The sequence below is a fragment of the Clarias gariepinus genome, chromosome 2 (genome assembly GCF_024256425.1).
Source record: "Clarias gariepinus isolate MV-2021 ecotype Netherlands chromosome 2, CGAR_prim_01v2, whole genome shotgun sequence".
Taxonomy (NCBI): Eukaryota; Metazoa; Chordata; class Actinopteri; order Siluriformes; family Clariidae; genus Clarias; species Clarias gariepinus.
The window spans coordinates 37,822,224-37,894,312 of NC_071101.1; positions in this window are offsets into that span (position 1 = coordinate 37,822,224).

Consider the following 72,089-nt stretch of genomic DNA (forward strand, 5'->3'; position numbering starts at 1 on the left):
AAAAGCACTTGATGATTGAATAAAATATTTGCCCAGTGGTGAGCCGTGCATTTTACACCAATAGGCCTTCAGTGGTGTCTCACCATAATCAGTCACCTCTTAATACCACTGTCATGATGCCAGAACTGTAGAAACCATTAATATCATACATAAATACAGTATAACAGGGAGTTGCATCACAGACAGGTACAATCATGTACACACACACACACACACACAAAAAAAAATGTGGGCAATACTGAGTACCCCAATGATTCAATATCTTACTTTAACTAAAAGGATTTACCAACATTTTTTGTTGTTAATCTTAAAAACTTATTATGGAAAAATTCCGGGTCAGGGTTGCCTGTTTAAAAATGTGAATAAAATGTATTATATTCGCCAAAGCCTTTCCCTGAAAGTTTTCCCCAAAAGCAACATTGCTTGTAAGTGTCTAGCCATGCTTGTTGCTGCCTTATTTAGACAACTTACATTTGCAAACCCAGTGGGGCTCTGAACACAAAGTCAAACAACTGCAAATAATAGATATTCCCAGCAATACAATTGGCAGTGCTCCTTGGAGGCTGTGAGCCAAAGCTAACACTCGTAGTTATTGAATTTAAAGAGGTGGACAAACCTTTCCCCTGGCCAGGATAGCCTTGCTTTGGTTGGACGGACCTTACTCACAATAACCAGCTTTTCTTAAAAATGTCAATCTTGACAATGTCTTGGAATGCATATTTGCAACCAAATTTTATTTCTTCTTCATCACCAGCCATAGTGGGTTTAAAAACCAGCCCCTAAAACTACAGGAATGTATTTTAGCTTTTTATTTTAGCTGGCTAGTTCGCTCTATGATTATTTACTCAAAGGATGTGAAATGCTGACATTATGACAGATAGCCCACCAACTTGAAATCTGAGTGCTTTAGAGCAAAAGTTTCGTTGCCATTTATTTTAAGCTCCAGGTGCCCACACTGGTGATTCCGAAGGCCCTGAGGCAGATTTATTTGACCCTGGCAACACATGATGGCTGAAATATGATTGGAGAAAAGCAATAACAGGAACATACACTACTGAAAATTATTATAATAGAATATTGGGAAACATTTTAAACACAATTATAAAAAAAAACTTTTTTTTTAAGTAAGTCAAGCAGAGTAGGCCATGCTAAACATGACCTACGTCACATCCAAGTTTTTGGTAGTGACTTTACAGAAAGTCATGCTGGTGAATATAACAGTAACTCATCATTCTTCAGGTCCTGTTTTTCAGATGGACTAATTTCGGAGGGAAGTTTACTTCTCGTGTCCACTTCTATATGTTTACTTAAAAGTGTTAGAATAAATAAATTTCCCTCTGGAGCTGTCAGGTTGATGCTTTTGCTTACACCATCTAGTTGGTTAATACCACATGTGTGAATGGAAAATAAACACACACACACACACACACACACACACACACACACACACACACACACACACACACACACACACACGTATGCACACACACACACACACAAACACACACACACACACACATAAGAAGCAGCTCAAAGACAAGCCCATTACCCAAACTGAATTGGAAGTGTGTGAAATGCTAACTCGGCAAAACAGTGCAGAGGAGGCACACCATAAATTAAACCTTCAGTATGGAAATCTCATTTAAAACTAAATTCCTATTTCACTCACACACACACACACACACACACACACACACACACACACACACACACACACACAAATCATCTCACAGTCTGTTAAACACAAGACAAATCTCTCTCCTGTCACCAGGTTTCAAACACGGTGTGCATATTTTCACACACACACACACACACACACACACACACACACACACAGAATAATGAGAAGTGTATTAATAATACACTTTTACTTTCAGTTATTGGCTTGCTTTCAAGTTAAGGATCAACTCTTGGTGCATGATGAAAGTTCACACACAGACATCTGTAGTCTTTTTTTTCCCAAGGATGTATGATACTAGATTTGATAAGTTAGGAATTACATAAATAATCAATGACCAAATAGATGCAGTCTATTACTTTAATCACACCATTTTTTTTTCTTTTTAATCATTTTCTAAAACTACAGGTCCTTAAGTGTTTTATGTCTTTTACACCACAGCACAAATTTAAAGTGCATTTAAATTGAAGAAAATCATAATAGTATTTATTTATAGCTACATTTAATGTGCATTTTAGAAACTATAGTAGTGGAAAGACTTCATACAGTTTTGTTCAGTTGGCAGAATTCATATTGTCTATGAAAAAGGACTTTTTAGTGACTTGTGTTTTGTATAGTATATTTGAAAAGAGCCCATGTGAAATTCAATATTTTCTACTGCTCTTATGACTTAAAGACTTAAAGTCTATGCAGGAGCGAAAGAGAGAGAGAGAGAGAGAGAGAGAGAGAGCAAGCCAGGCTTGGCATCAACCGGGAAAATAAAACACAATGTGTACACTTTCCAGTATGAGTGTGAAACTGAGAGTCGTTTTATACTGCGAGTGATGGTACAGTAGCTGTGACTGAGCTCAGGTGTGCACAGTCAGTGGCTGAGTAACTGTGTGTGTGAGAGAGCTTGTGTTGAAGGTGCATTGCAGTTAATCATCCGTGATTGGAGGCCGCACTGTTTTCTGGCAAGTGAAGCTCAACGCAGGATCTGTTGTAGACATAATTGTATATAATTAAATGCCTTTAATAATTACAGAACTTCTTGGATTATTTTGTTATTTTGAGTAGATAAATTCACATTTAATTGTTATTGAAATATCTTTCATTCTTAGTGGTTTAGTACACTGCTTATAAACAACAACAACAAACAACACATTAATAAAACCTGAAACAATAGTGCGGAACCATTAACCACACACACATAATGTACAGGGTCAGGACTGGGACTAAGACTAAGCAGCAGTGTGGAGGCCATTAGAAAATCACTTGTTATTGAGACTTATCAGAAAAAGGCTTTAGCATGCTTGGGAGCATAAAGATTGGACTTTGTGGCACAATGGAGAAAGGTCATGAGGTAAGATGAGACGCATCAGGGTAAAAAGACAAGCATAAATTGATGTAACTATCAAGTTTAGTGTCCACTGTATAAACCCCTGGAGGCAGTGTTATGATCTGGAGTTGCTTCAGTTGGGCGGGTCTTGATTCAGCAATGTTATGTGGCAATAAATGAAGTGACCTATACTGAATGACCAGGTTATCACATCTATGGAGTTTTTCATCCCGGATGACACAGCCATATTCCAGTACTCTGATTGTAAATTTAAAGCTCTGAGTTACTGATTGAAAGGTCAGCGGTTCGAGCCCCAGCTTCATCAGGTTGCCGCTATTGGCCCTATGAGCCCTTAGCCCTGTCTGTTCCAGGTGTGCCGTATAATGACCGACCCTGTTCTCTGAGCTCAGCCTATTTTCACTGTGCAGTAATGTATATCTGATTAATAAAGGTTGAACTTAAACTTTAATCTGATTGATTGTGAAAAAGGTTTTGTGAGCATAAAGGATCATTTTCACACACAAAATTTGTTAATCAATGTTACTATGGAGGGAAATAACATCAAGTTTTAATGTTGCATAAGTTTGTCAAAGCCATACCAAATAATCAATGCCATAAACATGGATTAAGATGGATCCAAGGATTAGTGCATGTACTTTCTTTAGGTTAGACAATGTACATTGCTTAATGCCATCAACATTTTTGGCATTTTTCATTTTGAGTGCATTGCTTATTTAATAGCCGTTTTTATCTCTTTTTTATTTTTATTCAATTCAATTTGACTAGCATAGTGCTTTTCTAAACGAACGCAAAGCAGCTTTGCAGATATGTAAAAAATAGATATTAATTAGAAATTGTAAGAAAAAAAATTCTGTTTGACCCTGATGATTAAGCCAGAGGTGACATTGGCAAAACAAAACTCCCTGAAATAACAGAAGGAACAAACCTTGAGAGGAACCAGAATTAAAAAAGTAACCCATCCTCAATTTGGGTGATTTCAGATTGTATGACCATATACACTAAATTCTGCTAGATCTGTGAAATATAAATTTCAAGATTCAATTATGTAACAGCATGAGTTACTATAAGGTCTACTTTCACTGATGAAGACTTAATGGGGTGAAAAAAAGGTCATAGTATTTTTAATAAGCTAACATAGATCGCAGAGGTCCTTAAAAAGTGTTGAATAATTTTCTAGCCAGAGATCACTTAGATCATGCATTTTCACATTTTATTTCGCGCCTGCTTTAAACATGCTGTTGTGTCAGCCGGTTGCTGTAAATGCAAAATGAGCTACTGCCTCCTGATGCCCCTTTGCAGGAGCTTTTTTGATGTTTGCAATGCAATATGTTATAATGATGCTACATAAAGAAGTAAGGTTGCCACCAGGTTATGTACTACTCTGATAAAATTGACTTAAAATGTTTTGCACAATTTCTCTCGTACATTCTGACTATTCCTCAAAATCACCAGCCTGGAGATTTATCCGGCTTTAATGTGCAATAAAAGCAAAAATTGTGGCTAAGTTCAGGTTCATGTGGGCATGTTTTATGTTTAACTTGGAGATCTGGGGAATTTGGAAGCCAGATTGGCAGCCTTAATTTCTTTTCCTGCCGGGCTCCATACATGGCAGAAACTCTGAAAGTGGCAGAAACATACCTCACAATGTGAAGCCTGAAAGCTTGCCCAGATAATGAGAAATACATAATTGAAGTCTTGTCCACTGAAAAAATAAAATAAATACAGCTATGTTAAAATGTACAAGAGAGAGAGAGAGAGAGAGAGAGAAAAAGAGAGAGAGAGAGAGAGAAAACTAATTTTCATAAAACTGATAAATACTGTACATATGTCTAAATGTTGAATTACTGTACCAACAGTGCCGTCTAATACCTCTACAGTCCTGACTTGTCCATAGGGGTGAATGGCAGTAAGGCAGGATGACGTTCCATTTAAGCCAAACAGAGATTTCAGACATGGTCTGGATTATTGTGTCAAATTCTACCGGAATTATAGTACTGTACTTGGCAGGATATATAAGGCATTTTAGTGTAATAACACATCACAGTATTTTTATTACTATATATACAAAACATACACTACAGTGGTGTGAAAAACTATTTGCCCCCTTCCTGATTTCTTATTCTTTTGCATGTTTGTCACACAAAATGTTTCTGATCATCAAACACATTTAACTATTAGTCAAAGATAACACAAATAAACACAAAATGCAGTTTTTAAATGATGGTTTTTATTATTTAGGGAGAAAAAAAATCCAAACCTACATGGCCCTGTGTGAAAAAGTAATTGCCCCTGAACCTAATAACTGGTTGGGCCACCCTCAGCAGCAATAACTGCAATCAAGCGTTTGCGATAACTTGCAACGAGTCTTTTACAGCGCTCTGGAGGAATTTTGGCCCACTCATCTTTGCAGAATTGTTGTAATTCAGCTTTATTTGAGGGTTTTCTAGCATGAACCGCCTTTTTAAGGTCATGCCACAACATCTCAATAGGATTTAGGTCAGGACTTTGACTAGGCCACTCCAAAGTCTTCATTTTGTTTTTCTTCAGCCATTCAGAGGTGGATTTGCTGGTGTGTTATGGGTCATTGTCCTGCTGCAGCACCCAAGATCGCTTCAGCTTGAGTTGACGAACAGATGGCCGGACATTCTCCTTCAGGATTTTTTGGTAGACAGTAGAATTTATGGTTCCATCTATCACAGCAAGCCTTCCAGGTCCTGAAGCAGCAAAACAACCCCAGAACATCACACTACCACCACCATATTTTACTGTTGGTATGATGTTCTTTTTCTGAAATGCTGTGTTACTTTTACGCCAGATGTAACGGGACACGCACCTTCCAAAAAGTTCAACTTTTGTCTCGTTTTTTTTGCTTAAAAGTGGTTTGCGCCTTGGAAATCTGCCATGCAGGCCGTTTTTGCCCAGTCTCTTTCTTATGGTGGAGTCGTGAACACTGACCTTAATTGAGGCAAGTGAGGCCTGCAGTTCTTTAGATGTTGTCCTGGGGTCTTTTGTGGCCTCTCGGATGTGTTGTCTCTGCACATTGACTCCACTGTGGTTCGCTGGGGTCCCAAAGCTTTAGAAATGGCGTTATAGCCTTTACCAGACTGATAGATCTCAATTACTTTTGTTCTCATTTGTTCCTGAATTTCTTTGGATCTTGGCATGATGTCTAGCTTTTGAGGTGCTTTTGGTCTACTTCTCTGTGTCAGGTAGCTCCTATTTAAGTGATTTCTTGATTGAAACAGGTGTGGCAGTAATCAGGCCTGGGGGTGACTACAGAAATTGAACTCAGGTGTGATAAACCACAGTTAAGTTATTTTTTAACAAGGGGGGGCAATCACTTTTTCACACAGGGCCATGTAGATTTGGAGTTTTTTTTTCTCCCTTAATAACGTAAACCTTCATTTAAAAACTGCATTTTGTGTTCAATTATGTTATCTTTGACTAATAGTTAACGGGTTATGATGAGCAGAAACATTTAAGTGTGACAAACATGCAAAAGAATAAGAAATCAGGAAGGGGCAAATAGTTTTTCACACCACTGTATAAGGTTTAATCTGATGTCGGCCCACCCTTTGAAGCTATAAGACACTGATGTTGGACGAGAAGGCCTGGCTTACAGTCTCCTATATTCTCTATAATTCATCCCAAAGGTGTTCTATCAGGTTGAGGTCAGGACTCTGTGCAGGTCTTTAACACCAAACTCATCAATGTGTGTATGGACCTTACTTTGTGCACTGGTGCGCAGTCATGTTGGAACTGGTGTTTCAGTTTGTTTATCATGAGTTGGGTCTGGCCCCTGACTTCAAGTGAAAGGAACTCTTAATGCTTTAGCAACCTGAAACATTTTGGACAATTTCATGCTCCCAACTTTGTGGGAACAGTTTAGGAATGGCCCCTTCCTGTTCCAACATCTCTAAGGTCAGCCTGATCTGGTGCAGTTTCATTAGTCTGGTTAAGACAAAATAAAATATGATAGCAAAACATGCAAAGAGTGGAGGAAAACCATTGGAGAGTGTGTTTGACTTGAGTTTTATTTGTATTTTCACTGCAAATACATCCTGATAACATTGTTATTTAAGCCTTGATTTAAAAAAAAGAAAAACACAGGACTGAAGGAGCATGTGCTTTCTCTTTTTTCCATGAAAAATCTGTTGTGTTTAGGCAATGTGCATGTCATTTCAATTTGAAGTGTAACAGCTAAATATAATCACTCAGCTTGTTTGCAGCATGCAAGTTAATATAAGAGACTAGAAAAAAAGCTGTGGTTTATTAGCCTGGATCAATTTTTCTTTGGTTCCTTTATAAAAGAAGCAAAAATATAAAGATGATAAATTAGTTTCTGAAATCAATGTAAACAATACGTCTTTTTTTATATGTGTATATATAATTTAAGAGGTTATATGTACTGTACAGAAACTACCCTGTTGGTATGAGGCTATAAGTGAACTGCAAAATACACACATATGGACTTTTTTTTTTTTTTACTTTACCCCCATCTTGGCTACTCATACTTTATCTCTGTTATGCTAATTCCTGGCCTTTAGTTTTTGTTAGCACTGTTTTTATACAGTGTTTTTTTATGCTAGTCTGTACTCTGCGAGCTACAAACAGCTGGAACCAAATTCCTGGTGTGTGTGTGTCAACATACTTGGCGAATATAAAACCCGATTTTGTTTCTGATTTTGATCGGGAGCCATCTCTGCTCTCCAGGCCTGGTTTGAGCACGCCGACTGGCACTGGTTAAGGGAGACTACAACAAATGGCAACCACAATAACTCAAAATTCACAACATCAGTGACAAATGTGATGGCGGGCCACTCAATGCCGACGCTTACTGCATACACACACTGTGCACGCCGTGTAGGGTGCGCCAACGACAAACAGTCCGTCTAACAAGAGTATGTGAGAGTAATATTTCTTTGGGCTCAGACTTACACATATACACATATCTCCTGTCTCCCTAAACTCGAGTGCTGTCGAGTTCTGTCTGCCTAGGAGAAAGCCGTCTGCTGTCCGCTCTTGCACACCTTCTGCTGTATCTGCATACATCCCACCACCTGCTGAGTGCAGCTGGTCTTACCTACTCTGCACAAACCTGTGCGCCTCTGATGACCCCGTGCCTGCTGAGGATCGACCCATAGAATCGCGGCATTTAATAAGACGGCTCTGGAACCAGCTCTCTCGTTGAATGTAGCATTTTACTAAGAACTGCATAGTTTGCTTAATTCGTACTAAACGTAAGTGCTCATTAATGATCTATTGTTGAGACTTTGACTTCTGCTTCCTGTCCATGTGCCAGACCAGTTACACAAGCTACATTAAACTTTCCATCGTAAGATGAGCCGATCAAAAGCTATGGACGTCTGCAAAGGTGTGAGCACTGCTGAGAAACCAAGACTCTTCTTTCAGAGCATATGACAAAATGTCCCTAAAAACAGCAAGGCCCAAACTGTCCCACACATAAAAGAGGCAAAGTACAGTATACACACACCCAGAGGATCCATAGCCTCTTCCAGGGCAGCCATGGCTTATGTGGCCATCATCAACTACAGGGCAACAACGCTTGCCTGTGATAGTGATGTCTCCCTTCCAGATGTGCTAAAAAATTCTATGCTCAGTTCGAGGTGCAGAACAACATGGTAGTGTGGAAGACCAACCCTCCTCCCAATGACCGGGTACTCCATCTTACCACAACTAAGGTGTGAAAAACTCAGAGTGAACCCACATAAGGCTGCTGGACCAAACACCATTCCTAGCAGAGTACACAGAAGATGTGCAGACCAGCTAGTTCTTCTCATGTTCTTGTGTTCTTACAGGCATCTTCAACATTTCACCGAGCACTGCAGTTGTTCTGATGTGCTTCGAAACCGCAACAATCGTCCCTGTACGAAAGACATCTCCAGTCTCATGCTTTAAAGATCACTGTCCCATAGCCTTCATACCCACTCTGATGAAGTGCTTTGAGAGGCTGGTTGTGATAAAGACATGTTTGTTTGAATGCTGTTTATAAACTTCATGCTAGCATTTAATACAATCATTCTTGATCATGAGAGCACCGGATTGATAGGCTAAGCCTCCCGGACGTGAATACCTCTCTATGCAGCTGGATCCTGGACTTTCCTACTGGGAGACCTCAGACCTTGGATTGGGAATGGCATTTCGAGTACCAACCCACTGAGAACTAAAATGCCTTCCTCAGATCACTCCTGATTTATGACTGTGCAGGAATGCACAGATTAAACCATGTGATCAATTTGTTGATGACGTTACTGTGGTGGGACTTACAGTACAAGAAGACTGAAATGTGGTTAAAGTCTTTTACTATTTAGTCCATTTGTCTATTTAGCACATTCTTGAGCCAGCTGTAAAACACTAAAAGAGTGTACAATACTTTATTGCTCTCTATTATGGCTGCCAAGCAGCATATAAGCACTGCATATATCTCGGTTGCCTTTTTGTTCTCATCAGAATTTTGCACTGGTTGGTGCTGCACTGTTTTTTACTGTGCACACTGTCTTGCACATTGTCTTGTCTCACACATAGTCTTTTGCTCTGTCTTGCATTGTTTGCACATGCTTGCACTTACACTTTATGTAATTAGTGCATTTTTTAGTTATGTGTAGTCTTGCATTGTTTTTTTCACTGTGTATATGTGAATAGATAGCATACTGTATGACTAGAATGACTGTATATGACTAGAATGACTATATACTGTATACAGTATATATAGAATTGCATGAGCTATATGGCAGAAAATATAAATAAAAAGTCATCTTGTCTCTGAATTGTAAATATTTGTACTAGCATATAATGAGTTGACAGGTTTACTTAACCTAGTTATTTAATTAATAAACAAAATCTTCAAAATTGACATTTGATGTATTAGTTACAAGAAAAGCTGTGTTTATTGAACAATTACAATTAATCACTATATTAAAATAAATATACATGTGATCTTAATGGTGTTGGAAAAGATTTACTGTTTGTCTTTCCTGTTTTATGTATTTTCCAATAAACAGGATGATTTTCATAGTCAATTACTGTATCTTTTCTTGCCTGTTTGATAATAGCCATGTGAACATCTAACAGTCAGTGTTTACAAACCACACCTTTCCACACATACATTATTTCACCCAAATACACCATCTGAATCATAACGAACAGCAAAACCAACCCCACTCACAGCTAATCATAGACTGCTATCTGCAAAGCAAAGCTTCAGAGACAATCAGCACGTCTTCAAAGGGCTAGCCATTCTCCTGGTTATCTCAAAGCTCCATCAGTCATTGATTTTCAGCCTTTTGATGCAATTTTAAAGCCAAGCATAGATCTGCACAATAGCACTGCAGGATCATATGAGCCTACAAAAGAGACAAATAAGGACACAATTTTATGTAAATGACTCTCAGGATTGCAGATATGAAGGACTACAAGACCCTTTCATTTATTTATTCATCTATTCATCCATCCACCAACACAAACATCCATCTATCCAAGCATTAATTCATAATCAATTGATCGATCATCCACCCATGCATTATTTATCAATTCATCCATCTAGACATCAAAATCATTATTAGTCCATTCATCCGTCCATCTGTTTATCCATCCATCCATCCAACCATGCATACTGTACATGAATCTATTTAAAATCAGTTAAATGAGCATGGGTCTGTTGGCCAGACGTACAATACTTTTACACTGGAAGTCCGTTAATTGTCCCTCAATCTCTCAGTGGATTAAAGATTTTTAACTTTTTCTTAAGCTAGAAAAAATAAAATAGACACTGTGAAGTTCTAATAATATGTTTTTTTTTTAATAATATTGCTTATTTCGCAAGCTTACAGGTACTGCCTGAATGATTATCTGGACTGGGTCAAGCATCGGAGTGGATGTATGACCAATCTAATTCACACAGATTCATTCATTCTTTTCATTTGATAATAATAATACATTTAATTAGTTGCTTTTGTAATGTTTATGTATGACAATTGTTCCTCCATATCCATTCATACAGCTACACATTAAGACATCACCCATCCTTACATTCATCCTTACAATCACACATATCCATGAATCAAACAACCAATCAAGTCATTAATCTATTTATTCTTGCATGTATCCATACAAATCCATGTTAAGCCATGTATTAATATATTCATCATCAGTCCATTCATACTCAAACCACCATTGATTAATCTATTTACTGTATATATCCATCCATCCATCCATCCATCCATCCATCCATCCGTCTATCCTTTTATTTTAAATCTATATATTCAGGCATCCTTCCTTCATTCGACAATCAATCTGTCTGTCTATTCATGCATCAAGCCGTTATCAATCCACCCATCCATTATCAATCTCTACATATACTGTATCAAACCATCAATTTATCCATATCTCCATTCACCCATGATTCCTTAAATTTTGAATTCATCTATCATTGCAACCCTTCATCAGTCCACCATCAATCTATCCATCTATCCATCCATACATAATTTCATCATCCATCTATCCATCCATTTATAGGGCAGTGTCTAATATTGGTTTTATAATCCGGCTTTATTTTCTTTCTCCTACTCTTTCCTTAGCACTTTGAGTGTTTAGATCATTGAGAATGCACTGGTTGAAAATGAGTCTGCCTGTTCATTACCATCATCCCTTGGGGGAACAGGTGGTTTCTAGAAGTAACAGAGAGGACATTTAAATTCTAATATTGTAAGGGCTTCAAATATTGTAAGAAATGTAAACACAGCTCTAAGGAATGCACTGCCTGAGTTGAAGTAGTTACAGAAGACGGCTGTACGATGAGAGAAATGTTGATCTGATTATCAGATCATGGTGGAATCTTTTGCTGGGGTGGAATACAAAATAAACGAATCAAAGTAATGGTTTCAATCTGAAAGGGTGTGTAGAGACCCAACCGTCATATTTTAAAGATTTTTAAGAGAAGTAGTAGTTGGTTTATACAATTGAGCTAGGGGTATACAAAACAAATAAATTCTTTAATCTTTAGATATATACTTATAAGCGAATACTAATACTTTTGAATATTCACTGCCCATTGATTTATATAACACTATAACTATACCTAGATTACACTGTTTACTTTATAAACTTCATGAAAATGTTGCTTTTATCTGATTACTGGCCACCTACTACTAATAAGCTGAACCCAAATTCCTGTTCTTGGCTGACTTGGTTAGAACCTATTGTCATTTTCTACTAATAGCATTTCTGTCAGCTTGAACCAATCAGAAAATTTCTCAAGGCATTTCTTTCTTTACCAAATGGTTTTCCATTTTCCCATTTTTTTAGCTACATTTTATTTTACCCTTAAAGACTCTTCTGCATGAAAATCCCAGGATATCATCTGTTTTTCAGAATACTCAAACCAAACCATCTGGCGCCAAAAAGCCATGTAAAGTCACGATTATTTGTTTGTAATACATAAGAAAATTAACCCTTGACAAACTGCTGTCATATAAGCGTTCTAAACAATTCCTGTTATAGGAAAATTGAAGAGAAATAAAAAATGTGGTTGAAAATAGCCTCCACTTGAAAGGTTATTTTTCTATTATGCCTGCACAGACTGCTGTGTCCCATTCCTTTCTTTGCAAAGAAAAAAAAAGAAGCATTTTCAGAAAATTTACCTTCGGATAATATTGTAGCTAATCTAAACAGTAATGCATCTCTTTAGATTATGTATAATAATAAATCATGTGTTTGCATTGTATGCTCTTTCTTTAGTATAACAAAATCTGTGACCGCTCTTCCTCACTTAACCACACTTCATGATCGACTCCGATAAAGAGAGAGAGAGAGCGAGAGAGAGAGAGATTTGTGATATTTGAGGACATGATGATGGTTCTAGAACGGGTCGTTTCATATTGATGTCCACCAGAGCCCAGCGACCTCTAATTCACCAAACCTGCAAAGAAGAGAGTGTTATATCAAATTGTTTGTATTACAGAGCAGAATTTTACTCCTAAATCAGCTGATTGCTTTCAAAAATGTGATTTTGTTTTTGAAATCTGATTTTCAAAGACTTGTGCCATATAAGATTTTGTTACTGTGAAAGGATGTCTTGCTTCATTAGAAAATCAGACACTCAGTATTATAACTGTCCCCAAACAACTGAATTTGGTTTGTATACAAGCAATACTTTTTTGTTGTTGTTTTAGGATTTTTAGTGTCTTTAAGCTAATTCTTAGTCATGATGGATAATGCTAATAAATTTTTGGTATCGCTCTGAGACCTGCCACATTATTAACATTATAGTATGCACATCAAGCAGCCATCTGTTCCCTAGTACTAAAACTGTCTGTCAATTACAGATGGAGAGAGAGAGGAACATAACAAACTAAGAGCCAAAAGATGAGGAGTATTTTCCCCAGCCAATTAAACCACTCTTAGACCATTCAAATGTTTAAATTAAAAGGATATTATTAACTCATAGCTTATGGCATCAATAAGGACTTTATATCAACAAATATTAAAGATATTGTGAAATATTTAGGTGGAACTATGCCTTGGTGGTTAGCACCATTGCCTTTCACCTCCAGGGTTGAGGGTTTGATTCCCGCCTTGGGTCTCCCTAGGCTCTGTGGGTTTTCAAAGATGTGCAGATTAGGCTAATTGATGTTCCCGAATTGTGGGAACTATAGTGTGTGTGTGTGTGTGTGTGTGTGTGTGTGTGTGTGTGTGTGTGTGTGTGTGTGTGTGTGTGTGTGTGTGTGTGTTTGGCACCCTGCCAGGAGGTCCCTCACATCCCTGTATACAGGATAAAGCGGTATGGACAATGAGTGAGTGATCAAACATTTATTTTGGATTTCATATTGTTGGCATTTTGCATTTAATTAATTAATAATTTAAGTAATTCAAAGTTAAAGTGTTTTTTGGTGAAATTTGAACATTCAAAGTTACTTTTGTGTTTTATTTTTTATTCTAATTTAATTCAATTTTATTTGTATTGCACATTTCAGAAATTAAAATTTACAGGGGGAAAAGTATGAATTATAATTCTTAGTTTGTCTCTGATTAGCAAGCCAGATGTTACAGTGGCAAGGAAAAACTCCTTTAGCTGACAAGGAAAAAAAACCTTGAGAGGAAGCAGACTCAAAAGGGAACCCATCTGCAAAGGGGTCAAGATCACTGCTCCTTCATGACTTCCTCATTTTAGAACTACATTATATAACAAGAAGTCACTTGAACATCACATCCATATGTGCTTCTTGAACTAGATTTAGCCCCCCTTTTGCTTTTTTAGTAAAGCCAATTATTATTGGGAGCCACAAGAGCAATAAAAGTCAAGAGTGCATGTGTTGGTCCAGCTCACCAGAACCTTGTTGAATGTATTTGACCCCAAGACTCTGTACAGTACATTTAAAAAAATTACCTGTTCAAACTTAACAAACATCTTAATTGAGTCTTGCTGTGTGCAAATGGGCATTGTCATAATAAAACACATTTGGGTCTCTCAGTTCCAGTCAAGGAAAATGCATAATGCTAAAGCATACAAAGACATTCACACACTCTAAAAAGGTTAGCCATGGCATTTAAACTATCTCCCTTATATTGTGTGGGTCCATCTCAAGGCTCTAAAGCAGCTTTATCCCATCAAGCCATGGATTCCCAAAGACCTCTGAAGGTGCACTGTGGTATCTGACACCAAGTAGTTAGCAGCAGATCCTTTAAGTGCTATAGTTGTGAGGTGGAACTTCCATTGATTCTCAGAGTGAGATCTGGAGAATTTGGAGGCAAAGTAAACGCCCTTAACTCATGATCCTCAAACCAAACCATTTCTGAACAATGTTCGCAGTGTGTCAGCGAGCACTATCTTGCCAGAAGATGTACTTGGTCAGCAACAGTGTTTAGGTAGGCATTATGTGTTAATAAAGGATTCAAGGACTCAAGTCTCCAAGCAGAGCATTGTCCAGAGGATCAGACTGCCCCTGCTGGCTTGCTTCTTCCCATGTTACATCCTGGTGCCATCTCTTCCTCTGGTAAGCCGCATACACATACATGGTCGTCCAAATACTGTAGAAAAAAATGAAGCAGTGAAACCAGGCCACCTGCTTCCACTGCTCTGTTATCTAGTGCTAATGTTTCCATTTTCGGCGACATACAGGGTCATGATTTTTTTGTATTTTTCTTTTTACACTTATGAAAGCACTGATATTGCAGAAATTCCTACAGAAACAGCTGATAGACAAACTAAATAGACAAAACATACATTTTTATTCGGTAGTTGCAGAACAGCATTTTCTTTGTAATTACTTTTTTTTTAGGGTCACTAAAGACTGCATGTAGTGTACATTTGCATGCACATCTGTTTGGCTTGGAAAAAGGAAAACAAAACATTTGGTAACAAATAGCAAAACTGGCAAAAACAAACCAACAGTGCACAAAATTGGTTTGCCAATTCTACAATGAAACTTTTGGAAAATAATCTACAGTTTGGAGTTCATGATTATCTGTAGACATATCAGACGTGTGTTTTTTTTTTAATAAACAAATATTTGTACATGGCACATTATGGTCAGGAGACATCTATCTTTTATTTATGCTTACCCTTGAAGTCTCTCCTCATTTGTGTGCATGTGTGTGTGTCTGTTCAGAGTCTCTTTCTTCTTTAGTTTGTTTACTTTACTGTGTCAGGCCAGGGTTGAGAAGTGCAGCCTCACCCTTTTTCTCATTACAGCAAACATCCAGTCATCCTTTCTTGGTGATTTCTTTTCTTTGCCTAGTTCTCGGTTCTTCTATTCTCACCATGAAAGCCACAGCACTGCTTTGGTCTTGATGCTCCATGGTGCACCTAGGCAAAACAAAAATTACTACTATGGGAATGCTGCAAAATATATGCGCAAAAAAATATTGTGCTTTAAGGTGAAGCTGATGTTTCTTCATCGAGTTATTGAAGCAATTTCTTTGTACTGGAGCAGATGTGACAGTCAGGATGGAATGAATGATCGGGTCGTGAGTGCAGTGGACAGACCCGAATACGGTATGTGTGTGTGTGTGTGTGTGTGTGAGAGAGAGAGAGAGAGAGAGGGAGAGAGAGAGAGAAGCGTTGTATATGTGTAAGGAGATAAGATCCTCATATTCACTTTGAACTTGGCTCAGTAGAAGGTGACTGGTTCTACAAAGGAAAGCTTTGAGATGTGTGGATAAAACAAGGACACTCTGCAGTAGCACAAAGCACAAGCAGCTCAAAGATCAAGGGCTTGACATCAGTGGGCTTTCAGATGCTGTTCTTATATTTTAAAGAATTTCCCCCCACAATATTTAGTACTATTTGATGAAATAGTGTAAAGTTACAGATGAATAATAACACTCTGAGAATAGGATGGGTGTCCTTCTATGACTTGGCCCTCTCAGGTTTTCTTTCTCATGTTCAAGTAGAGAAATGTAAGGTTTTCTGACATTGTGTGCACTTTTCCACGTTGATATCTTTTATATCTTGACATACGTAGTATGCCCATTAAACAACCCCCCCACTGAACTTACTCATTCCTTATATATGGCTGACTGAAACCCTTTTGTCTAACTGGAATATGATACTATGCTTGCTATCATCTGTCTGTCACCATACAGCTAGCTCTCTAGTTCTTGAAACACGCTAATTACCTTTGTACCTTTCTGACAGATGTTCATGACACAAGGCATGCAGGTAAACTTAAATACTCTATCTATCCTTTGAATAACTTAGAGGAAAATTTGGACACATCATGTATCTATGTGTTTGTCCTTCTTTTCCAGTTTGGAGGCCAACTGGTAAGTGTATCGAAGCATGCCAGACCCATTAAGCAATAATAATCTTTTCTTTAATTAATTAATACTTAACAAGACTTTATTTCTTTTTCCTTTGGCATTAGCATCTCTTTGGCATGATTTTTTTTATTTCAACTAGAAACATCTGGGTATTGTATTCTGGCTGTGGAATGGTCTTCTAAAACTGCTTACTGCCAATCTTGTCAATATTTATGACTTCATTTTTCAGTAGAGTCCCAAAAATGGCTCCCCAGTCCACTCTGCTAAAGATCTAGTCTAAATCAGGTAGTGCACTGTATGTGAAGCTCTGACCATCACACTCCTATATGCTTTTTTCCACAAAGTTGGAGACACAGAGTTAAGAGAATGTATCCTTATGCTAGTTCCGTTCAATGGAATCAAGACCCGCAAACCTGCTCCAAGAAGACATACAGTAATGTGCAGCAGAAGGACTTAATTGTCCTTCTTTCCACCTTTGGGATGAACTGGAACAATGACTGTACCCTAGGTCCCCTTCACCCAAAATCAGTACCTGACCTCATTAATAACAAATCTAGAATGGGATGTTCTACAAGCAAATACGAGTGTTACTTGTAGGTAGGTGCCTAAAACCTTTTTAGTACCATGTTGCTGTGTAGAACATTACCAAAGTTGTGCTTACAATGTACTAAATTATATTTGATAAGGATTTTACATCACTCTAGTAAAAAAAAATCATTACCTCAAATTTGTGTTACCTGTAGACCTGTCCAACTGAAGCAACCCCGAATCATAACACTGCCTCCAGAGGCTTGAACAGTGGACAATATGCATGATGGGCGCATCTCTCTGGTAAAGGGTCAATCAGAACTCCTCAGACCAGATGAACTTTTACCACTGCTCCAAAGTCCACCATGCTCCCTAGCCAATTCAATACACTTTTTTTCTGCTTAGTTTCACTAACAAGTGCTTTTCCTGTGGTCACACAGCCGTTTAGTCTAATCCTTTGATAGATCTTATCACATTGTGCATGTATGGAAATGCTATTAATTTCACTGTCAAACATAGCTATAGTAGTGCTAGTATACAGTAGTTGTTTTTAACACAATTCTACAGTAGTAACTTCAAATCTTCCTAGTTACTTTCTTTACTTGATGCAGCCCAATAATTTGACCTTTATGACATGGTGACTTTATTTCAGCTAGGCAGTGCATGACAAGGAGTATCCAAACAAATTATATTTGTTTAAATGTTTTTTTTATAAAGTAAAGGCTTTTCGTTGGTGTGTATAATATATAATTAGATTTAATTTTAATACTGAGAAGCAAGATAAACTAAAAGGGTTATTACAGTTCATGGATAGAAGTCTAAGAGAGTAAAACTGGGTGAAAAAGATGGCATACTCCCTTTCTCCTGCCGAATAAAGCGACATCTGGGTTACTGATCAAAATGTTGGAGGTTCAAGTCCCAGCTCGACCAGTCTGCCATTGTGAAACCTTAAACAAGGCCCTTAACCCTGTCTGCTCTAGGCACACCATACAGTAGCATGGCTGACCCTGTGCTCTGATCACAGCCCCCAAGCTGGTATACTGTATGTGAGGAAAGAATTCCACTGTGCAGTATACAGTACGTGACAAAGAAAGTTTTCGGCATATATGTTTTAATGTACGTGGAAGGCGCTGGATAGAATTTTCCTTTGTTTCCTGTAACACTTCATGAGCAGCAGTCGAGCATGTTAAATAGGTGTGTTTAACTGGCTTCACAAGTCTCAGAGGACCCATATAATATCCTTCACTCTCTCTGGGTGATAGATAGCAGACAGCTGGCCTGTGACTGGAAACTGGCCAAAACTAAATTATGGAGAATTAGGGGGAGGGGTCCAGGGGAAAAAAAGCACTACATTTGGAAACATTTTTAGTTTTTTTAAACCAGTTACAAGACATTGTTTAAATGTATAAATGATGATTTTTGCCTTGCCTTTTTTTTTTTTTTTTTTTTTTTACAGCCCCAGCTGGTTTTGGTTGCTTGTTTGAATTTGGTTTTGGAAAAATTCAGCAAACACATCCTCTTTCATGCGCCACTCTGTGACAATATCACGCTGTGAATCTATTATCCTGTCAATTTTCCTGACACACAAATGACTATTATTTAGGATAAAGCAAGTTCCTGCTTAGTTCTAAGAACATGCTATATGAAATTAAAGTGCTATAGTAAAATAATTTACTCAGCATGCGACACATTTCCCAGTGACCCGCTCTTGCTTTTTTCTTTTTTTTTTTTAACTTAGGCTTTTTTTTCTCGTCCTGACTGATTTATTTTTGATGGTAGTCAACTGTTGTTTGTTTTACTTTAATTAAGAAGAATGGATTATTTTATTGCGTTTCCTCTTTAGACCTTGAGGACCTTTTTAATGCAGTATATACCAGTCTCATTATGAAGTAATTGAATATCAGTTGTTTCGCTGGGTTTAGAGTGGTGTTTTCGTGTTGCTGATGATTCGTAAAATGTTTTAACTTTTTTAACATTTGCTCAGGTTTACAGTGTTGAATATTGATTACTCAAGTTTAATGTTGCCTGCCTGTGACTTGACCCTTTGGTATACTGACAGTGATTGTCATTGAATTACAATTTACACTCCTGCTTCAATCATAGCAAGTTTTGTTTCTTTTGTGATCAGAACATAATATTTTTCCCCACTTGGCCCTGCCAGGTTTTTAGTATAAATGTTTTCTGCAAAAGCTCTACCCTCAGCCAATCTCACTGTGCCTTGCTTATATCTCCAACCTTGTTGCCTGTTGAAACGCTCTCCTTGCTCACACTTGCTCTTACACCATCTGAAACATTCAGAACTTTGTGGTCTGTCTTCTAACAATTCTTCTTGCCACACTATTACACTTACACTTACTATTTCACACTGTGTATAGACTCCCCATAAAACAACACTCTAAGCAAGAAAATGTTCAATGCCCTCAACGCTACAACTTCAATACTTTCAACACTCATCCTCTTTCAAATTTGTCCTATCGTCTCCTCTCATACCCACTCATCTGCACTCCTCACTCTTAGACCTGCCAAATAACTTTTTTGCACAGCTTTGATTGCTGTGCTTTTTCCAGTCTTGCACTTTGTTTTAGAGTGCATGGTATCTTTTTTACACTTTTCTGCCCACAAGTTACAAAATGTTGAAAGCTGCAATCTGTCTGAATTTTCCATTTACACAGTATGTCTGGGCCAATTCTAGGATCAATTATGGGCTCAGGCCCTAATGAGGACATAACATGTCTCATGTCAATAGTGTCTTTCTATTAATACCTTGCTATTAATAGTATTTACAATTTCATTATTAATATTATTATATAACTTATAGACTTAATAGATTTAAAAAAATATTTATTTACACAAATATTAGTATTATATATAATAATAGTAAATAATGAGTTTCATGCCAAATTGTCTTAAGAAAATAAAAAATAGAATTTGTTGGGCAGTAGGCCTATAACTATGTGGGCTTAACGCCTTGTTATTCTTGCTCTCTTTTTCATTTTCTGCTGTCCCCATCCTGCACTGTCTTTTTGTGGTGTCAACCAAAAGTTAAAAACCGTATAGAGAATAGAGAAAAATACAACCTCAGACAAAGAACATATAAACTTTATATTATAAAGTGATGGAGGGGTGATGATTTGGGCTTGTTTTTGCAGCCACAGGACCTTCATATGAGTATTCTAGAGGCAAATATGAGGCCATTTGTTCAACTGCTAAAACTTGATCAAAACAATCAACCGAAGCCAAAAACCTTAATGAACTGAAGCAATGTTGTAAAGAAAAATGGACTAAAATGATGTGAGAGACTGATAAAGTCATACAGGAAACTACTTCACATACTTCACATGCTAAACATACTTCACGGATCTAAACACATGTGATGTGTGCCACTGTGATATATCTGATTCATTATTTTATTATATATAAGTTATGGGTGATGGTGAATCTACAAGCTATTAAATAATTGGGGGTTCTAAGAATTGATCACATTATTTTTGATGTATAAATAATGCCACAGTGAAGAAAGACCCACTATGATAAGACAATTTTTATGTTGTTACAAAAAAAAAAAAAAAAAAAAACATCAGGGGAGCACAGAGATGCAGAGAGGTGATTTTTTTTTAGACTTTGGTTCAAAAAAAGCTTCGTATGTGCATCTACAGAAAAAAAGGCATCTAAAACAAGTCAGGGTTTGTTCTAATCAATTAATTCCTGTACATACAGTAGATCTATTGTAAATATGTGATAAAGCCCATATCTGCTTTATTTAGATGTTACTATAGATTTCTTAACAAGACCTAGCCTGTTGATGAAACATTCTTTTGGCTACCAGTATTTGATAATGGGATATTGCATTCATGCTTGCAAACACACAAACAATCATGAGAGAGACAGAGAAAGAGAGAGAAAGCTTGGGCTATTTCAGCCTATACCAAGGCACAGTTTATCCACTGCAATATGAACATGGCTAACCTCTGAATCTATCCTTTCTCGTTTTCTTACTCCTATATTGTTAAATCTACCTTTACTTCTGTTTTGTTCCTTTACAGTCAAAATTAGCCAACATGTGTCAGTGAAGCCTATTTAAACTAAAATGAACTAAGGGAACGACTAACCCTTAATTTGACCAGCCAGTCACTTCACCTTGATTTGTTTCCTGAAATATCTCAGAAGGCTAAAATGTTTTTTAATAACCAGAGCTTTCCTAGACCTCTGGGCAAGAGCATCTTCCAGCTTTGCATACAGTGTTTAATCCCCCACCCCCTTCAGACGCTGAGGGGAAGTAATGTTCTGCTCTGTAAATTTCAATGTTGGTCCGATGCTTTGCTATATAACCTCAAGGCAAAATGTTCAAGGCTAATCTTAAAATATTTGGGGCTAAACCATGCAGTGAATGATCGCACCTAAAGACGCCACTGGTTGCGTCTCCAAACAGATTGAACTGAAATGGACAAGCATAAAACATAATTTTAGAAAATATCGATGTTTATTATTATCTTTAGGGGTGCTAAAAATAATTTTGATTCTAAATATCACCTATGCAGTATGTGCATCACTTTTGTAGTTTTTAAGGGTAAGATTGGTGAGTCAAAAGCATATTCAAGGGAATTTACATACTGTAGTACTCTTAAAAAAGACAGCTTGAAAGATGTAATTATGGATTCTCGTTGGGTTTACCATATTTGTGGCCAAACTAATGTTCAACTCACATTCACCTCACCTCATAAGTGGGAATTTAGAACTTGAAAAAATCATGTTTGACCCCTCATTTAAGTTACAAAGTGATTGGCGAGCATAGGCATGGCTTTGAGCGAGGTCAGGACTGTATGGAGGATGTGGCAAAAATTCCCAACCAAGTTCTTGTAATGTGCAAGTGGTGTTCGTGAATAATTGTGTGTACAGTTCAAACAGACAAACGAGTCTCCTCCACAAGTTGATGACAAGTTATCAGATTTACTCGCTGTTCCCTTTCAAAAGCTACACTTAATGCTGCGCGAAAGAGCTACGGGAACGATTCCTTGTGACCGGTTGTTAAGCACGTGTGTGTCAAACACGCCAAATATTTTGGCATGTATAACCTTAGGCAGGTGACTTCAACCGATGAGGTGCACCTGGAGGTTATAAATAGGCATGAACCGGAAACACCCTCATATTATTTTCTCTTCAGGATTCGTCTTGTGGTGTGTGCGGCGTGCAAGCAGACTTTTCAGGGAAGTAATAATTTATTTATTTATTTACCATGGCTGATTCTTGCAGGAAATGCGTTTATCCGTGTGAGAGGATTCTCCCGGTTGGCGATTTCCACACTTATTGTGTCGAATGTTTGGGGGAAAAGCATGCTGTCCTCAGGCTTGAGGGAGGATGTGAGCATTGCGATCCCCTCCCTATTAAAGTCCTTCGCGCTAAACGAAAAAAAAAAAAACGGAACTAGGAGCCGCAGTGAATTCCTAGGGCTCGCCTGCCTCATCTGCGCTCCTTCCCCTTCTTTGGTGATCTCCATGACGAATTAACCCGTTCATGAAAGAGGCCATATTCATCCCGTGTGTTTGTGCCTACGACATCGATGTATACTAATGTCGTGGGTGCAAATACACGTGGTTATATGATGATGCCCCAGATAGAAGAGACGCTTGCAAGCTATCTCTCTTCTGGGATGCCATCCTCCCTGAAAAAGCTCACGCTCCCCTCCCAGCCGTGCAGATTGACATCTTCGCTGGTGGGGAAGGCTCTTCAGGCAGCAGGTCAAGCTGGTTCTGCTCTGCACACCATGGCGGTCTTACAGGCATACAGTACCAGGTTGACTTGCTAAACGACTGGAGCACTGGTGGGTGCATTGGGTCCTTTCCCGCCGTGCTCAACAGACTTGACAGAGAAGTTGTTGGCCACCCAGCTCCGACTAGCTCCGACTAGCTCTGGCCTTCCTGAGGCGTGAGGTTCAGAGGGAGAGTGTGGCGAGCCGAGCAACCCCTCGTAAGGACCGGGGTAGAGCTCGCCGCGCTTCACAAGCCGTGAAGCTTCACAAGGACCATTAAATGAGAGGAGAAAGGCCTCAGGACCGTGACGCTGTCTCTCCAGTAAAACGGTAACACATCCGTCTAGCCGAAGCGTCGAAGTTCATGCACCTTTTAGAGAGGCTGGCAGCGGGGAACCTACTACCATCTATGTCTCTTTAATCACGAAGCACTAGGGAAGACCACCACCCCCAGGAGACCGGTGTTCAATTCCCGCCGCCACTGGTGTTTCGGGAGACAGCGGTTTCCGACAAAGTGTTAGGTGCTCGGTTCCCTCCTGTCGTGTTTTCAGGACACTGAACACCTAACAGCCAACACCATCACCACCACTCCTCCGCCTAGCTGAGCGAAAAGCTACTGCTCCTTTGGAGAAGCTGGCAGCGTGTAAGGTACTGCCAAGCATGTCTCCTTGGCTACAGAATTCAGTCATTGTGTTTCAATCACAGGCTGGCTGGGGGCCATAGCGCATGTTCCCCTCCCAGACAGAGCCGTCCGGCTCCAACACGTCACCCTAGCTCACCTCATTTTTCTTAGGGTGGAGTCCTAACGCCACAAAAGCGTTCTCCTTCCTACATGAGGTATGAAGTTGAGTGTCAGGCGGAATCTGAGCGCAATACAGGCACAGCTGTCTCCTGCGCGCGCCGAATTCATTATAGCACTCTAAAGGAGTATAAGCTAGGCCAGGTGGTAACATCACCACTCCCAGAGTGGTTTCAGTGGTGGCGAAGTGCATCATCCAAGGGCCAATCCCCAGAGGCAATAAGCGCTACGCACCGGGAGCTTCGTACCTTTTCTATGTGGTTCACATAGAACCTTGACTCTGGGTCCCACTCTAGGTCCGTGCTGTCGTCGCAAGTTGCTAACGGCAGACGTTTTTCCCTTAGGGGCCGGAGAGCGGCCTTAGATGGCCGCCCAGCTCAAGGGATCTGGAGAGGTCATCTTCTCGTGTGGCACATCAATTGCCCCAAAACGATGACTCTATTTCTGGCCCTGAAATACTCCCTCCAGCAGTCAAGAGGTTAACATATCCTAGCGTGGAACACTACGGCAGTCTTGTAAATATTACCTGGGCAGACTAAGCTTGCGCTGCAAAGAAGACTAGCGCACTAAGTTCTGTTTTGAGGACAGGACAAATTCTGTTTCTCAGGATCATTTACATTCTGGAACATGGCGGAACATGCAGACCCAGTCCACTGATGAACCGTTTCAGTGCAGAAGCTTCTGCAAGAAAGTTGACCTCGGGCTTATGCCCTAGTACACTGAGAACATATGTAGCCGCTTCTGGTCTACGTCCTGACTGATGGGGTTTGGGGAAAGCCCCCCCTAGTTGCCGGCTTATTCGCAGGCCTCATCAGCCTTTCTATTGTGCTAAGGCTTTGCCATTTGGCTAGCTAGAGCTATTCTGCATCCTCACCAAACTATCTTCCGTAGTTGTTCTCGAAGCCTCTGTTCTCCGCTGTTACAGCTACGGAGCAGTAAGACTTCATTCACTGTGTCTAGTTCATGTTCTTCAAGATTTATAGTACACCACCGCACTAGCCAGTGGCGTAAATCAGAGCAGATTTCATGTCTTGGGGCCGCAGCCGAAGGGCTATTAGATGAGTCGAGTTAGAGATGCTAGTGCCCTAGCCTAGGAGGACAGAAACAATTCTGTCCCCCTGGATCTTTTACATTCCAGGACATAAAACATGTAGACCCAGTCCATTGCCAAACTGTTTCAGTGCTGGAAGTTTCTGCAAAAAAAAAAAAAAGGCATTTTAGTTGGCATTCTTACCCAACTATCTTCTACAGTCGAAGCCAAGTAAGCAGTAAGTCTTCATTCGCTGTGTCCAGCTCATGCTCTTCGATTTACAGCGCACCTCTGCATTAAGCCAGGGCCTTAAATTAGAGCAGAGTTTCATACATTGTTGGGTCGCGGCCGAAGGGCAGCCGCCATTAGACGAGTCAGGTTAGAGATGCTAGTGCCCTAGCCTATGAGGCGCGTGGTACACTTCGCCTCTAGTGATTAGGGCCCATTTGACCAGGAAGCTTACCTCATCAATTGCTCTGGCAAGAGGGGTTTCCAAATATGTCATGCGGCAGGCTGCCTTTCCGCAAGACATCTGTCAGGCTTCATAGTTGGATGACAGGCTCGCAGGTCCTCGAGTCAGCATCCCAGAATTACAGTATGTCTAGACTCCTTAGGGGGACTGTGCGCTACACAACCCTGGGGGTCCAGACACTTGCAGTGCGGCAGAGTGGGTATTCTCGTTCCCATAGCGCTTTCGTGCAACATAGAGTGTAGCTTTTGAAAGGGAACGTCTTGGGTTACTTTGCTGTAACCCTGTTCCCTGAAAAAGCATGAACGAGATGCTGCGCTCCAATGCCACACTGCATGCGTGACTAGACATCCTTCAGACAAAATTGACCTGAGGGTGTTTCCGGTTCATGCCTATTTATAACCTCCAGGTGCACCTCATCGGTTGACGTCACCTGCCTGAGGTTATACATGCCAAAATATTTCACGAGGAATCGCTCCCATAGCGCTTTCACGCAGCATCTTGTTCCCGCTTTTTCAGGGAAAATGGTTACAGCAAAGTAACCCGAGACGAATATTCACGAGAAAAAAATGCAGTGTTTTGTTTATTATTCAAGACTTCTCTAATAAGAATATACAATACTGTACGTCTTTATATTAATATCAAAGCTCCTGAGTACGTCTTCCAAGTTGAGAAGTTATGCACTCTAGTCAATCATTATCATCTTGTTTTTTTCAGTCAGTGTGAGTTACAACACAAAAACTTGCAATTAACTGTTATTAAAGGTCTTTGGTTTGACATCAAGAGTTTAAATCAAATGTACTCTTTTTTTGTATAAAAACACCATATTATAGAAAACCTATGCATAGGTTCTGACTTGCATTAATATTTTACCAGTAAGAGTTAGACATAGCCTAATGTTAAATAACCTGTTTCAAAGTTTATTTGTTGCAAAACTTTACCCAAGTGGTTAGAGTGGTAACCTTGTACAGTACAGTACTTCCAGGATTGAGGGTTGAATCTTGCTTTCAGACTTTTCACATGGATTTTACATGTTCTAGACCAGCTTTGTGAATTTCATCTAGGTACTCTGGTTCCTCTGGCACTCCCATCAAGCAATTTGAAATGTTGTATCGAGATCTAGATAAATGTATTAGTATATTATCCACAGTCCCCTATAAGTACTACAGGCTGAAGACTAGCATTGTATCCAAAGTTATTACAGGGATTTAATATTTTGCTACCTAGGTGTGAAATCATAATTGAGAATACAATACCATTGTCCTTGAACATTGTCTGGAAACATGGCCATTATTTTTCTCACATTTCTAATTACTCAATTCCACAGTTATTCTACATGGTTGAAAATTGGCCAGAGTTATCTTACAGGTCTTTATCATGATCATGATCCCACATGCTTTGAAGAATGCTATGAAAACAGCTAATGGATTCCAGCATGACCCCTCACATGTTCTGACGGTAATTATAACCATTAGGGGCTCGTTATTACTATTCATGTTGACACGTATTAATCTTAAAGTGATTCATAATGAAACACCTACACTAACATCATTTGCACTGTGATGGGTCATTAACTTATTCTCGTCTGCTGTGTGTGTGTGTGTGTGTGTGTGTGTGTGTGTGTGTGTGTACCCAAGATGATTTCTCAGGGAACAATGCGTCTAACTCCAGGCTGGATAAAACACTGCATTGAGTGTAACCAAGTACTGAAGTACTTAACTTTGGCGGGAAAAACACATTACACAGGCCTTGAAATTATTTCATCTTACAAATGAACTGTATGTTTATACCCATAGTTTATTCTAAAATTGCTTTGCTATCTAACTATTGGTAATAAAACCATAGACTTTTGTCTGATGAACTCATAGGACCATCTCCTATTATGCAAATCAGTGTCACCAAAAGCCATTGTTCAGCGTAGGAGAACCTAATTTTAAAATTTTCTCCAACTAATCCCCCCAACCTCCCTGCTTATTCAAAGACTCTCAGCACAGCTTGAAGAGCTGCCTCGGCCGGTGTCATTATGCATTCCCTGCACTTGGTCATAACTACACTAATTCAAGGAGATGATCAATACTAATTGGTCTCTTTGGAAGGCATAGCAGTGGGAAGGGGATGAGCTTGCAGCCGCAGCACACTAATGAAGAATTCATGCCGCGTGGCTTTGTGGCGAAAGGTCAGCTGTTAGCGCCAGCGTCTGCTCTCCCTCTTGTCCATTATCTCTGCTCGTGTCCATGCTGTTTCTCTCTCTCTCTGTCTGTCTCTCTCACTCTTTCCTTAGTATCTCATAAATTCTTCATTCCTCCCTTTCCCCGAATAGCTTTGCAGAGGGCAGGGGCCTTGGATGAATGACGGTCATAAAGGGATGACTTGTGAGAGGGAGAAACTCAGAGAGGGAGAGGAGGAGGTTATATTTTGTGTTACTCTGTGGCTTGCTGTGTCATCCAAAGCACCTAGCTTCAAGATTACATTGCTAAGTGGCACATCTGTAACTGAAAAAGAGGTCCAAACAGTATTTTCATGGCACTTTTTTTATTGTCTCAAAGCAGCTTTTCAGACAGTAGCCTACTGCTTTAACTCTCAGAGAGCAAGCCAGGGAGGACATAGGCAAAACATAAGGAAGAAACCTTAAGAGAAATTAAGGCTTAGAAAGAGAAGTCCATTTCTCTATGGTAAGCACTGAAAATATATGATAGTTTAGTAGGCAAGCTTATGGGTCTTTAGATGAGTTATACATTACTGCACAGTGAAATTCTTTTCTTCACATATTCCAGATTAAGGATCAGCTTATATGGCACCCCTAAAAAAGACACCATTGTTCAATTTGGCGGACCTTGAACCACCAACCTTCTGATCAGTAACCCAGAGCCTTAAGACACTGAGCTACTGGCCATAGCCAGGCAATAATCCAGAGTAAAGCCTTGTAAGCATCCAGAGACCAGGAGCAGGATCTTATTAGAAGGCAGAGCCTTAGAGTGATAGGAGAAGCCTTGTAATTCTCAGTATCTGGTATTCTTGACATAAACCAAAAAAAAAGGGTGTAATTGTTAAAATTGTGATGTTTTCTACAAACAAAAAAGTTACTTAAAAAATTATTAAATTTAATTTGCAAGGTGCGTTTAACAATGGACATTGTCAAAAAGCAGCTATACAGAAACATATAAACAAAAAGATTCTTTAATATCAGCTGTTTTTCCCCACTGTTTATTGAAATTGTGCATTGCATTTTAATGGTGTCATTCTGATTTTTTTACAAATATATTGTTATTTCTCAAATTTTTGCAAGAAAATAAACAGAGTGTTAAGAAATGACTGATTATTGTTGCTGTAACAAAAGCAAAACCATTAAATAACTTGTTTTGCAATATTGATTATGGTCATTTATTAGCTTGTTACATTGTGTTTTGTAATGTTGTGGTATTTGAGATCAATCCTGGTCTTGAGACCACAAATCTCGGGTCCCTCTCGTCATAAACTCAAGTAAAATTACTCTTGTTCTTGTCCTGGTGTCATCTTACAGTAACGTGACATGAAATATTTTTCAGACACTACCCAAGAGTGTACAAACTTTTTTTTAAGGAAATACTTATGGTGTCTATAAATTTTAAGTTCCCTTTCAAAAGCTACACTTGATGCGTGAAAACGCTATGGGAACATCTTTCTGTGTTGCCGGTTGTGAAGCATGTGTGTATCAAATACGCCAAATTTTGGCATATACAGTATAACCTCGGTCAGGAGACGTCATCTGATGAAGCGTACCTGCAGGTTATAAATAGGAGTGAACCGGAACATTCCTCAGATCTTTTTGTCTTCAGGACTGTATTGTGTTCGCGCGTATGTGTGCAAGCAAAACAAAGAACAAAGGGTGTTTGACTCTCCCAAAGATGGCTGAGTTTCAAACGAGATGTGTTCCTTCGTGTGATAGAATCCTATCGGAGGGCAATCTCCATACCTTTTGTTTTCAGTGTTTGGGTAAAGATCACGCTCTCCTAGGGCTTCAAGGAGAGTGTGAGCACTGTGACCTCCTCCCGACAAAGGTGCCTCACGCATTCCTGGGGCTCATGTGCGGATCTGGAAGAGGCGCACGAGACGGAGTCTCCCCTCCTTTTTTTCTCGCTCTCTCCCGATCGAGGAGTTTCTCCGTCCGCCTCGCGAGTGCACCTCGACGCTTCTGGTGATTGCGCAGGAGAGACCTCCTCCTTTGCTTCTGCAGTTCCCTTAATACCCTCTTCTATTGATGACAGAGAGTTTGAGGAGCTGCTTGAAGTAATAACATGCGCAGTCGAGCGGCTGCACATTGACTGGCCGCGGAAGCAAGCTTTTCCCAAATGCTCTAAATTAGACGACAGGTTTTTGTCAGGTGGCTGGGGGCCGGGGCTTCAACTATGCTCTCTTCATTTCTTTAGTAACCTCCACAGTGAGTTAACTCGCTCTTGGAGCAAGCCTTATTCTTCCCGTATTTTCATGCCATTGACTTCGATTTATTCGAATATCGTTGATGCGGAAGCGCGGGGTTATACGATGATGCCTCAGATAAAAGAGACGCTTGTGAGCTAACTCTCCCCTGGGGCATAATCTTCCCTGAAAAAGCCAACACTGCCCTCCAAGCCATGTAGACTATCATCTGCCTTGTTGGGAAAAGCATTTCAGGCAGCAGGACAGGCTGGTGCTCACTCTGCACACCATAGCGGTCTTGCAGGCATACCAGGCTGATCTAATAAAAGATCTGAGCACTGGTGGTGCTGTGGATGATACGGCGTTTTTAGAATTATGCTGAGCCACAGACCTGTCTCTCCGCGCAACCAAGCAGATGGCTCGTGCTATCGGCCATTTTATGGCTTCTTTGGTTTTCACGGAGAGACACCTGTGGCTAAACCTTACGGGCATCAAGGATAAGGATCGTGCGGTTCTCCTTGATGCCCCCATCTCACCCTCTGGCCTGTTTGGCGACGCCATTAATTCCTTCGCCACCAGGTTTAGGGAGGCGAAATTATACGAACAGGCCTTCAGAAAATTTCTTCCCCGCCTTGCTCATGGATCAGGACTGTCGGCCACCCAGTCTCAACCTGGTCCAACTCTCGCCAGACGAGAGGCGCAAAAAAAGAGCGTCAGCAGCCGCACACTCCCTTGTGAAGTCTGGGGTACAGCTCATTGTCCTTCACAAGCCGCCTCAATGAGGATCAGCGCATAGTCTTCTTCACTAAGAAGACGTCCTGAGGCTCATGCACCCAGGACTGTGGGGGTGACTCCCCCCAGGGAGGGGCGCATAGATTTTCTTTTAAGAACAATGTGCCCTCCCTGGCACCTTCAGGAGGTTGGTGTTCATGCTTCGCCACTACTGGTGTTTCGGGCAACACCAGTCTTCAGCATGAGGTTAGCTTTTCGGTCATCTCCTGCCGTAGTCTAGGATGCCGAACTTCTAACCCCTCCCCCCATCTGTCTGAAGTGCTAGAACTCGTGCCCCTTTTGGAGGAACTGACAGCGTGAAAGCTACTGCCAGGTGTATCTCCCTGGGTATTAAGTACTGCAGAGAAGGGTTACAGTACCCAGTTTGCACATCGCCCTCCGCGTTTCAACGGCGTGGTCCCGTGAACCCCCCGTGAACCTGGGAGGGGTGCATCTGCTGACTCTCGAATTGTAGACGTTTCTGGGAAAAGGAGCCATGGAACCAGACGGAGAGTCAGGCTACTACAGTTGGTATTTTCTTGGTTCCAAGAGAAAACGTCTCAGGGCTCATTTATCCAGGGGGACGATACAGGGCTCATTTATCCAGGGGGATTGCCTCATCTATTGCACTGGCAAGAGTTGTTCCCCTGCAGCAAGTGTGTATGCGGCAAGTTGGTCCTCTCTGCACACATTTGTCAGATTCTTAAGTTTGGATGTTCATGCTACTCTGGGCTCACAGGTCTTCGACACTAGCTCTGAGACCTCCTTGGTCTTTGTGCGCACACGCTACACAACCTTGGGGGTCCAGACACTTGCAGTGCAGCGGCGTGGTATTTTCATTCCCATAGCGTTTTCACGCAGCATTGAGTGTAGCTTTTGAAAGGGAACGTCTCGGGCTGTAACCCTGCTCTCTGAAAAAGTGGGAACGAGATGCTGCGCTCCAATGCCGCACTGCTTGCGTGACTGGACGTCCTTTCAGACAAAATTGATCTGAGGAATGTTCCGGTTCACTCCTATTTATGACCTGCAGGTGCGCTTCGTCAGATGACGTCACCTGACCGAGGTTATATATGCCAAAATTTGGCGTGTTTGATACACACATGCTTCACGCAGCATTTAGTTCCAGCAAAGTAACCCGAGACGTTTCTATGTTTTAAAACATTTCATTGTCTTATGCTAAAAATAATACAGCACAATTACAGTAAATGTAATTCATATTTGTATTTGATTTTTAAAAGATGTAAAATTTTGTTAAAACTGGTTAAATAATCCAGAAACAATAAGACAAATTAGAAAACCAGGAACAGAAAAGATTTTAGGTATTTACCACACAACAATTTAAGGGCAATATTTAAATGCAAAAAAAAAAGGAAAACATAGAATTTACATTACATTTACATTTTATACTATAGTATAGTATAATCCTAGTAAAACAGATGCTCAGGATTAATATCCCAATGAATGCAATTGTGGAGGTAAAGTAAATTCCTGGGTTTCTGGGATGTAGTGTGTTCTGGAAGTGGTGTTTCTGACAGGCATGACCAGAGGTGGGTAGAGTAGCCAAAAATTGTACTCAAGTAAGAGTAGCTGTACTTCAAAAAAATATCACTCAAGTAAGAGTAAAAAAGTATTCGGTGAAAAGACTACTCAAGTACTGAGTAACTATTTTTCTTTTTAATCATAATGTCTGAATTTTTTTTTTATTCTTTTTTTTTTTTTTTAGAAAATATGTAAGCAGCCAGACAAAATGATGAAACAATGAACAAATTTGGACATTCAAAGAATAAATTATTTTAATAAAATAAACAAATAAAATTTATATGTTAAAATAGCAAATTAAGGAATAAGAAAGACAAATTTCTAATCTCACTTTTTACACAACATGAAGCTTTTGAAACAGATACCTACTGTAGGTAACAAACAGTATGTATGTACTGTATGTATGTTTGAACAGTGTAACCTATTTTCAGTGTAAGATATACTGTGTAAGATATACTGTGTTGGAGTTCAAATGGCTCAGAAGATTAAATTAGAACATGTGTAAAATAATGTAAGAAACTTATATTTTTTTAGCCTTATCTAATTTGCTAATTATATATTTTACCATTGCAACATAATAAAACAGCTAAACCAACTGCAACATCTCTCCTTTGCTGTCTACCACGGCTGATTTTTTCCCCCTGCTATATTCAGCACTTCTCTGGCAAAAACAAAGAAGACCTGATGTGTAGAATAAACGGTTAGAAAAGTAACGAGTCAAATGTAGTCGAATGTAGCGGAGTAAGAGTAGTGTTTCTTTTTCACATATCTTACATCTTACAGTAAGTAAAAGTAAAAAAGTATGGTGCAGTAAAACAACTTAAACATTTCTTTTAAAAAGTTTTTCAAGTAAATGTAACGGAGTAAATGTAACTCGTTACTACCGACCTATGGTCCTGACATGACAGAAACCGTTTCTTTTACCCCATAGTACAGATTATGAACAGATGGGCCAATGACTCTAGCCAGTGATGACACTATTCTAAGGAAAGTTTCAAAGCCAGCAATTCCTGACTTAGGAAAGCCTCCAGGTTTTACTATGCACTATTGATTCTAAAATGAATGACTTGAATGGGTCAGGATGTTTTAGGATATGAGATGTGGTGAATTTCGTCTTGAGCTGATTGATGGAAGCAAGAAAAGGCTAGTAAGCAAGAAGGTAGTACTTCCAGAGGTACAGTAGTGCTTCCATATTTCAATCATTGGCATCTTTGCATAAGTCAAGATCATAAATACTTTAGAAGAAAAGATCTGTTCCAAGACTGGAGGGACCAGCAGAAGAGGATATCTAAAATATGCATACTTTATTGTAATCTTATTGCTAATTGACCCATGAACAATTATCATGGTCATGCTCCCATACAGTAGTCATGCTTCTTTCTTCTCCATTAAAAAATAGCAGGGGGTGGATATAACCATTTTGCAGTGACTTTTGGACCACCATACTGTAGCTTGCTGTCCAAGTGAAAAGAAGAATAAAAGTGATTTGCTGGTAGTAAAACCTGGAAGAAATTTTAACTGTGCAGTTATATGTATGGTCTATGAGGGTATAAGCAACTAGCATTAGTTTTAATGAAGCCCTTTTAAATCACATGATCAAAATATTTATATATCACTAAATATATATATGGCATTGCGAATTTCCATAGTTTTTGAAGGACAAGATAGGGGAACTGCAAATTGTACTTATGGCAAAAGGAGGGCTATTTTGTGATATTTTGACTCCTTATAGCTGTGGGTTCTGAAGTTACGGAGGAATTAAACAAGTTTTTGTTTCCTGTGGATCCTCTATTACTTGCACAAACGTTAAGGTAATGCTTTAGGGCTTCTGTGGGTATGTTGTGCTTCATGGTGCATGAAATGTCTGGTTGATTTCCAGTATCGGACTTACCCTCCCTCTAAGCACTTGGTGGTTGCAGATCAGATGGTCCAGATCAATATCTGGATCAATTAGCGAATCAAGAGACATTTTACAGTATCTCCTCAACAGGCTAGTTTAGTGACCCATACCTGATTAAAACCTTGGTGGAAAGTGTGTTTAAATTCAGGCTTGTTACATTCCAAAACTTGTTGAAACATTTTTACAAAGCAACAATATGAAAACATTTCCCCTCCCTGATCTAAGACCACCTTAGTCCACTTGAGGGCATTTCCCCATGAGTGATCTGGGGGACATGGGCAATCTATCCAGTGAAGTGCACTGAGCTGAAGCACAGTGTAAAAGTTTCCCCTGCAAGGCGATAAGCAAAACAGCGTTTGTTTGCAACCATGGTTTTGTGTGAAATAAAGGTGGTGATGTTATTGCTATTGTTGTTTACCTACCAGCTTCTTTCCCATAACTGCTATTGCATCTTTTTAGATTCTTCTTTGCATTCATGGTGATGACAATGTAGTGTCATGCAGTGGAGCTCGAGATGGATGCAAGAGCATTCAAGAGCATTTCCACTTATAAATGCAGAATTTTATTAAAGTGCCACTATTATGCTTTTTTAAATATTTTCTTTCATGCAGTGTGTCATGTAGCTGTATTTGAACATAAACTATCTGCACTATCTGTGACGCTGACAGTGCACGACAAATGAAGTTTTTGTCTATTAAAAATAAAAGAGTTGGCTCACATTCGCCGAAATGAGTCAATAGCAAATTCTACATCACGAACAACTTGCCCGCCATTTTACAATTAACGTTACCACACTCTTGTTAATGTGACCGAGCATTCTTGCCGGGTTCGCTTAAACACTTTGTAATATAAAAAAACAATAAAAAACAAGAGCACACAAAATACTTTTTAACTGTTTATTCTCCACCAATCAAGGCGCATGCGCACTTCACGGGTGCGAATGCATTTTTTCCCTCAGGGCTTGCCCTTCACTTGTGCGGATGCATTTTTTCACTCAGGGCTTGCCTCTTGCCCAAGGAAAAAAAGGAATCCGTAAACTCGGCAAGAATGCTTGGTCACATTAACAGAGTGTGGTAACCTTAGTTTACTTCCTGGCTGTTCCTTTGAAGACCTGCCTTTATTTGTGTGGAGGAGAGAAGGAGAGATTGCTGTGGATAATTTTTTTTCGAAGATTTTGGTCTTTATTTTTTATCTTTGATTGGACATATTCCCCAGATTCTAACCCTCCGTCATCGGCCTCCCGGACTTCATTAACTTTGGTGAGACCAAACCATACTCGGTATACTCGGATAACACACATACAGTAAAACACGAACTTCAAACATTTTCAACTCACTCGCACACATACACATACCGTTTATTATATATAGTTTGTAAATATTGTTTATATCTTTGTTTGGTTGTGGTGCACGTTTTTCAGTTAATTTTAGTTTTGTATAATACACGTTTGCTTTATCTACTTGTTTTTGTTTGTCCTTTTTGCTTTTTTTGGTATGTACACACATACAATAAACACGGACTTCGGACATTTTCCACTCACTTGCGTTCATGCATACATACAGTTTATTATATGTAGTTAGTAAATATTTTGGTGTAGGCGGGGCGGCGGCTGACGACTATCATGCCTTGCGGGGTTTTCTATGTGTTCACCCTGTTGGGGAAGGTTGTTTGGGTTAGTGGCTTCGGCTATGGTTGTGTGTGTTAAAAATGTGTGAGACCTGTTGAATGTGATCTGGTTTATGCTAAGGCTGAATTGGGTCTGGTTCTCGAGTGAATGTGTTTCCCATGCTGTACTGTGCTGTGTAAAATAAAGTTCTCCCAGCCATTGCATTAGGCAGCAATCAAGCCAACTTGTCTCTTCAAGATCCTTTTCGGTGGTAAAATGCTACATTGGTGTCAGAAGTGGGATGGCGATTAACGAGGGTCGAGCGCACTATCAAGGAACTATGGAAAATCCAAGTAGGCCGCCGAGTAGCAGAGCAACTACGCAAGGAGAAAGAGCATCTTCCTGACAGGGCTAGCGCGAGCAAACCAGGGCGACCGAAGCAAAGCGGCGAAATGAAGATTCCGGTTCGGGACACTTCAGGGTAAATAAAACACTGCTGTGTTTGCACCCTCGTTTCTACTGGCGAAATGAAGATTCCGGCACTGATTCTCGGGAGGGACGCAGATCCTGGAACAGGCTCATCAAGAGTCCCAGCGCCGGAGCAAGCTACAGCGCCGTCAGCCAGCGAGCCGATCTGCGCCTTCCCTCCTATAACGGCGCCACCGAACCCTACGCATTCTTTGCACAGGTAGAGTTAGCTGCCGATCCGCGAGCAGTCATTAAACTAGTTCCGGGGGGCGCTAAGGGGAAGCCGGCTCCCGCAATCATTCGTGTTCCCCCAGTTAGTGGATTCAACTTCCGGTCGGGACGTTTAGGAAATCACGCTGGAGTCTATGTGAACTGTGTTCTGGACGACGTCTTACTATGGGAGCTCGTGGACACGGTTTCTATGGTTTTGCAGTTGCGCTGTGGATTACTGGGACAAGGCAAATGCGTTTGCAGACTGCCTGATTCAGCCTTCAATATTCTGGGAGCTACGAGAAGGTACAGGCTTGTCGCACGATCCGAGTAAAAATAGGTGAGCGGATTTATTTACATGAATTCCTTGTGGGGAATATCGAGGAGGATTGCATTTTGGGGTTGGACATTTTAGAGAAGTGGGGTGTGGTGTTAAACTTAAATAATGAAACTCTGCGTGGTAACTTCGGGTTAGCCAGGTTGCTAATACCCAAACCACAGTCGGACATGTTAGTAGCACACACCCGGGTTACTGCGTCGCCTAGAGCGCCAGCCGTAGTCATTTCACCTGTGCCACAGCTAGAACATGATCAACTCATTGCCGAGCAGGAGAAGGATCCAGTCCTGCATAAGGTACTAGGTTGGGGTAAAGCGGGCCTGAGACCGGATTACACCGTAGTCGCTTATCTAGGGCGAGAGGTAAAAGCTCTTCGCTCCCAGTTTACTCACCTAGTGTAGAACGAAGGGTTACTCTACCGCCGCTGGGAATGGCTGTGAAGGCGCAGGCGAATGCTTTCAGCTGCTGGTACCAAGCTGGGTAGACTTTGCGGGCATGTGTACTGGGTTTGGTGCATGGACTTTCTGGTTCGGGACACTTCAGGGTAAATAAAACACTGCTCGTTTCTACTGGCGAAATGAAGATTTCGGCACTGGATCTTTTGAGACCGTCTTGCTCCTTACCAGCCGCATGCCGGCGAAACATCGAACTCTGCGGAGGCTGGACCGCCTCAGGACAATGTTTGTGCTCCCCCCCTCCCCCACAAAAGGACTTCGGCATTCACAATGCCAGCGCCGACTGCCTTCACGCCTCAGAGATTGAGAGAGTCATGGTGACCGGGGACGCTCACAGCTCAGTTGGGGACAGTGTGGCGTAGGCGGGCCGGCGGCTGACAACCATCAGGCCTAGTGGGGTTTTTGGTCGTTACACGGTAAAACCGACGCCATCTTTTCTATGTATTGACGGGTCTCCAGAGTTGTCGTTCAGTTATGGTCATGGCCGTTTTGTTTTCCGACACACGCTGTAGCGGTAGACCAATCATAAATCACTGCGCCATCTGACCAATCACAGCAGTGAGGGCTCACGGAAAGGACAAAGGCAAGAACTCATATGCAAGCGGGGCTCACTTGCATGTGTTACGGGTCAGGCTTCAGTTGTTCACGTCTAGGCTCAGCAAATTTATGTGCCAATAAAATAAAGTCAGCTGACTACCTGAACAGGTTATCTCATCAACTGATGTTTTTCTTCCCTGATGGCACGGCCATGATCCAAGATCACAATGCCAAGATTTATCAGGCTCAAATTGTGTAGCTCTGGGAGCATAAGCAATCATTTTCACCTGTAAATTGGCAACTGAGGCTCGATCCTAACCCCATTTATTTGTTGGTGTTAACTAACAGCTAACAGCCTCCCTTTCCCACTGTATTAAATAGAAAAAAACAAAATTAATGCCAATTTGGATAGAAATAATTTTTGTGACATTGCATAAGGTTGTCGAAGCACTGCCACCTCAATTGTGTTTCATAAACAAATTAAAGTTGGTCAAGTATTAGACTGTGAATATTTTTTTCCAGTCAATGTATTTCTTATCAGAAATTGAAATTGCATTTTCTATTAACAACAAATGGTCACTGTCACTCATGAAACTAAGAAATACTGACTAGTATTTCCTCTTTCAAATAAACCAGAGTAAAGACACTTAGTTATTAGCAATTAGTCTTAGTAATTTATTAAAAGGACAGTGAAAGGAGAGAAAAAAAACTGATCCAAGCCCCACAAATGAAGAAAACTGACCAACAGATAAAGCAGATTTAGGATGCCGAGAGATTCTGTAAGAGAACAAAAGGAAAATATCAAAAATTTATGTTTTACTCCCATAAGTTTTCTCTATATAAAAAAGAAAGGATGCATGTCAATTAAGTCCTACAACAACTTTTTTTTATAAGCTTCCTACTTACTTGAGCTAGTTATCTGCTTGTATTAAGCAGATAAACTAAATTGACACTAAATTTTTTGTTTGTTACTGTAAACTTCCTAAGTCTAAATGTGAGCAAATCATTTTGAAATCTACTTAAAACATTATTTATATATTTTACATAAACAGTTATAATGTAGTGCTTAATGTGTGGCAGTAGTGAGTTGCTTAACAGAACATTATCATTATTTTTAATGCTATGAAAAGAACCAGCGATTAAAGGGGAAATTAGCAGTAGAGCCACTATATTTGAGTTAATTATGATGTACACCTCAACTGTAAAAATACAGGTTATTAGTATTTTTGTCCAAGTAGATTTAATTTCTTTGATTTTATTTAATTTAAAAAATACGTTTAGTCACACTGATCTGTAATTTCACTTTAATTGCATTTTCTGTTGTAACGAGGTGTTTCTAAGTAAGTTTAAAATTTGTAACACAATTCCTTTGATCTTACTGTATTTACACTCAAAAAGACCAATAAAATGGAATAGTTGATGTTTTTGATGTGTTAATCAAATTCAGAGACTGGGCATACAAATAGTAGCTTGCTCTGAGTTTCATTTCCAACTGATTGCAGCATTAGCCCTGCTAGGGCATTTAGGGCTTTCATTGCAAAGATTATTTCCTAAGAGACAGGGTAGCAATTTTCCTAGTTATTTATTATCAAATTAATATTCTGATTTTAGATTGGTACCGCTAATGCTTTATAATACACATTCCTCCTCTGAAGCTGGTTGATCATGAGCATTTTTAATAATACAAGGTTAAATCCCTTGGAAAGATGAATATAATGATTATCAGGTTGAGGTCTAGTATGACAGCTGGGTCATTACTGCATCTGTGTCTGGCTGCAGTGAAGACTGGTGGATGTTTGACATACAAGGTGATCTAAAAAAAATTCGAGCCTGTTGTAACACCAACTGGTATGACTCTTAGACGAAGCAATAAACTTCACAGTTAAAGAACCTATCATCTTTATGACAGAAAAAGGCAGGACAGGTCTGCAGCTTGACCAAATACATGTGCATCAGCTTCTTCGACATTTGTAGCATAAGGGAATTTGTGTGCAACAAGAATTACTTCCCAGGCACCAGACCATCAGGAGCGAACTGCCAGGTTTTAGGGTTCTGAGGGAAACATACAAGCGGAAAGAATAACTTGTAAACAGAACGAATCACAGAACTTTTTGATACCATCTTGTACATGTAAATTCACCTTATTGTGTATCCAAATGATTTCTCAGTATGATACACCACATTTAGTTGAATAATAGTTTGCAAATTTAAGTATATCTGGTTTGGCTGGCATAGCATAATTGAACATGAGGGTTGTTAAATGTCGATCTTATATTTCCTTCTTATGCTTCCCTCACTAAATTAAAAAGGTTTCTGGTGTCCAATGATTATGCTTTCAGCCTGTTGAAAAAAACTCATCCTGGCTCATTTTGAAATAGGAAGCATACCTTTTTATTTAATTTTTTTTTTTTTTACAAAACTATAAAATGCTTATCAATAAATTTACAAAGATTTCAACCAGTTACTGCTTCAGTGCTTTAGTAAATCTGTAAAATATAGTGAATGTGTTTTATTTAGAAATTTACCTGTTCTTTATTTCTGTATTTATAAAAATACGTTTTGGTTGATTTAATAGTGTAAGCAATGGTGGATAAGCTGTCGACCTTCCCACAGTAATGCCGTATAAAAATGGGACTTTTTTTTTTATCTTCTTGCTATTTTGGAAAGCAGGAAATATTAGGTTGGTCACAGAGTTAAATAAAATGTATTAAACTGTGAATGCATACAGTTTGCATGTGTGTGTGTTGTACAATTTGTCTGGCCAAAGAAGTGGATTGTGATGAATCAGAAGCCATTTCTTCATATTTAATTTTTCTTTCTCTTGCATTTACAGCTTTTTAATTTAAGTAATCACACCTGGATTGTGAGGATGCGGTTGCATTCTTCTCGTTATAATTCCCCCATGTCGCTGTACCCTTTGCTTAGTCGCTTCATCTCATTTACTTCTTTGTGCTTCATTCTCCTTGCATTGCCTTCTCTTCCAAAATCACACCCTTCTTATTCCATCCCTGTAGCCTGGGGCAGAAAGCACTAACGTGTGAACAAAGATTTCTGATTAGGTTTCAGTCTGGTGCCCTGGAAAAAGCTAAATAATGAAAATACCATAATATAATATGATTTCATACAAAGAGCACCTGCGATAAATATTAAAAGATTATATGTGCATGTGCACATATACTGTATATGTGTGTGTGTGTGTGTGTGTGTGTGTGTGTGTGTGTGTGTGTGTGTGTGTGAGTGTGTGTGTGATATATAGAGCGAAGACGAGAGTAAGGAAGGAGAGATCTATCAATTGGAAAACACTATTTTTTAAAATCAGTTTTAACCAGATTCGACAATAAGAGTAAGAGGAAAAAAGGTATATACAGTACAGTATGCCTTATACTGTATGCTATTAGATGTATTTAAAAATAATGATAAATATAACCCCAACCTTTATCTTATATTAGTTAAAATAGCATGCTTTATACTTGCAGCATTCTGTAAAAGTTAATAAAGCATCAAATCACAATTTTGTGCATTTGCACATAGTAAGCTAAAAACTAAAGGTCTGAAGCAACTGACGCCCCTCTTGAATGCAATTCTGTAGTATTCTCCACATGAACCTCACATTGTTTTTCTCCCGCACTCTTCCAGCTTGTTTTTTTCGGCCCTTTTTTTCCAGCCCAAATGTGATCCCGTTTCCACCTTCTCATCTGTGAGTAACAAGTGGGTACTCTTTTCATGCTGTACCACACTCCCAATTAGTGTTAATATGGCACTCTTAGGCCAAATGAAGGGCACTCTTTTTCTGATTGCGGGAGAATAAAGGAAGGAGAATGAGTGAAGAAGGAACTGGGTTAGAAGAGGAAAAGGGAGAAAACTTTAGTGGGTTTAGAGGATATAAAAATGAATAGGATGATTTAGAAGTGTCAAAGTACCAGTAGCGATCGTATTGGTGCCTTCAATCTAAAGAAATTATCTTACATATTTATATTCATAGCACACCACTGTTGAATTCTCAAATCTGATTGGTCAGAAGGTTAATTACATTGCTTGAATGGTAGTTCTGGCTGCAAGGCAAATCACTGGCTTATATTAACACGCTACTTCTAATACATTATCATTTCTATATTACCATCTATTTAACAGGAACGTGTGCAGATCCACCACTCTGAACAGATTTAAATTGTTAAAATGGTTTTCATGCAGAGATTGGTCTTTTTGGGAAGAAGCCCAAGGTCAAGCTATAACTTTGGGTTTTCCAACACACTTTTAATTTCTTGCAAATATGATAAGCAGCACGTTTTGACTTTAAGATAAACAAAATAATGCTGTCAATGGAACTGGTAGTGTTTGTAAATTACTCAGACTCTGCAAATGAACTAATATGTCTGACAAAACCTTATAAGGGTGTGACTGCTGGTCTAGAGAAACAGGAACGTGTAACCTAGCACCTAGCACTTTAGATTTTTGTGGGAGGATGGAGACACCGGGATAGATAATGGGGTAGGTAGATATTGTGGTGCAAAGCTTTTTAAGTCCTGTAATGCAAAGACAATGGATTTGAATTAGATTTTTGTTGCAACAGGGAGTTGTGTGTCCTCATTAAGGAAGTCACATGAGAGATCTTTGGGAGGTAATAAACCTTGCAAACAGCTGCATACTAACTGCTGTGTAAGAAGATATGGCATATAAAAAGGGACCAGCAAGTGAACACATCTGGAATTGTCAAACCTTGCATCAAGATTTTTTTTTTCTGTTGACGGGAAAACCCATATTTTTCAAGAGACATGAAAAAATAATAGAAAAAATAACGTTAGTGAAAAGTGAATAAACCTTAATATTAATAGTATTAATTATTATTATTATTATACCAATAACAAAATTGTGAATAGAATAACCTTAGAAATTTACTAATAATTTACAGATGACCTGCAAGTGTATTATTGTAATCGTGGGATCCAAATTGCCAAGTTCTAAGCTTTGGATGGATAGCAAATTTCAGATGGTGGGTTGTCCTATCATTGGATTCACACATTTTGAATTTACAAACTCCAAGGTTTTTTTTAGGCTTGGGACCAGCACTTACTTTAGCCTAAAACCATAGCACATAGTTGTGGGGGAAATGGCTGGGACACAAACCTGGGTCTTCCACATAACAGGAAGACCAGAGGTTACCAACAAGTAAATCTAAATATCAGGAAGACAGTTTGATAAGTTTAAAGAGTCTTGGGATCTGTGCATCATCGTGATAGCAATTGCCAGGGAAGCAATAATCTGATCATTGAGCATAGTGATTTAGTGTATATAAACAAGGCTGGACAAAGACTCACCCATGAGAAACTCCGATAGGGAGGATATGAAGTGGTGAAATGAAATCTCTCCAGGCTACATGGAAGATTGATCCTATAAATATAATAAATACAAGGTGAAAGCATGTATCCCAATGCCCAACTCAGCATGAGTGAAGATAAACATCGTGTAATTTTGTGTCAAGCAACTGACAGGTTGATAAAAATGATAGTTGAGGATATTAAGTTCTTTTTTCTGGCATGTTGGGTTTCAGTGTAAAATACCTGCATTTGTATCAAGACTGTTGGCATTAAAATAGGCATAGGCAAACTTTTTTCCATACTGGATATAGGGAAATGGATATTAGTAAACATGTAACCTTGGCCGACAGCACGGTGGCTTTTTGGACGGAATATGGAAATTCTGCTGGCCATATGAGTCTTTAAAATTTACATCATATTATTGAAGTACTAAACAATTTGAGTGGTAGGGTGGGTAAAAACTTCCTTTTTCTTATCAAAGCCTTAGTATATAATTCTTTCCTGTTATAATATTTCCTGCAGCATTATTCTTACTTTTGGATGGAAAAATGTTTAATATCTTAGAAGATAAATGGTTATGTCACGGTTTAATCACAAAGCGAATATATCTATCCTTAGATCATGTTTTATCTTTGCACACCATGAGACAAGATGTGTAACAAAAGAAATTTATGCTTGGTGTGTAAATTGATCTGTTTTTAGAATAAAAACAACCAAAACTGAAGGGGAAAAACATTAGAAGTTTAAGTATTGAACTAAATATAGTACTTATATAAAAAAGACAGGGAAATTGTGGCCATACCTACAGTATTAGACGCTTGCTAACCTCACAGTTTAAAGCCTAGCAGAGAACTGTTTCTCAGATTTAAGAAGGATTTTAATCCAATTAGAAGAATATTTCAGCACAGATGATGGTTATTTGGTGGTGCTCTAAAAACCAACATGGCAAATTCTGCCTTGCTGTAGAACATGGAAGGGAAAAGGGATTACTAGAAAACTTACTAATCCTCCCTTTTGGCTCCAACAGCTCCTCGCTTCAGCTTACTCAACAAGAGAGGCAAAAGAAGTAGGAGGTATGCATAAGGCCCTTTGATAATGCCTTACTCCCCATAATGTAAATATCTAAGGTACTAAAAAGATTGGAAAATAGAAGAGTTGTCTGTTATCGCACTGCATTATCCCTTCTAACAGATCAGCAAATATACAGTATGAAGAGCATTGGTGTCCAAACAATCAAATATAAAACATATTGCTGGCAAATGTTTTATAGGATAAACATATAAATCTTTAAGTTCAAACCATTGTGTTATAGAGCAATAATGTTGTGTGTGAAATACAGGCATTTAAAGCATTTATCAGATGCTTTTATCTTATTCAGAAGGGCATTACAAGTAATCCAGATGTAAAAATACCATTAAGGGGTGGAAGTTGTTAGAACAGAAACATAGACCAGGAACAACAAATGAAGAGAGTATTAGCTTTCAAGAGATGGGTCTTCAGTCTTCATTTAAAGACGAACAGTGACTCAGCTGTTTGAACCCTTTACAAGCCAGTACAGAAAATAGTATTATATACCTTGAGGGATGGTGGGTCTAGTTGACGTGTGCGAGTGGCTCAAAGAGACCATGGTGCTGACCAGCTTTTACCTTGGTGTTACCTCGGATGGTATGGAAAAGATTTTCCAATGTTCAGAACAGTTGCAAGGGCTTGATGGGACAGTGGAGAATGAGCAATATTATATACTGTAGAAGCTTCCTCTACTGATTAGGTTAGCAGTATGAGAAGAAAATGATTGATGGATGTTGGGTGGGAATTAGGGGGACAGTTCTAGACTGGTTTAGATCTTATTAATAGAACTTTTTCTGTTAGTGCTGGAGATCTTAAGTCATCATCAGCTCCTCTTACATATGGAGTCCCACAGGGGTCTATACTTGGACCCCTTCTTTTTTCGTTGTATTTGTTGCCGCTTGGCTATATCCTGAGAAATCATGGCATCTCCTTTCACTGCTATGCAGATGACAGTCAAATTTATCTATCATTAAAACAGAAGGAAGGCCACTCTGTCAAGGACATAAAGGCATGGGTAGCTCAATTTTTTATTTTATTTTAATAATAAAAAGACAGAGGTTTTGGTATTTGGTCCTGGTGTGAGGGGTAGAGTTCCACCTCTGGATTTAGGAGATTTGGAGCACTATGATAAATCCACAGCGTCGAATTTAGAGGTTATTTCTGACCATGGCCTAAATTATTATTTTGTTTTTATTTTTTTTATTTTATTAGATTACTATATTATTTTTATTATTTATGTGAAGCACTTTGGGGCATTTTTGTTCAAAACAAATAAAGATGAGTTGAGTTGAGTAAAAAACTGCACTAAACTTGGGTGTTACTTTTTTTTCAGTTTTATTAGAGAGATGTGGCTTTAAAAAAATGCAAGTATATTCTGATGTAAATAAAGTATGAAACACTGTCCACATAACCAGATTCTGTGGACAGCAGTGGGACTCCTCTTTTTGTTTAATATTTCAACTTCACAAAAATTTTAGGTTGTGTGGTTGCAAAAAAGGTAGGTAAGTAGGTAAAAGTTCAACTTTATCGTGAAGTTTGTCTTAAAAAGAAACAAATACAATAAATATTTCAGAGGTTGTTCACTCTACACCCCATTTATGTTAAAATTTTATTCATTTTAACTTTACTATCAGAATCCCCGTTGGTCAAAAGTTTGCACATACCAAGTAGACTTGTCTCTTTAGACAGCCTGGAAGATTCCAGAAATTGAATAATTTGACTGGTCAGCTGTATTTAGACCCACCCTTTAGACTTAAGGCCGTTTTTAATTTTTATTTAAAATCTAAGCCAATAAAAAAGGGGAGGGAAAAAATGTGGACCATCAGAAGTCTGGTTCCTCCGTAAGCACAAATTCCAAACAAATGAAACAACGATGGCCATCAGAATTAAAGAATGAGCACAAATATACAAACAGCAACTAGCAAAAAGACACCATTCAATAAAGAGGTACATATGACTTCTAGGGAGAAAAACAAAATTATTTGAGTGACTGAACAAAGCCTTAAGACAACAACAAAAAAGATGGAGTTAGAGGTATCAGGTACTGTGTGTAGACCCCTAAGAAAGTCCTTAGCTGACATGGTCTGAAAGGCTGTCACAGTGGAGGAGTGTTTTCTGATCAGATGAAAAACAAAAGTTGAGGGAATAAAGATGATGTTTGGAAGGAAAACATTGAGCGTGGTGGAATCATGTTGTGGTGATGTTTTTGCTAGAAAAGAGACCGATGCAGATTAAGAAAGAGACACCAGCTAGAAGGTAAAACTTGGTCACAATCAAATTCTTTAGCAGACAAAGATCCTAAGCATAAAAACTAGTTTTTTTACATTTATTCAAACACTTGTTCAAAGACATTGAGACTGAAAGTGTTGGTGAAAATGTAAAAGTGAAAGTGCCCTTTTATTTTGAAAATGGTGGGGGGGCATGGCAGAGTGAGAGAAGGGAAGAAGTGTGGTATCTTTGGGTCCAGCCAGGCTGAGATGGCAGTCACATGGAGCAGGCCAGTGCAGCAATGGCCAGTGCCCAGAGATGGCGAAGACAGTGCCAAGAGTTGTCCTCAGCAGGTTCTGGACTGCAAATTGCAGCTGGCTTCTTTCTTCGGGGTGTCTGTAAGCCAGAAATGAGTGTAATTAAACACAAACTCAATGAAGTTCTCACTTGGTTGCTAGAAATTTAATTTACTTGCATTAGTCAATCATTTTAGGTAATAATGTAAGCTGTGTCCCACAATTTATACTTACTGGCCATTTCATAAGGTACAACTTGCTATTGCTGTTGTAAAACAAACAGCCTTTTGCCTTCAAAGATGCCTTAATTCTTTATACTGTAGCATAGATTCAACAAGGTGCTGGAACCATTCCTTAGAGCTTTCGGTATCAGACACTTGACACATCCCAAAGGTGCTCTATTGGATTGAGTTCTGATGACTGCAAAGGCAATTTGAGTACAGTAAATTCATTCGAAAAACCAGTTTGAGGTTATTTTAGCTTTGTAACAAGTCATATTATCCTGTGGCCATAAAGGTATATATATGGTCAGCAGGTAGGCTCTGGCATTCAAACAATTATCAAAATTGGTACTAAGGGGTCTACATTGTTCCAAACAATTATACCACCGCAGCCTGAACCGTTAATACAAGGCAGGACAGATCAATGCTTTCAAATTGCTTTGGAATTGTAGACTCAGTTTCCTGTTCTTAGCTAACAGGAGTTACACCCAGTGTAGTCCTTTGCTGCTGTAGTCCATCTGCTTCAAGTTTCAACATGGACATTCTTCTCTGACCTCTGGTATCAACAAGGAATTTCTTGTCTATGTGCCTAAATGCATTTTATTGCTGCCATGTGATCGCCTGACAAGATATTTAAGTTAACAAGCAATTGAAATGGAGTACCTAAACAAGTGTCAACAACTCTGTTAAGTAGGAGTCACATGACAAATTCAATCATCAAGACCTTTAGGACCTTTAGGACTTTTAGACCTTTAGTTAAGTCCACTCAACTATTGGAAACATGAAATATTAGGAAAGTTGAAAAAGTATACATCTTTGCTCTTGTGTATGTAAATATTTGGCTTTATCAGTTCTATAAGTTGAAGCATTCTTTGTAGCTTTTATAAATCATCCCCTTACAAACTAGCTGCAGAATTTGTGGATTTACACTGTTCCATCTTATAACTACTGTACATACAGTACTTTATTGGTTTCAGTGAAATTAACATAGCATGATTTTGGATGAATAATTAAATTAAATGTTATTTGCAATGTGGTTTTAACAATAGACACAATGCAGCTTTACATAAATAAAACTTCTGAATATAATTAGAAAATTGTATATATTTTAAGATTCATTATTAACTGGCAATCAGACTCGAAAGGGAGCCCACCCTTGTTTGGGTATTACCAGGGAATGTGACCCTGGTACAGTGGTGGTGCTGGTTAAAGGGATCTGCACACATCCAACGCAGAGGATTCAATTCCCAACTTCATTTTCATCTGTGTCTTAGATGCTTGCTGTGTTTTCTCTGGGTACTCTGGTTCCCTTTCAAAAGCTACACTTGATGCTGCGCGAAAGCGCTCTGGGAAACGATTCCTCGTGACCGGTTGTGAAGCATGTGTGTGTCGAACACAGCAAATATTTTGGCATGTACTGTATAACCTCAGGGAGGTGACGTCAACCAATGAGGTGCACCTGTAGGTTATAAATAGGCATGAACCGGAAACACCCTCAGATCTTTTTATCTTCAGGATCCATGTTGTTTGTGTGTGCGTGTGTGTAAGCATTTTTTAACAGAAAGCAAAAATAGAATGTGTCTTACTACTCACCAGAAAGATGGCAGAGATAGACACAAGTCAGTCCCTCCATGTAGAAGAATATCTCGCTGATGGCGATCTCCACACTTTCTGTTTTGAGTGTTTGGGGAAAGGGCACGCTATCCTCGGGCTTCAGGGAACAGGTAAGTATTGCGATTTTCTCCCTATTAAAGTCCCTCGCGCTCGGTTTCGCCGTAGGGAAACCGCGACCCGCAGCGCATTTCTAGCGTGCAAATCTGGCGGAAGCGCACGAGACAGAATTTTCCTTTTCTCTCGCTCCTTCACTGGATCATGAGTCTTTTACCTTCCACTTGTCCAGCGCGCTTCGGCGCTTCTTGTGAAGGAGGGAAGAACTTTCTCTCTCGCTTCTGCGGAGATGGAAACTATCACTACAGAGCGCTTCTTTAGTGATGAGCCAGTGTTGTTGGTGTTAGAGGTGGTAACGTGTGGTCTAACGCGTACACCTCGATTCGCCGTGAAAAATAAATAAATAAAATAAATCCCCTAAATGCGCAAGGCCAGCCGACAGGTGCCTGAGGGTGGCCCCTACCCCTCCTGGCGACCTCCATGAGTTAACTCTTTCATGGAATAAGCCGTATTTATCCCATGATTTTGTGCTATTGACATCTGATTTGTTCCAATGTCATGGATGAAAGCGCGGTCCTTTATGATGATGTCCCAGATCAGAGTGATGCTCGCCGGTTATCATTTTCCTGGGAGCTCATCCTCCCGGGAAAAATCCACACTTCCCACCAAGCGTCTACACTAACATCTTCATACCAGACTAACCTACTGAGAGCTGAGCAGCAGGAGGCCATGGTTCAATCTCCGCCACCACTGGTGTTTCGGGGAGCAGCGGTCTCCAGCGAAAGGTTAGGTGTTCGATCCCTTTCTCCCATGTTCAGGATGCCGAACATCTAACACACCCATCTAGCCGAAGTGTCAATGTTTGTGCACCTTTAGAGAGGCTGGCAGCGGGGAACCTACTGCCAGCGATGTCTCCTTAAGCATGAAGCACTGTGGAAAACCAGCACCCTCAGGAGACCAGTGCTCAAATCCCGCCGCCACTGGTATTTCGGGCGACGACGGTCTCCGACAAAATGTTAGGTACTCGGGTTCCTCCTGCTGTGTTTCAGGACACCAAACACCTAACAGCCACCACCATCACCACCACCCCTCCGCCTAGCTAAGCAACAAAGCTACCACCCCTTCGGAGAAGTTGGCAGCGTGTAAGCTGCCGAGCTGCTTTCTCCTTCCTACACTTCCTAGGTATGTAGTTGAGTGTCATGCGGAATCCGAGCGCAATGCGGGCACAGCTGTCTCTTGCGCACGCCGAATTTATTCTAGCACTCTAAAGGAGTATAAGCTAGGCCAGTTGGTAACGTCACCGCTCCCAGAGTGATTTCAGTGGTGGCTAAGTGCCAGGGGATTTCATCCAAGGTCCAATCCCCTGAGGCAACAAGGGTTACACGCCTTGTCCCTGACTCTGGGTCCCACTCTAGGTCCGTGCTGTCGTCGCAAGCTGTTAACGGCAGACGTTTTTCCCTTAGGGGCTGGAGCGCGGGCTTAGATGACCGCCCACCCCAAGGGATCTGGAGAGGTCATCTTCTCGTGTGGCACATCAATTGCCCCTAAATGATGACTCTATTTCTGGCCTTGAAATACTCCCTCCAGCAGCTGAGAGGCAACAAGGGTTACGCGCCGAGAGCTTTGTACCCTCTCTATGGAGCTAGCACCTCGGCATCGACATGTCATTGTAGCTCACCTTGTTTTCTTTAGGATCGAGTCTGAATGCCATGGAAAGTGTTCCCTTTCCTACACAAAGCATACATTGAGTGTCATGTGGGATCCGACCGCAATGCGGGCACAGCTGTCTCCTGTGCGCATCAAATCCATTTTAAACACTCTAAAGGAGTTCAAGCTAAGCCAGGAAGTAACTTTCACCGCTTCAGTGGTGGCTAAGTGCCTGGGGATTTCATCCAAGGGCCAATCCCCAGAGGCAATAAGGGTTACGCGCCAAGAGCTTTGTCACCTTTCTATATGGTTCAGACCCTCGTCCTTGACTCTGGGTCCCACGTCGCAAGTTGCTAACGGCAGACGTTTTTTTCCTTACGGGCGGAACGCAGCCTTAGATGGCCGTCCAGCCCAAGGGATCTGGAGAGGGCATCTTCTCGCATGGCATATCAACCGACTCGAATTGATGATTTTATTTCTGGCCCTGAAATACTCCCTTCAGCAATAAGGGGGCTAGCATGGATGGACAACATCATGGTAGTCTTGTAAATATCGCCCAGGCAGACTAAATTTGTGCCGTTAGGGAAACTAGCACACTAGGTTCTGCTTTAAGGACAGGACAATTCTGTCCCTCAGGGTCATTTACACTCCAGGACATAAAACATGTAGACCCAGTCCACTGCCAAACTGTTTCAGTGCTGGAAGTATCTGCAAAAAAAAAGCCGTTCTGCATCCTTACCCAACTATCTTTCACAGTCGAAGCCTTCTGTCCGCCGCCGTTAGCTCCGGAGCAGTAAGACTTCATTCGCTGTGTCCAGCGCATGCTCTTCAATTTACAGCGCACCTCTGCATCAGCCAGGGCCGTAAATTAGAGCAGGGTTTCATACGTCATGGGGCCGCACCCGAAGGGCAGCCGCCATTAGACAAGTCGGGTGAGAGATGCTAGTGCCCTAGCCTATGAGGTGCGTGGCACACTTCGCCTCTTGTGATTAGGGCCCATTCGACCAGAAAGCTTGCCTCATCAATTGCTCGGGCAGGAGGGGCTTCCAGTACGTCATGCGGCAGGTTTCCTTTCAGCAAGACATCTGTCAGGCTTCATAGTTGGATGCCAGGCTCGCGGGTCCTCAAGTCTGCATCCCAGAATTATGTCTAAGACTCCTTGGGGGTACTGTACTGTGCGCACACTAAACAACCCTGGGGGTCCAGACACTCCAGACAGAGTGGGTATTTTTGTTCTCATAGCGCTTTCGCGCCTCATCGAGTGTAGCTTTTGAAAGGGAATGTGTCGGGTTACTTTGCTGTAACCCTGTCCCCTGAAAAAGCGGGAATAAGATGCTGCGCTCCAATCCCGCACTGCATGCTTATCCTTCAGACAAAATTGACCTGAGGGTGTTTCTGGTTCATGCCTATTTATAACCTCCAGGTGCACCTCATTGGTTGACATCACCTGCCTGAGGTTATACATGCCAAAATATTTGGCGTGTTTGACACACACGTGCTTCACAACCGGTCACGAGGAATCGATTCCCATAGCGCTTTCGCGCAGCATCTCGTTCCCGCTTTTTCAGGGAGCAGGGTTACAGCAAAGTATTCCGAGATGTTTCCTCCCATAGTCCAAAGACATGCAAATTAGGCCAATTTGGCTTTTTCAAATTGCCCATAGTGTGTCCCATGATGAACTAGCACCACCTACATCTGGCTTAGTGCCCTAAAGTCCCCTGGGTTAGGCTCCAGGCCCCCTGTACTGTAAATGATTGACAGTAAGTGTGAGAGCTACAGTAGTGTGACCATAAATAAAGCTTTGATCTAAGGTCAAATGTGCAATGTTATTACAGGAAATGTGCTTAGGTTAAGATAAAGTCCACTGGTATAACGATCACACGCGCACTTTAAAACAGACCGCTCGGAAATTAGAACGTAAATGGCGTCAAACTAAATTACTAGTATTTCAAATAGCATGGAAGGAGAGCATCCTGAACTATAGAAAAGCTCTTAGTGTAGCTAGATCAACATATCTCTCCACTCTTATAGAAAATAACAAAAATAATCCTAGATTCTTATTTAATGCTGTAGCCAAATTAACCAGAAATAAGACCACTGCAGAAATCTCCACAACGACATCATGCAATAGTGAGGACTTCATGAACTTTTTTAATAATAAAATTGTAAATATTAGGCATAAAATTGAGGTTTTGAAACCGAACAATGTAATTGATGCAGATGTTAATCTAGCCATGTCAGACCAGAACCTAGAATACTTTACTCCCCTTGAAGAGAATGAACTAATTTCACTCATCTCTTCTTCAAATTCATCAACCTGTATATTAGATCCTGTACCGACACATTTTCTTAAACAGATAGTACCAGCAATAATAGAACCCCTGTTGAGAATAATTAATTCTTCACTCAGCATTGGATATGTTCCAAAATCTTTTAAATTAGCAGTTATCAAACCAATAATTAAGAAACCTGACCTCGACCCCTGTCAGCTGTCCAGTTACAGACCAATATCAAACCTCCCCTTTATCTCTAAGATCCTGGAAAAGATAGTAGCGGAGCAGCTATGCTCATATATACATAGGAATGGCATACATGAACTGTATCAGTCAGGATTTAGGCCTCATCACAGTACAGAGACGGCGCTCGTTAAAGTAGTAAATGACATTCTATTGGCCTCTGATCAGGGTTGTGTAACTATGCTTGTATTACTTGACCTCAGTGCAGCTTTTGACACTGTTGATCACGCTATTCTTCTTCACAGATTAGAAAATGTAGTGGGAATTAAGGGTACAGCCCTCTCCTGGCTCAGATCCTATCTGACCCATCGTTATCAGTATGTAGACTTAAATGGTGATTATTCTGCATGTTCTCTAGTGGAGTTTGGCGTTCCGCAGGGTTCAGTTTTAGGTCCACTGCTTTTTTCCCTTTACATGCTTCCTCTGGGCAACATAATCCGTAAGCATGGTATTAGTTTTCATTGTTATGCTGATGATACACAGTTATATGTCTCAGCAAAACCTGATGAGAAAAAACAGCTTACTAAAATTGAGCAATGTGTGCAGGACATAAGAAATTGGATGCTAACTAACTTCCTTCTGCTAAATCCGGATAAGACAGAAGTTCTAGTCATAGGACCGCATACAGCTAGGAGTAAAATTTTAGATCATACCGTAACTTTAGATGGCCTTTCTGTTCCATCAAATGCAACAGTGAAAGACCTTGGTGTGATTATTGATTCCAGCCTTTCATTTGAAGCACATGTAGATAATATTACCAGGATAGCATTCTTTCACCTCAGAAATATTGCCAGAATAAGAAATTTATTGTCGCTAAACGACGCAGAAAAACTAGTTCATGCTTTTATCACCTCTAGGTTGGACTATTGTAATGCCTTACTGTCTGGTTGTTCAGCTAGATGCATAAATAAGCTTCAGCTAGTCCAGAATGCAGCAGCGAGAGTCCTCACCAGAACCAGAAGATATGAGCACATCACCCCTATCTTATCTTCACTCCATTGGCTCCCTGTGAAATTTCGCATTGATTTTAAAATACTACTCTTGACATATAAAGCATTAAATGGTCTCGCGCCGCAGTACCTGAGCGAACTGCTAGTGTCTTACGATCCGCCACGCCTACTTCGATCAAAGGATGCAGGCTGCTTGTCAGTACCGCGTATTATGAAAAATACAGCTGGGGGCAGAGCTTTTTCTTACAAAGCCCCAAAGTTATGGAATAGTCTTCCAAATAGTGTTCGGGACTCAGACACAGTCTCAGTGTTTAAGTCCAGGCTAAAAACCTATTTATTTAGCCGAGCATTTTTATAAATAGATTTGCCATAGGTAAAGGAGCAGATCTGGGGGACTCATGGACGTAGAGTATTATGGTGAACTGGTATGTTTGGATGCTGTCCTCCTCACTCTCATTGATCACTCAGGTTTGCTGACGGTGAGGGTGTGACTGTGACCATACCTAACTGCCATCTCTCCTCTTCTTCTCTTTCCCCCCTCTTTCTTTTTCCTCTCTCCTCCTGTCCCCCCCTTTCACTCTTTCTCTCTCTCTCTGTCGAGCTACACATGTCGTTCCTGAGCTGCCAGTGATCCAGACTCCCTCTGCCCTCCGGACCTGTCTGACCCATCCTGGTGCCCCGCTTCTGGCTGAAGATCTCGTCACATGGATGCCCCGTGTGTCTCTCTGGGATGCGTCTGGTGTCTGGGAATGATTCTCTCTACCTAGAAAATGGTTCTGGCCTTGACTGGTGTTGGCAACTGTTTCTCTGGGGACTTGACAGTTCGATAGTTCATGACTGGAACTTCTTACAAGTCTACCTGGGTCTTCAATAACTACCTGGACTCCATATTAACATCAATTAACAACAGCTATTATAGCTGAACTGCCTCCCACCCTACACACTGTATAAATGCAGATCATTTACTGCTTTTTGTTTCACCCAAATGAGGATGGGTTCCCTGTTGAGTCTGGTTCCTCTCAAGGTTTCTTCCTCTTACCATCTCAGGGAGTTTTTCCTTGCCACTGTCGCCCTCGGCTTGCTCACCAGGGACAAACTGACCATTTTGATTCATACAAATTCACATTTCATACAAACCTAAATAATTCTTTTGACTATGTAAAGCTGCTTTGCGGCAATGAAAATTGCTAAAAGCGCTATACAAATAAAATTGAATTGAATTGAACTAGGTTAATAGCTGTTCACGGATGGAGGCTTGGTTACAAAACTGTTCGTGGTAATTTTAGTTTTAAAGCTATTAAATCAACAGGTTAAGAGGTTATTTCCTGCAGATTAGGTAATAGTAAGGCAAGTCAAGCCAGTGAAAGGACCTGAGGACTGGTGTGATATGCTCAGATTTTCTAGTTCTAGTCAGAATCCTGGCAGCACATCCAACCGTTAATTTCATTAATGCATTGGCAGAGGGAGTCAATGGGGCTGTAGTCATTTGGAGATAAGGTTACGTAAATCTGGGTATCATCAGCATAGCTGTGATGGGAAATTTGGTTCTTTCTCATTATCTGACTTAGTGGGAGCAAATACAGGCTAAACAGGAGGGGTGCAAGAATTGAGCCTGGTGGGACTCCGCATGTCATGGACGTTCACTTAAACTTATGATTTCCCAGACTCACATAATAATCTCTCCCTTCTAAGTATGACCTGAACCATTTTAGTACCATCCCAGAAAGCCCGACACAGTTTTCCGGTCTTTCTATTAGTATATTATGATCGACATTATTAAACGCAGCACTAAGATCTAGCAGTACCAGCACTGATATTGTGACAGAATCAGAATTTAAATGAATGTTATTTTTTATCTTTATGAGTGCTGTCTCTGTACTATGATGTGTTCGGAAGCCAGATTGAAAACTGTCCAGGTATTCATTTGAGTTTAAATGGTTGTTTAGCTAATTAAAAACAACCTTTTCAACAATCTTACCTATAAACAGGAGATTTGATATTGGTCTGTAGTTTTTTAATATCATATTATCAGGATTGCTCTTTTTCAGAAGTGGCTTTACACCTGCGGTTTTCAGAGAGTTTGGAAAAGTCCCAGAGAGAAGCAAGGTGTTCAACACTTCTAAAATATCTGCTTCTAAACAGTGAAACACACTTTTGAGAAAAGATGTGGGAAGTGTGTCTAGGTCGCAGGTTGACAATTTAAGGTGCTGTACTATTTCTTCCAAGATTTTGCTATCAGTTGCTTGAAAGACATTTGGACATTGGAAATTCCACATACTTTTCTTAACCAATAGTTATAGAACACAATAACAATAATAATTGATTAATAAGTAATACAGTAACTGATGAAAACATGACACATTTATTTTAGTTTAAGTTAAGAAACAATTCTAGTGGCTTAATCCTAACAAATTAGTAATGTAAGACAACTGATAGTTTTAACAACTTCACAGAAGATTTTTCTCATTGTTTTCCTCAGAGCAAATTGACAAGAGATGCTCCACTTTGAACATCTGGAATACAAGGGGTGTTCATAGAATTGTTATTGCTAAGAAAAAATAATGTAATGAAAAAAGAATGTTGATTGTAAGCTTAGTCCCTGTTTACATATCCTCCACCTACTGTAAGGCGACACATTTCTCTAAACAATGGATGAACGGGTGGAGGCAGTCTTTGAAGAAGCCTTCTTTTTGGCTCCTGAGAATAAGTTCCACCTTGGTAATCACCTTATCATCGTCAAACGCCTGCCACAAAGTGGTTCTTTTAAGTGATGGTAGAGGAAGCAGTCACTCTTTGTGCGAGGCTGGGGGAGTAGGGTGGATGAGGCAGAATTTCATCACGTCCATGCGACAACCAGATGCTGGACACCAGGACTAGTCAGACAGCTCCAGGGTTTTCCAGGGAAAAAAAACATCTTTCTGTGTTGCGGGTTGTGAAGCATGTGTGTATCAAACACGCCAAATCTTGGCATATATAACCTCGGTCAGGGGCGGTCATCTAATAAAGCGCACCTGCAGGTTATAAATAGAGTGAACCAGAACATGCCTCAGATCTTTTTGTCTTCAGGACCGTATTGTGTTTGTGTGTGATGTGTGCAAGAGAATTTAAAAGTATTAACTCACCTATATGGTGGATTGTTAAATCCGTACCTCTTGTCGTCGCGAGACGCTAACGCCAGACGCTTCCCTCACGGGCTGGGGTAAGCTAGTGCATCAGGTTCTGCTTGGGGCACAGGACGAGTTCCTGTCCCGCAGGGCGATGTACATTCTAGCTAAAAGCCAGGGGATTTACTCAAGGTCCAGTCCCCGGAGGCAAATACTGGTTATGCGCCAGGTGGCTTTGTACTCTTTATATGTGGTTCAGACCCTGGTTTTTGACTTTGGGTCACACTCTACGTGCGTTTTTGGTCATCGCGAGACGCTAACGACAGACGCTTCCCTCATGAGCTGGGGTGCAGTCTTGGATGGCCGTCTAGCCCAAGGGAACTGAAGAGGCCATCTCTTCGCATGGAACATCAATTGCCCCAAACTGATGGCTTTATTTTGGCCCTGAAACACCTCCTCCAGCAGTTGAGGCTACCATGTCCTAGTGCGGGTGGACAACACTACGGTAGTCTCATATATAATCGCCGGAGCGGACTGTGCTCGCGTTGCTTGAATAAGCTAGCGCACCAAATTCTGCTTTGGGCACAGGAAATGTTCTTGTACCTCAAGGCGATTTACATTCCAGGGCATATGAAGATCAGAGCCCTGTAACCTTGATGCACTAGAGGAACTTATGCCCTCAAGGTAAGGGTATTTGAAAGTGGTGCATGGCGAAACATGTAGACCCAGTCCACTGCCAAATTGTTTCAGTGCTAAAGTTTTGCAAAAAAAGTTGTCCTTGGGCTTCTGCCCTAGTACCCTCAGAATGTGTATAGCCGCTATTTTGGCTTGTCATGTTCTGACTGATAGGGTCTGGTTGACACCCCTTTGATATATTATGTTTAACTGAAACCTGGATTAAACAGGACGAGTATGTAGCTCTAAATGAAGCTAGTCCTTCTGGATACAGCTACATACACCAGCCTCGGTTAACTGGTAGAGGAGGAGGCGTCGCAGTTATTTACAACGATAATCTGGCTTTCGTACAAAAACACAGATTTAAATTTAATGCATTTGAAATTCTCTATAGTAACATAAAGTCAGCTCAGACGATTCCGCTAGTCATCATTTACAGACCTCCAGGGCCGTACTCTGAATTTCTCTGTAAATTTGCAGATTTCCTTTCAAACCTTGTCGTTTCCGTAGACAAAGCGTTAATTGCTGGAGATTTTAATTTAATCATTTTGAGAATCCAGAAGACCCTCTGAGAACAGCATTTATGTCCATACTGGACTCAGTAGGAGTAAATCAGTGTGTAGTAGGACCCACTCATAAAGCAGGTCACACTTTGGACTTAATATTATCCTTCGGATAAAGTATAAGAAACAATTACAATTCCACAGTCTGAAGTTATATCAGATCACTGTCTTGTCTCGATTAAAGTGTCTCATAGTAATAATGTACCCACAGCACCGCGCTACTGCCTTAAACGTACATTCACATAAAATACCACACAGAGCTTTATCGATAATCTTCCAGAGTTATCAACTTTGATTGGATCGCCATTTGATTCCACAGAACTCTATCAAGTGACTGAATATCTAGAGTCAACACTTCGTCATAGCTTAGATAATGTAGCTCCAGTTAAAAGAAAAATGATTAGGGATAAGAAACTTGATCCTTGGTATAACGATCACACACGCACTCTAAAACAAACCGCTTGAAAATTAGAACGCAAATGGCGTCAAACTAAATTGTTAGTTTTCCAAATAGCATGGAAGGAGAGCATCCTGAACTATAGAAGAGCTCTCAGTGCTGCTAGGTCAACGTATCTCTCCACTCTTATAGAAAATAACAAAAATTATTCTAGATTTTTATTTAATACCATAGCTAAATTAACTAAAAACAAGACCACTGCAGAAATCTCCACAACAACAACATACAGTAGTGAGGATTTCATGAACTTTTTCCATAACAAAATCATAAATATTAGACAAAAAATTCAGGCTTTAAAACCAGACAATTTAAGTGATACAGATGATAAATTAATCACATCACATCAGAACCTAGAATACTTTACTCCCCTTGAAGCGAGTGAACTAATTTCACTCATCTCCTCTTCAAAATCGTCAACCTGTGAATTAGATCCTATACCGAAACATTTTCTCAAGCAGATAGTTCCAGCAATAACAGAACCCCTGTTAAAGGTAATTAACTGTTCACTCAGCAGTGGGTATGTTCCTAAATCCCTTAAATTAGCAGTTATCAAACCACTAATCAAAAAACCTGACCTTGACCCCTGTCAGCTTTCCAATTACAGGCCGATATCAAACCTCCCGTTTATCTCTAAAATTCTGGAAAAGGTAGTATCACAACAGCTATGTTCATATCTACATAGGAATAGCATACATAAACTGTATCAGTCAGGATTTAGGCCTCATCACAGCACAGAGACAGCACTCGTTAAAGTAGTAAATGACCTCCTAGTGGCCTCTGATCAGGGTTGTGTCACTATACTTGTGTTACTCGACCTCAGTGCAGCTTTTGACACTATTGATCATGGTATTCTCCTTCACAGATTAGAAAATGTAGTAGGAATTAAGGGAACAGCCCTCTTATGGCTCAGATCCTATTTGACTGATCGTTATCAGTTTGTAGATTTAGATGGTGACCATTCCTCATGTTCTCAAGTTGAGTTTGGTGTTCCACAGGGTTCTGTTTTAGGGCCACTGCTTTTTTCCCTTTACATGCTTCCTCTAGGCAACATAATTCGTAAACATGGTATTAGTTTTCATTGTTATGCTGATGACACACAAGTATACGTTTCAGCAAAACCAGATGAGAAAAACCAGCTTCTAAACAACTAAAGTTGAGCAATGTGTGCAGGACATAAGAGATTGGATGTTAATTAATTTCCTTCTGCTTAATCCTGATAAGACAGAAGTTCTAGTCATAGGACCACAAGCAGGTAGAAGTAAGCTTTCTGATCACACTGTGATTTTAAATGGCTTTTCTGTTCCATCAAGTGGAACAGAAAGGCCTCGGTGTGATTATAGATTCAAGCCTTTCATTTAAAGCACATGTAGATAATATTACCAGGATAGCATTCTTTCACCTCAGAAATATTGCCAAGATAAGAAATATATTGTCACTAAACGATGCAGAAAAACTAGTTCATGCTTTTATCACGTCAAGGTTGGATTATTGTAACTCCTTACTGTCTGGTTGTTCAACTAGGTGCTTAAACAAGCTTCAATTAGTCCAGAATGCAGCAGCGAGAGTCCTCACTCGAACCAGAAGATATGAGCACATCACCCGTATCTTATCCACATTGCATTGGCTTCCTGTGAAATTTCGCATCGATTTTAAAATACTACTCTTGACGTATAAAGCATTAAATGGTCTCGCGCCGCAGTATCTGAGTGAACTGCTAGTGTCTTACAATCCGCCACGCCTACTTCGATCAAAGGATGCAGGCTGCTTGTCAGTACCGCGTATTATTACAGCAGGGGGCAGAGCTTTTTCTTACAAAGCCCCAAAGTTATGGAATAGTCTTTCAAATAGTGTTCGGGACTCAGACACAGTCTCAGTGTTTAAGTCCAGGCTAAAAACCTATTTATTTAGCCAAGCATTTTTATAAATAGATTAGCCTTAGGTAAAGGAGCAGATCTGGGGGACTCATGGACGTAGAGTATTAGGTGAACTGGTATGTTTGGATGCTGTCTTCCCCACTCTCATTGATCACTCAGGTTTGTTGACAGTGAGGTGATTGGTTGCCTTACATCTCTGGAAGCCCTCATGTTTGTGTTTCCTTCTGGCTCTCCCTTTTTAGTTATGCTGTCATAGTTAGTCCTGCCGGAGTCTCTGCTTGCACTCTGCACTAAATATACATTCACTTTTTACATTGTTCGACTGTGACCATACCTAACTGTTATTTCGCCATCTCTTTGCTCTCTCCTTTTCTGCTCTCTCCTCTCTCTCTCTCTCTTCCTCTCTCCTTTTTCCTCTACCTATCTCTCTGTCGAGCTATACATGTTACTCCTGAGCTGCCAGTGATCCAGACCCTCTCTGCCCGCTGGACCTCTCTAACTCATCCTGGAGTCCTGCTTCTGGTTGGAGATCTCATCACATGGATGCCCCCGTGTGGTCTACCTGGAATGCGTGTGGTGACTGGGGTTGGTTCCACTTTTCCATGAAGGTGGTCCTGTCCTTGACTGATGCAGACAGCTGTTCTTTAAAGACCTGTGACTTCAGTCGCTCAATAGTTCAGGACTGGAATTTTTCACAGTCTACCTGAGCCTCCAGGAACAAACTGGACTTTAATCCTACACATCTCCTCTTATACTGAACTTCCAGTCTCGCATATTATTATGCACATCAATCCCTGCTATCTGTTTTCACCCAGATGAGGATGGGTTCCCTGTTAAGTCTGGTTCCTCTCAAGGTTTCTTCCTATTACCATCTCAGGGAGTTTTTCCTTGCCACTGTCGCCGTCGTCCTAGGCTTGCTCATCAGGGACAATCATATAATTTTGATTTATACACATTCACATTTCATACAAACTTAATTCTTTTGATTGTGTAAAGCTGCTTTGTGATGATGTAAATTGTTAAAAGCTCTATACAAATAAAATTGAATTGAATTGAATTGATTTTTTCTTATACACTCAACAAAAATATAAACGCAACACCTTTGTTTCTGCTCCGATTCTTAATGAGATGGACTTAAACATCTAAAATTAATTCCAGATACACAATATTACCATTTCTCTCAAACATTGTTCACAAATCAGTCTAAATGTGTGATAGTGAGCACTTCTGCTTTGCTGAGATAATCCATCCCACCTCACAGGTGTGCCACATCAAGATGCTGATCTGACATCATGAGTAGTGCACAGGTGTACCTTATACTGCCCACAATAAATGGCCACCCTGGAATGTGCAGTTTTGTCTCACAGCAAAATGCCACAGATGCCACAAGCATTGAAGGAGCGTGCAATTGGCATGCTGACAGCAGGAATGTCAACTAGATCTGTTGCTCGTGCATTGAATGTTCATTTTTCCACCATAAGCCGTCTCCAAAGGCGTTTCAGAGAATATGGCAGTACATCCAACCGGCCTCACAACCGCAGACCACGTGTAACCACATTAGCCCAGGACCTTCACATCCAGCAGGTTCACCTCCAAGATCGTCTGAGACCAGCCTCTCAGACAGCTGCTAAAACAATTGGTTTGCTAACCAAACAATTTCTGCACAAACTGTCAGAAACTGTCTCCGGGAAGTTCAACTGCATGCTCGTCGTCCTCATCAGGGTCTTGACCTGACTCAAGCTCGTCGCCGTAACAGACTTGAGCGGGCAAATGCTCACATTCGATGGCGTCTGGCACGTTGGAGGGGTATTCTCTTCACGGATGAATCTCGGTTTACATTGTTCAGGGGAGATGGCAGACAGGGTTAGTCTAATGTTGTGGATCGAGTGGCCCATGGTGGTGGTGGGGTTATGGTATGGGCAGGCATCTGTTATGGATGAAGAACACAGGTACATTTTATTGATGGCATTTTGAATGCACAGAGATACCGTGATGAGATCCTGAGACCCATTGTTGTGCCATACATCCATGAACATCACCTCATGTTTCAGCAAGATAATGCACGGCCCCATGTTGCAAGGATCTGTACACAGTTCTTGGAAGCTGAAAATGTCCCAGTTCTTGCATGGCCAGCATACTCACCGGACATGTCACCCGTTGAGCATGTTTGGGATGTGCTTGACCGGCGTATACGACAGCGTGTACCAGTTCCCACTAATATCCAACAACTTCGCACAGCCATTGAAGAGGAGTGGACCAACATTCCACAGGCCACAAGTTTATTCTTGACCATGCACTCAGTCTTCCTCGAAGCCTATGTCCACCGCCTTTACAGGTCCGGAGCAGGAAAGGTTTCACTTACTGTCTTCAGTACGCACTCTTCAGATTTATGTCCACCGCACTAGCCAGTGGCGTAAGTCAGAGCAGCCTTTTTTATGCCAAATGATGCCACATCAGATGCTATTGCCCCAGCCTACGAGGCGCGTGGTCACACTTCGCCTCTAGGATACACTGCTCATTTATCCAGGGGGATTGCCTCATCTATTGTGCTGGCAAGAGGTGTTTCTCTGCAGCAAGTGTGTATGCAGCAGGTTGCCATTCTTGAGTTGCACCAAGCTAAGAGTGTTCCATGTTGAATTCTCAACAAATAGATTAGTCACCCGTGACTGGTTGGTTACAAAGTAGAAGCTGCATTCACATGAATAGTATTTGAGATCTATGCCAAAGGCTGCCTTATTGGGCACAGAAAAAAATATTCAGAAAGTGCGATTAGCAGTTGTAGGAGCACAAGTCATCAAAATCAACTGAATGACAATCATTATCTATAAGAAATTTTTAATGGGACCATAGTGTTTCAAGTGGATTTTACTCAAAATAAAAAAGAATAAATAAAAACTTTTACTCGCTCCTCTGGTCGAAATGTTCAGTTCCATAAGTTTTGTTGTTGATAAGAACAATTTGTTGATGTAAGATTATGAACTTTTAAAAAAAATGACGCACATGGGCATAGTTCCATTTTAAAAGCTACACTTGATGCTGCGTGAAAAACACTATTGGGAGCCTCAACGACGGTCTCTCCCCTTCTTTGGTGACCTATATGACGAGGACTCGTTTATGGAGTGATCCTTATTTATCCTGTGTCTTTATTTCATCAGCGTCGATTTATTAGACTACTAAGGGACAATAAGGGCACGGGGCTATATGATGTCCCAGATTGAAAACACTTGCAGGCTATCTCTCTCCCGCCGTCGTCAACACCGTCGCCACTAGGTTTCGGGAGGCAAGGCACTACGAGGAAGCGACAGTCAGGCTACTACAGCCGGTATTTATTGGTTCCCAAGAAATATGGGGGGTGCGTCCAATTCTGGATCTATCTCAGAAAATACAATTCAAAATGTTGACAGTCAAGACGATTGGTTCTCAAATCCAACCAGAAGATTGGTTGACTATCGATCTGAAGATAACATATTGTCAAATATGAAATATTGCCACAACACAGAAGGTTCCTGAGGTTCGCTCTCAGGTGCGAAGCTTACCAGTATCGGGTCCTTCCATTTGGCCTAGCCCTGTTACCCTGCACATATACAAAATGCTTGTATTTTGAATAACATAAACAACTAGCTTATTTTAGTTCAATCTCAGGAGCTAGCGCTTTGACATCAGGATGTCGTCCTAGCTCATCTCAAATCTCTAGGGTTGAGACTTAACGCCAAGAAAAGCGTTCTTCTCCTGCTTAGAGGACAACATATTTGGGGGTGTCGTATGGGATTTGATTATAATGCAGGCACAATTGTCTCCTGTACATTTGTCTTAGATGGCCGTCCAGCCCAAGGGATCAGGAGAGGTCATCTTCTTGCATGGCACATCAATTGCCTAGAAATGATGGCTTTATTTCAGGCCCTGAAATACTTTCTCCAGCAGTGCCCTAGTGCGGGTGGACAACACTATGGTAGTCTCTTACATAAACCTCCAGGGCGCAGCAGATTCTGCTTTGGGCACAGGGCAAGTTCTTGTCCCTCAGGGTGATTTACATTCTGGGGCATATGAATGTGGGAGCAAACTTGCTGTCCAGACAAGCTGTGACACAAGGAGAATGGAAACTTCACCCCAAAGTGGTCAGTCAAATCTGGGAGAGATTTTATGTAGCAAAGGTGGATCTCTTTGCCTCACAGGACACGGCACAATGTCCTCTTTACTACTCTCTAACTCCTCCAGCTCCCCTGGGTCTGGATGCTTTGGCCCACACGTGGACCATAGCTGCACCAAGACTGCGTCTTTACGCATTTCCTCCGATAGCTTTGCTCCCCGGAGTCCTAGCGAAGGTCCATTTTACCTCTTCTTGATAGCGCCCTGCTGGCTGACCAGAGTATGGTTCTCTGATCTAATATCTCGCCATGGGTGATTCCGGTCAATATTTTGTCTCAGGTGCAGGGGACAATACTTCATCCCAGGCCCGAGCTCTGAAACCTTCACCAAGAGATGCTGATCTTCCAGCCAATGTAATAGAAACTATTCTAAGTTATAGGGCTCCCCTAATAGAGGAACTTATGCCCTCAGATAGAATGGTTTTAAAAGTTGGAAAATTGGTGTATGGCAAACCATGTAGACTCAGTGCTGGAGAAACTGTCCTCGAGCATATGTCCTAGCACTTTTAGAACGTACGTGGCCGCCATTTTGGCTTGCCATGTTTTGATTGATGGGGTTTCCGTGGGAAAGCACCCTTTAGTTGCTTGCTTTTTCATGGAGCTAAACGGTTGAGGCCGCCCACTAGAACAACAGTCCCTTCAGCCTTCCTTGAGACTTAGCTAGTGTGCTCGAGGGTTTGGTTGATACCCCTTTTGAACCTCTAGAGTCAGCGCCCGTTAGGTTTCTGACCCTTAAGATGTTTTTTTTAATGGCCATTACTTCTCTAAAAAGAACTGGGGATTTGCAGGCTCTGTCAGTCTCGTCATCCTGCCTAGACTTTGCTCCTTGGCTGGTCAGAGCTATTTTGCATCCTCACCCGAATTATCTTCCGAAAGTTCCATTTTCGACCATGCACCCAGTTGTTCCTGAAGCCTTCTGTTCTCCCTCATATAATGCTCTGGAGCAGGAAAGAGTTCACTTAATGTGTCCAGTACGTGCTCTGCAGATTAACGTCCACCACACTAGCCAGTGGCGGAAGTCGGAGCAGCTTTTTATATGCTATGGGGATCGCAACCGCAGGGCGGCTGCCACTAGACAAATGATGTCACATTGAGTGAGGGTCCTCACGGGTCAGTATCCAAGAGTCAGGTCTAGACCTCTTTGGTAATTGTGCGCACACGCTACACAACCCTGGGGGTCCAGACACTTTTTAATGTGGCGGCGTTGATATTCTTGTTCCCAATGGCATTTTTTACGCAGCATCGAGTGTAGCTTTTGAAAGTTACTTGACTGTAACCCTGTTCCGTGAGACAGTGGGAACGGGATGCTGTGCTTCAATGCCGCACTGTATGCGTGACTGGACCTCCTTTCAGACAAAATTGACCTGAAGATGTTTCCGGTTCATGCCTATTTTTAACCTCCAGGTTCACCTAATCAAATGACGTCACCTGACCAAGGTTATATAAGCCAAACTCTGGCGTGTTTGACACGCATGCTTCAACAACCGGTCGCGCAAAGAGCGTTCCCAATAGCGTTTTTCACGCAGCATCTTGTTCCTGCTTTCTCAGGATACAGGGATACAGTCAAGTAACCTGAGACGTTGCTACTTGCTATCAGACATTATATACTGTAGTGATATTTGCAGATGAGCAGGAAGACCATAAAGTTTCTGTAGACAAACAAGTTTTCAGTGGTTAGAACTAGTCATAATAACAGAAAGGATGAGGAAAATTGAATTGGGATAATGAGTAAGGAGAGAAAGAGAGAGAATAGCAGCATGTCCGTTGTTTGAGATTTAACCACACAGGGTTATTTTCAGATTATTGACTGCAAATGTTGGAGGGGGGAAAGCAGGATTTGTAAGCAGGGCAGATCAGGGTAAAGTAAGCACCGCTCTAGCTTCCTCTCCCTTACTTGTGTGTGTGTGTGTGTGTGTGTGTGTGTGTGTGGAAGAAAACATTTTTCATGCAGAAAGTATATCCAAGGTCAACGCAAGGAAATGGTAAACAGTCGTTGACATGCTGACACACACACACAGGGCATAAGAGAGAGAGAGAGAGAGAAATTAATAAATAAACCTTTTTGGTGTTGCATGTAGGGATGGTGTTTATACATGACACTTGCATAAAGCCTTCAGTGGCATAATGGCTTCCATCACTTACTGCTGTCAACGTGACATAGACTCTTGACATACTAGTCTGTGGTATGGCATATGACATCCAAACACGACATAGTACATGGTGCATAGTAGTTGTTAGATTTAGAGATCTTTATACTGTACATCAGCACAGAACTTGGTGTACCATGTTACAATATCATTACATTTAAAAAACGCAAATTGATTTTACACCAGGTAAGCAAAGGTATTCATTTTACACATATTTTTGAATGCTATGATTTTTTAAAATTAAACAAAACCAAGTTTAAAAAGCATAACAATGGTAAAACAGGGTAGCTTGGTAGCTTAGAGGGCTGAGGCACTGATGGTAGCTTAGAGGGCTGAGGCACTGAGTTGGTGACTGGAAGGTCGGCGGGTTGACCAGGTTGAGCTTAGCAAGGCCTTAGCAAGGCCCTTAACCCTATCTGTTCCAGGGACACTGTATCTTGGCTGACGCTGCACTCTGACGCCAGTTACAGTACTCTGGGACATACAAAAAATTTTACTGTGCAATAATGTGTACTGTATGAAACAAATAAAGGCGTAACTTAACATTATACAGATAAGAGTAACAAGGGCTTATCAGATTTGTAAGTTTTAGGCAAGTTACTGATTTTGTGCAACAGGTCCGGCATTTTTTTTTTTAAGTTTTAGAAGTGCCTGAATAAGGCAAAAACAAACAAACAAACAAACAAACAAACAAAAATAATAATAACAAGCTCACTTTAATGCTTGGTGAAGTTTCATTGTATAAAAAAATATAATTACAGTAGAAATCAGAACTACAGTATGATCAATAGTAACAGCATTAAGACTGAACAGTTGTGTAGCTTTAAGAAAACTTGTTAGTGAGACTAATCTGAGAAAAAAAAAAGATTATTTGCAAGGAAGTATAAACATTGGACATTGGAATTGCAGGGGCCAGGGGTAGCTCAGTGGTTAAGGCATTGGACTACGGTTCGGAAGATCCCAGGTTCAAACCCCACAACCACCAAATTGCCACTGTTGGGCCCTTGAGCAAGGCCCTTAACCCTCAACTGCTCAGATGTGTAATGATAAAAATGTAAGTCGCTCTGGATAAGAGCGTCTGCCAAATGCCTAAATGTAAATGTAAATGAATGAAAAAAATTCTGGTCGGCTCATCTTACCTCATTCTCCTCAAGGTTTTACGATAGTAACTTTAAAAAAAATTATCTAATTAATTCAATTCAATTGAATTAAGTTTTATTCGAATAAAACGTTTTTAACAATTGTCATTGTCGCAAAGCAGCTTTACAAATCTATTTAAGTTTGTATGGAATGTGAGTGTGCATGAATCTAAATGGTCAGATCTATTAAAATATCAAAAATGATATTTTTTTAAATTATATAGTTCTTAAAGACCCAGGGGTCTGAGAAGCACTTTTTCAAATTAATTTCAATCCACTGATATTATCAAATTTATTGTTTATATAGTGATACACCCTGGATTGTGAATATTTGCCTAAAGAACTAAAATAAAAAAATAAAAAAATAAGCATGTCAAGCACTTCCGGTATATGAGTGACCAAGCATGTTGCACATACAGTACAGTACTTCCAGGTGCATGTACATTGGATTGCCCTTACATTCGGTAGCCGGGCAACCAGTCGTATGCATGTAAACAACAATGTAGCCTTGGCCTCTTCGTGTATTAGTGGTTTCTTTTTAAACATGATCAGCTGACCTCCTTGCATCACTGAGATTCCCCTTGTTACTGTATTTGGAGAGAAAGTCTCTTGAAGATAAAAAAGTGGAACCAAACCACAACTAATAGGGCAATATTCAATTCAATTCAATTCAATGTAGTTTGTATAGTGATTTTAACAATTGTCATAGACGCAAAGCAGCTTTACACAATCAAAATAGAATGAACTACGGAGCGACTGCAGTCACAAGTCCTCAGAAAACATCTGTCTGCATCAGCCGAGGCCAGGACCATCTACATGGTAAAGTGGAACCGTCCCCAGGTTCCACACACAGCTCAAATTGTCCACTTGGAGCCTATGTTGCGGGTTGCACAAGTAGCCTAAAATGTTATGAGCATTTATACTAGTGCGATAATGTGTCCCTCTAAACATCTAAATAGTAATAAAAAAGTTTAATTCACTCTCACTCACTCACGGTCTACACCATTTTATCCTGCATGTACAGTAGGGTCATGGGAGGCTTGGAGCCTATCCCAGGAGACTTAAGTATTGCAGGGGTGGGGTACACCCTGGACGGGGTGCCAATACATCGCAGGGCACACACACACTCGCACACTCATTCACAATTTACAGACAATTTGGAAAAGCCAATTAGCAAAATCTGCATGTCATTGCACTCTGGGAAGAAATCTGGGTAACTAGATAAACCCCCCAAGCACGAGGAGAAAATGCAAACTCCATGCACAAAGATCCTGAGGCGCGAATCGAACCTGAACCCATGTGGTGCAAGGTGAAAGTGTCAACCACTACTCCTCTGTGATGCCAAGTTGAATAAAAAAAATATATATATATAGCACTTTTAACAATATACACAGTCAGCTTTACAGGAATAAAAGTTCTGAATATAAATAAAAAAGATTCCCAAAAATTATAACTATGGCTTTGTACTTGAAGGACAAGCTTGGGGCAATAAGGGCGAGAAAAAAAACTCCCTGAGATGAGGTAGAAACCTTGAGAGAACCCAGCCTCAAAAGTAAATCCGTACTCATTTAGGTGATGCTGTTAATGGTAATTTCAGGCCTGAAACAATTAAAGTGATTGCAGTTGTAAGTCCTAACAGAAAATCTGTTTTTTGCCAATGCAATCCAAACTGTCTTTATGATTATTGAGTGGGACCATCCTCAAGTATCACTGGATCACTGAGTAAAACAGGAAATATGTGGCCATCATTAACAGCAGTTAGTGGTCTCCATTTGATGAGGACTCCAACCAAAAGTGGGGCACCATGGTGGAGTCCAGGTTCAATTCCCGTCTCTGTGTGCATGGAGTTTGCATGTTCTCCCTGTGCTTGGTGGGTTTTCTCTGGGTACTCTGGTTTTCTCCCACAGTCCAAAGACATGCAGCTTAGGCTAATTGGTGCTCCCAAATTGCCCATAATGTGTGAATGTGTGTGTGTGCCCTGCGATGGATTGGCACCCTGGGTGTACCCCGCCTCGTGTCCTAAGTCTCCTGGGAAAGGCTCCAGGCCCCCCACAACCCTGAATACAGGATAAAGACAATAAGTGAGTGACACCAGCACTACAAAAAAGGTCATAATAAAAAAAAAACACAACAGCTTGACAAATTATGTTTCCACATATTTCCACCATTGGAATTACACACAATCAAAGTAAGTGTACAAACAAACACATGCAACCGACCACTCATGCAAAAAGTCCTCACTACTGATCAAGGATACACAAAAATAAGCACACACATTCACAAACCTAAGTTCTAACAAATATCACTGCAAGGTCAAAGCACTAAACGCCACAACGTGGCATTTGAGCAAACACTCAGTGCTTTAAATTGAATCAGGGCCTTTCCACCAAATGTCACGTTGTGCACTTCAGCTCAGAAGTGTGCATTTTGGACGGAATGTGTTCGGTGCAGTCAAAGCTGAACACAGATCAGCTAAAAGCTTTGCCCTGGACTCCTCTTAACCGATCCCTTGTGACCCCTCTCATCTGCTGCATGTGTGTGTGTCTGAGTGTGTGTTGAAGAAGTGTTGGCATTTGAGTGGTGAATAGTAGTCTGATGGTTTCTAGGACACTAGGGCTGCACTGACATTTAAAAGTGTACTCAGACTTATAAAAAACACAGACATCGCTAGCAAAGAACAAAGTGACACATCTAAGACTTCACCTTGCACCTGACCTCACAACAGCACAAATACACATACACAAACTCATAATCACACTTTTTTCCCTCTAACTTTCACATTCATACACAGACTTAAAGTCTAAAATCAACATGATTACAGGATATTTTAGATTAGCTAATTTTCTAAAAGGACAATTTACCGTCCTGTCAGTAATCATAAGTCATCATCATCATCCTCGTCTTTATCATCTAAACCATTCAGACTAATGGACTATAATGTCCATCATCCCTAATTCACACGTCACTGGAGGTCATTAGGGAAAATGGTCCAGTCTCCATCTTTTGCTACTTTTCTTACTACTTTCTTGCTACTTTTTCTTGTACGCACTTTCTCTGGCTACCTTGTTCTCTTAGGTCAATATTTGAAGTAGGAAAAACAAATCAAGCAAGAGTTCTCTCCCTCTCTCTCTCACACACACTCTCTCTCGCTCTCTCTCTCTCTTGCAATTCCAACTGAGGAATGGAGTTGTGTAGTTCATAGAAAGTGCCACAGTGACACCCTGCCCCTGGCTTGACCACTTTGTTTCATGTCAGTGTATCTACATTATTTCCCAGAGCAAGGAAGAAAGATGGAAAAGATAGAGTTAGCACCTAGGAATATGAAAGTAATAAAACCTAGGCATTTTTATGTATGGTTTCTGTCTCCCCCAGGAATTTGGCTGAACAGCTAAAGTGCCTTGATGTAAACTAGAAGTTCCATTGGTATTGCAAAATCATGGCATCCAGCAACCTCTAGACGTATACAGGTGAGAGTTGAGAGTCAGATATAAAATCTTTGAGGCTCAAAGAAAGTGTGGTTGGTTAGCATCGGACCATATTAAATGTGCAGCAGTACTGTAGGAAGGCCCCAATTTAATTCCCACCCAATGCCCAAATCCCAGCCACTTGCAGTGCCACTCCCAAGCCCAGATAAAATGGGAGAGGTGCATTAGGAAGAACATCAGGCGTAAAACCTGTGTTAAGTTGAGTGCAGATCAGATAGTTTGATATGGCGACCTCTTGACGGCAGCAGCCATAAGACAAACAACATATTGAATGTTGAATATGTTGATTTGTCTACCCTATATTTGCACCTATCTGGCTCAGCAAAATATTGTGTCTAAGTCTAAGGCTAAAAACACGTCTAGTGCCAGGATGTCTGACCTAAAATCTTTTCTGGTGCAATGCGTTGGTAGGGCAAAAAAAGTACCAGCTGAAGGTTTTTCTTCTTGGGTATTAATATAAATTCTTTATACAGTTTTCCTTCTTTGTTTTAAAAAAATTCATATGATCAGCTGTTTTGAAGGATAGAGGAAGCTTGGTCCTTTATTTGGGTACTACAGAGAAGTATCTTGATGCTTGATGCTTGCATTCCTTGTATCTTGAGTAATAGTTGGTTAAATAAAGTTGAGGGGCTCCTCCATTTTTTACTTTGTAGACAAGCATCAGTATGCTAAATCTAATACTGGTGATGGAAAGTTTGGACCATTTTAGTGACTCGGTTCTTTATATCTCGTCAAAATGAACAAATCTTTTTTTGACTCCCTTAGGTCATTTTGTTTTTTTGATCAGAAATAAAATAAAATCTTATATTTTTAATAAACAGACCCACAACACGTCTACATACACAAATTTTGTCTATAGCTCCAGTAAGGAAAGTATTACAATGCAGCTAAGCACATATTATGATAAACAAAATGAGCAGCTCATCTCTCATATCTTCTGGTCTAAATCGTTTGTTCTTTTGTCATGTGACTCTCAAAGACGCATTACACAGGAAACAGAATTGAATTGTTCTTCTTATGAGTCT